This window comes from Bombus vancouverensis, unplaced genomic scaffold (genome assembly GCF_051014615.1).
Source record: "Bombus vancouverensis nearcticus unplaced genomic scaffold, iyBomVanc1_principal scaffold0046, whole genome shotgun sequence".
Taxonomy (NCBI): Eukaryota; Metazoa; Arthropoda; class Insecta; order Hymenoptera; family Apidae; genus Bombus; species Bombus vancouverensis.
Window position 1 is genome coordinate 119826 of NW_027468937.1, and position 72089 is coordinate 191914.

The window sequence follows — 72089 nt, forward strand, 5'->3', positions numbered from 1 at the left end:
CATAGTGACCGCGGGTATTTTTTACACCCGTGAGTAATAACATTTTTTTTCATATCTTTATTTATTAGTTCAGGATAGGTCTTCTTACACATCGCGATTATAATCATTAATTTTTTAATAATTAGTTTAAACATATAAATTTGAGAATATATTCGTGGTACTGACAAATATGTATAATAGTATTCAGTATAAATATTTGCAAAAGGCAAATATCTAGACGAATATACTTGTATGACATAAATACACTTAATCTTAAGCAATGAATTTTAGTATAAATAAGAGGTACCGAAGGAAAAATCGGATGCCCTCCTGTTACGACCGTTCGCGGAGAGACGCGGTCGCGAGGAAAACGCGTCAGCGAGAGGCGTAAATTCTCGCTACGATTCGGTGAATCGACGCCGCGAAGTAGTCGTTCCCCTGTTTCGGTTAAGATAACAGGGGTGGTTAAATGAATGTGACACAGTAGCAAGTTATATTTCACCGTTTATTCCACAACTTGTAACGAGGATAGTTACACTGGTGCGTATGTACGAGATGAGTGAGTGACTGATCTGCGGGTGTGTATACCCGCTCGAAGGATGTTGACCGTTCGAAGGATGTGAAATCAGTACTGTCTTGGGAGACGATGATGTGTCGGAGGAAAGCTAAGGATGGGTGTGTCTAGCGCACGGGACCATCGGATTTGTTGGTGCCGATGTTATTTAGGAGAGTGAGGGAATAGGCTTCGTTTTTAATTGGTTAAACGAAGGGTCTTAACCGCCCTCGAGAGAAAGTGGTTAGTGGGAGGACAGTTGCAGCGTACGTGCGAAAAACCAACTTTCCTTAGTTAAGCCGTGGTAGACAATAGTCTTTGGAAATTCTTCCGAACCAGATGTTTGTTTTGTTTGAAGGACCTTTCCTAGGAAATCTATGAGATATATGGAAGGTCCTTGAAAGTGTGGAGGATGCGCTGCGAGTATCCGAAGACATCTGGTTGCCACATTGCCCGCGGTGTGTGGCCTCGGCCGGGTAGCGTGTTACGCGACGTAACACCTCCGATTTCGTTGGAATGAAAGATGCTATTTGTACTCAATGATAATGACGATACATGCAATAAACGATACATTCATTTTGTGACAATATTAATTATAATATATCACATTCTTTTGTTTGACTTCAGATACTATAAACGTAAGTAGAATTTAAAATATGAATTAAAATTTATTTCTTTTCCGTACAAGAATGTGTGAAATTTTATGTGCAAGAAGAAACTTCGCGACAGGCAGATTTTTGAAACAAAGCAATAATTTTGAACACTGTTTGTTACGTCGCGTAACACTCTACCTAGCCCAGGCCACACACCGCGGGCAATATGGCAACCAGATGTCTTCGGATACTCGCAGCGTATCCTCCATAGTTTCAAGTACCTTCCATAAATCTCATAGATTTCCTAGAAAAGGTCCTTCAAACGAAACAAACATCTGGTTCCGAGGAATTTCTAGAGACTATTGTCTACCACGGCTGAAAATGGAAAGTTAGTTTTTCTCACGTACGCTGCAACTTTCCTCCCACTAACCACTTTCTCTCGAGGGCGGTTAAGACCCTTCGTTTAACCAATTAACGACGAAGCCTACTCCCTCACTCTCCTAACTAAAATCGTCACGAACAAATCCGATGGTCCCGTGCGCTAGACACACCCATCCTTAGCTTTCCTCCGACACAGCATCGTCTCCCAAGACAGTACTGATTTTACATCCTTCGAACGGTCAACGTCCTTCCACCGGGTATACACACCCGCAGATCAGTCATTCACTCATCTCGTACATACGCATCAGCGTAACTGTCTTCGTTATAAGTTGTTGGAATAAACGGTGAAATATAACTTACTACTGTGTCATATTCATTTAACCACCTCTGTTATCTTAACCGAAACAGGGGAACGACTACTTCGCGGCGTCGATTCACCGAATCGTAGCGAGAATTTACGCCTCTCGCTGACGCGTTTTCCTCGCGACCGCGTCTCTCCGCGAACGGTCGTAACACTGTTTCTGCATTTTTGGAAATGTGCTTTGACGAAGAGATTGCCGAAGATTATTTCTATCTTGGTAATGCATTTAGAGACAATTATTCTATTTCATCGAGTCTTAGTCTTTTTTCAATTAATGTTACTTTTTTGATAATATTAAAATTTCAGTAATTTATTAAATTAATAAAGCAGAGTTATTATAATCCAAAACGAAGTAATAAAATGTAAAATCAAAGGACGTTAGTCCGTTAAATACAAATGAGACAAACTAATCATGCTTTTAGATTAGGATTTTCAGATTTAACAATTGCCGTGCCCATTGTCAGGATGTCATTCACGTGCTCAGGTGTTACTTGAATGGGAAAAAGACATTGGGCACGATGACTATAATTAATGCAAAAATTTCTCAGCTGCTGACCATGTGTTAGGGTATCGTGCACGACGTATTTTCCATATTGTGTATGTGTGTGGTTAGGCTGTGGAATTGCGTCGTTTTTCTCATTCGCTACAACTTAAGGTACGAAAAATGTGGAGACGTATCAATACAATCACAATTCGTGGTAATATTAGCTACACGATTAAGCGTAATCACGCTGTGGAGGTGAACCTCTGATCGGTTAGACGCGTTTTCGAGTGACCAACCTGTTTCAGGGAATTTCATTCGAATAATCGACGGTATAGCTGGCACCAATGAAACATGTCATCGTCTCTGACTTTGCCCGTCGATTTTTTTAATTTCGCGGTCGTGATCGCGAGTAGTTTTCGAAACGAACTTTAATATTGCTCGAGCATGCAAATGCAAACGGACAACGATCGCTATATGATCGTTGTTCATCCATGTGCACTCGGATCAGCTTCCGCGATTTATGTTTTTATTTCACCTTTATACTTTATTTTTTGGTTTGCGATTTTGAAAGTCTCGAGCTTACATGAAACTTCAGCGGGCATTGCGCCCGAAGAAAGAAGAGGTTACGAGCCGAAGAGGACCGGCAAACTGCCATAGAAGAGGGCAAGTACCAATGACTCCCCATCCTCTGGACTATCCAGAGCCAGGGAAGCCATTCTTGTTACTACTTTGTCACTACGCTCGCTTTTAGTATTTGTAGTAGTAGTAGTACTTCTTTTCTTTGGCCGATGTATATAACAGATAGTAAAAGTTAAAAGACAAGTGTTTGTATGTATCGTCGGAGAAAGGGATGAACGTATCGGGTTAAAACAAAAACTAGCCGGACAAGAAGGCGTGGAGACTGTACCGCGGCTTGGTAGATAAGCTATATTTATGCGACGAATACAGAAGTTCGTAGTCAGATTACGATTGATCTGTCTGTACTCACGATCGCTTCGTAATCTCCAAGTTCGCATTCGACGAAAACGAACAGCATTGTACTGCCGAAGATTAAAATAGTTTAACTTTCGATTGATTATATTGGTAAAATGCAATTACGTTTCAGAAGTTCCGAGTTGACCTGTACGTTCTATCGTTTCGGTTTTTTAAAAAAAGGGAATTCAATTGTTTCAACTATAATTTATATTACATAGTTAGTATTCGATACAATATTCATCGTTATTAATTGCACGCGTATATACGAACTTTTACGAAATTGTTAAGGTATAGAGAGGATTCGGAAATACAAATAGTTCACTTTATTTCGCACACAACAGCTATACTTATATATTACACTCCGAAGACCTCGATAACCTTCTTGCACGCACGCTTGTTGTCAACCGACTCTTCTAGATTCTTCTAACAGGCTCCAATCGTCTTTTGTCTCAACTAAGACCTGGACGCCCTCTGACGCTTACGCACACATTCACATGTACAGTATAACTGTATCATCTAACTGTAACGATTTGACGATTCCATGAATTTTCATTGTTCGAATCGCTCGATTAATGTGATATTACATCGTTGAATCGCGTCAGCAGTGTTTAAATGTGATTGTTAAATCTGTCAATAAGTTAATTAATTTGGACGATTTAATAATCTATTCTAATAATATTATTTGTAGTAATTAGAGCACGTTACATGTGTAGGATTATCAGAATTAATTTAACCGGACCGTAACTGATACTGCTTCCTTTTGTATTTGTTACAACAAATCAATCAAATACATAGTACGTTCGTATCGATTAGAGCGCTAGAAATTTCAATCACCGAGTAGTAACGATAAAGACGAACAATGAAATAGCGATATAAATAGAATAAACGACAATAAGAAATACGTGCGATTAAAAGTCATATCTCAATGGTAATTAAAATCGTATGCTGCAACAACGTCATTCTTTTAATCAACCATATCTTTTTCTCAAATTTTTCAACTTTAAAACGAATAGATTAAATTGTGTTCGTAATTCTAATTCTACTTTTACCGCGCAAATTTTGTATTGCATTATACGATGTACTGTCCGATCCGAGACGAATGTAAAATATCAAAAAAAAAAGCGAACGTTATACATTCAAGTTCTTTAATTAACGTTGTAACTATAACTAGATCGTATGCTAATTTATCTTTTATTTACATGGAAACGACAGAAAGCAGTATTCATCCCTGGCGCGAGTCTCCTTCAATTTCCCTTCCTTTGATTATATTTCGCGCGATGCTAAAGAAAGTTCTCCGGTTAATGCTGTCTCAATATTTATATCTGCCGGAAGCTAATTGTTCAAAAGAGATCCTTTTATTTCACGGGCCGGCCGGAGCGTCGCTTCTTCAGCTCCGTGTTTTACCTTCTCTCTTTCCCTTTTCGAATCATAATTCGAGTTTCAAAGGAAAAGCTAAGTAGAATCCGAAACAAAACCACGTGGTCAGCCAGCTGTAATTATTAACGCGACGGCAAGAAGGTTGCCGCGATTAATAAGGGGAAAGCAAAAATTCCGACGGAAGGAAATAAGAGGGAAGAAGAGAGAGAGGGATAGCGAAGAGATTGGTTGAATAGCCCGACAACGTGTTTCACCTACATGCACACACCTGCGTTGTAATGTTTTGCAATATGATATTATGCGGCACTCACAATATGACAGGGTATTATCCTCACGCAGCGCGGATTTTCATATTGCGGCTAACGTGGCATTACGCGAAATCAACTGTACAACTACGAGTTTACCGTTAAACGTCGTTAGCTACCGCGCCGTGAGTCTAAATGCACGTTGTGTCTCAATATCACGAGGACTTTTCTCGATTACCGACCTGTTAATCCACAATCGCCATTTTCTAGCGGAACAACTCGCGCCTAAAATATTTATATCTTACGTTGGATGCTCGACTTCGATTCCAGCAGAACTGCCGTTTCATTTTTGCCAAATCGGATAAATAGCAGTTACCATTTTCAACGTATAACGTAGAATCGAAGTGTATGGAATAATGAGGGAACATCGTTCGTTTGCTATTACCAATTAAAGTATGAATTTTGAATGAAACGTTCACTGTGAGCTAAGAACTTTCACGTACAAAGAGTAGAAAAACGAAAATCACAAGTCACGTTTCTCGGTTTTTATAGAAAAACAATTTTCAATAACAAAATAGTAGTAGAACAGCTGAAGGTAATTGTAGAAAATATATAGAAAAAAGATAGCAAAATAGTAGCTTTTATACTTAACGATTATTAACTAGTAGTCCGTTCGTAACGCGACTTGTTAATTATTATACGTAAATACATACAGCACGCAATCGCACGTATGTATGTTGGTCGAATATACGTTTTCCTTCTAGAAAGTAATAAAATCTTGTTCCAAGCTTTCAAACTTTTTGATACTAAATCCTTACTATATAAATACGCTACACTCGTAATTAGCCTCCGTAAGGAAAGACCCGTTTCAGTTAGTTACCTAAAAAAATATGGAAAATATTTCAGTTTTTAAGCTCGTTATACCGACTTCCTAATTATACCTATTTTTGTACTGGCTAACTAACGTTCAATTTCCTTTATTATCCTTACACGATAAACACGTACAGAATGTCCTCCTCCTACGTCTCTTTGAATATTTCGCATATAATTAAAAATTACGTGAAAACACACGAAAACGTTATTAAAGTGTACCATTAATGTATAATGTTGCATTTGAACGAAATAAGTTTTACGTCGTTACTTTTATTCCATACAACTATATTTACGATAAAGACTTACAGTCTACGTAAGATCTAAAAAAAATATCCAAAATTTTAAGGTTTAGAGAATGGAACAAATCTCTGCTCACGTACCGTTTCCTTGATTGCGTTCATAAAAGTGTGAATTTGCGTGAACATCCGCATTGCTAAAGATTTGGAATGGTCGATTATAATTTCGACGATAACGTCGATAATAGCCTCAAATATGATTTAGACTAAAATTATATCTGCGAAGAATGGCGAAGAAGAAACGAAGAAAAGCGGATAGGAAATATTATCAGGAAGCATAGGAAGCGATTAGATACATTAAAAGTAGCGTTAAGTAAGACCAATATAAGTATAAATGCAGAATGTTGGTACACTTTATCATGCACATAAAACCGTATACCTTGTATCGAAACTCGGAAGTATAGTTGCTTTTAAAACGGATGCCCACACCCCGCGTAAAACTTCTGTTTGAATGATAGGTGGGAGTGTCCGTAAGTCAGTGGCATAGCGCGAGCTAGCCAACGTGAATTACGAATTCCTTTGTTCGTCCTTTGAAGAAAGTCCGCCCTTGTCGGCATCAAAAGAGCATTAAAACGTAGGAATAAAAAGTCTCTCTATCGACTGATATACTTTATAAGGATCTGGCTATTCTCGAGTGTGACACGGTATTACCGCAAGCGCATGCTCGTACTTTACGAAAATCATTTTCGTAAATATCGAGGTTCTCACGCAGTTCTAATAGCTCGATTTTTATTTTACTTTTTGATTTTATTTGCTTACTCGTGGATAACAAAAAGTATTTAACAAAAGCAACAACGTTGCTTTATTTACAACGATTCCACAAAATTTCTAACAATCCTGATATGTCAAAGTTTTCTCAGTTCTTCGAGTTCTTCGAGTTGAGAGCTCTAATGTCCTACGTATGTAATTCGCGAAAGTCTTGAGTTTTAGAAATCCATGAAATTGTTAATTATAAAATCCGTGATTCCTGTGCAATTCTTAAAAAGTCCAAATAACTCTATTCTATAATATAAATATAATAATAGTAAAAATTGATAGTACAGCATGGTAATAGCTAAACTAAAAATTTATGCTTTATAACATTTTAACACTGAATAGTGCTTTAATTCCACTAACAGACTTAACAGCAGAATTTAATCAATAGTATGATCACGTGATATTTCATCTTTTCACGCGAGCACGTAATTCCACTGTTCTAACATAAAAATAACGAACGCTATTCGTTCGAATATCAATTTCAATGTCCCCTACTATTAACGACAGGGTACTCGTTGCTTAATTAACGACCTTAACCAACTACATTTCGATTTTATTAGCCTCGATCGAGCAACGAGCAAAAGGCAAGAGCGACCGCCGCCAGTTTCATCCCTTTTCCGTTCTTTAATCAGAATCTTCATCTATGAAATTGAAGCTTGCAGCAGCATATCGAATTAAAGTGGAAGCATGTATCGGTGAATAAATAGCCGACCGTTCGAATCGTTCGTACGTCTCTTTGCATGCATTCACGTTCGTTTTAGTTACGGTTTGTAAAAATTTTTAAGCGCCACGCCGGATCATTAATTTTTGTTAACACCGCTTCGCGAATATCGCGACAAAAGACGGAAAGAGAAAAGCGTGGTTAACGGAGATATGCACGGGGCCGATGCGTTCTCAGGACCGTATCGCGTCTCTCTGTCTGACACGAGCCACGTAATGTTTCCTGGCGGGACCGATCCGCTTCGATCGATCCATACTTGAGAGACAAAGAAGAAAATAAAACATTGAATTTTTCACGCGGACAGGAAATTGCGAGTGCTTTTTAAACATCCTTGTTTTTTAAGCGCAACTTTCCGTAATAAATCTGTTGTTAGTATGATATCGACAAATGCAACAGGGTTGCGTGTTATTACGTAAAACGGTATGAAAAATGCAACGACAAGGGTAATCGTTTCTTAGTAGCAAAGTATCGGATTGTCCGGAAAGGTTAGAAGTTTTGATATATTTTTATATTTTTGTTCATCTTCGCGCGGTAAAGAGTGACATGTTTTTGTAACTAATTCGATTTTATCATGAAATCTCGTAAATGATCGATAAAGAGTCGTTTCGTATCTACGTTAGTGTAATGCGAAGGAATACCGTCGTATAGAAATTTGCAAATATAACTACGCGTTAAACGATTATCCTTAGGTGTTACATCTGTAATTAAATCCTTTGAGAAGGATCTTGGTTTCCAGATTAATCTTCAGACGACTAGGATAACAGTCTGCCTGTTGCAATAGTTAACAACGAAATTACTTGGAATATCTGTATTTAGTATAATTATGTTCGTATAATTAATCGATCGTGCCACGTCTATTACACGCTTTTCTTATTAGTACGCAGATTCTGCAAGCGATGAATTTTTATAAACAATGTTTTGTTTATTTATTGTATTGGATTAAAATCCTTGTTAACGATTTTCCAATTTATACATCAAACGACGAATAGGACATTGTAAAGGGTTTGTAGTAACGTACTATGTAATCGAAAATAGAACGTACGTTAAGAGAATATTGCTATCAGTAGCGAATTTTATCGTTGAACGAATTAAATAATCGAACGACTAATTTCTTTTAATCCGAAAGGTTCGACTTTTACTTCAAGTACAAATAAAAATATTTCATGATCTTTTCTATGTTTATACCACTGCTCAAATATTACAGATTTTTCCACTTGTTCTTGCCATCGAATAATACGTTATATAAGTTTTAGACACTCGGTTGACATTTTCAATTTCGATGATCGATACAACTAATACATTTTACACGGTACAATGTATGTGAGTAGATATCTGAGATTCCAAATGATCGTATTTATCTTTTACGATTATTCCACGATACAAAATTATCTATTTCGCTATTCGTTTACTTATTTGCACAGTCCTTCGCGAGTAATAGCTAGTGATTATTATTTATGTAGTATCGTGGACGAAAGGCCTAAGAAATATCGGGCGAACTATGAACAATGTCGCGAGAGCCGAGGCGCCGTCGGGCCCATCAATGTGTCATCGGTCTTTTCAAGTGCATAGTTTCGTGAAAAAGACCTACGTGACCCTGGCTACGAGCGTCTGCAGAACACGTGTGCGGTGGGCCTAGGAAAAAGGCAATAGAATGCGACAACGGCCAGAGTGTGAGTCGAGGAGCAGAGTGCGAGTCGAGAAGCCGAGTGCGAGTTGAGCGGAGACAGAGTTTGCGAGTGGTGTTGCCGAGAGAGTGTGGATTGCGCTGTTTTCTGTACGTTTGGTATGAATAGTTCAAGTTAATCAACAATCGTCTTTTTCTGTCTGATTAACATCTCTATTGTCCACTCTTTGTAAACATATTACATCACGATATTACATTTATTTTTAATTGAATGTTTAAGGCGAGTTCGAACAATTTCGCTGTTTTCGTCGAATTATTTATGTCTACTCGTATAAGGTTGCGCATAATACATACCGTGCGGCATGAAAGTTATAAAATTTCAACCTCTTAAAGGGGAACGAGTACATAAATTTGCAATTCGCAAGAAAATCGTAGATCGAGGCAGCGTAAAGGATGTTCTAACGCCATAAAAAACATTTCCTTGCGTTTTTCTGCGTTGGTGGTAATGATATCATTAGTAACTATGATAGCACAGTATAATTGGTAACACGATACCTTAGTGCTGCGTGAAACTTTGAGACACTTTGTATAAAATATAGACGAAGGCTAGTAATTATTTTCTAGCGCTAATGCTCCTTACGAACTTAACTTCCTTTTTCCTCTGTAACCAGTCTTGTTACTTTGTTTCTCAAATTAATAAACCATAATTGCATAGTAGCGAACCTCTGGAAACTCAACAACCATCAACTATTCCATTGTTTGTCATATGTAGGCAATTTGCGAAAAAACAAGGCATGCAAGTTACGATATAAGTGCCGTATACAACGCCATATAATTAATTCGATATAAAAATCTGAAACTTTCGCAAATTTTATTTTATTTGGAATTTTATATGTTATTATAAGGCACGTATGACGCGAATGAAATAATACATAGACGATAAAAGCGGCGATGAAAAGCATCGAATTTGTGATATACGTCGGCAGAGTCCTGCCGTACGATCGAATTAATATTGTTAATGAAAAGTTTCGAAATCGCAAGTTACAAGTCACTAATATCGATATGACAAATATCCTGCATAACGCGTTCACAAGTTTAATAACGAAATAAATGAAATTTCATAAGTAAATTTTACAAATTATAAATTATTTGATTGTCTCGTTTGATGAAAAATTACGGAATTACGAACAAGAAGTCTATAATCTACGACATGTGACTTGTCGATTTATTAATATTATTCGTAGGTAAATTACCGAGTAAGAAGACCGAGGCCCGGTTGAATTTTACCAAAGTATACAAATCACGAGACAAAACGAACGACTAGTAGCAAAATTTGTTGTAATATGTCCAAATGGTCCATTAAAAGATTGGCTATAGTATATCGTAATTGAAGTACACGTGGCTTAGCTTTGTTCGTTAAAACGTCGCGTCGATTTTAAATATCACTGCTTGAATCGAGTCGGCGGAAGTATTTACGCTGATTCGAAAGAATATTATTTAACTTACAATTTAAAAATCAACGATTTCGAGAAGCTGAAGAATGTTTTTGATAACAAGATCGTTCCTCAAGGTTTACCTAGGCAATAATCTACGCTACGTAATAGTCAATTCGATTGATTCAATAAGAAAACTCATAAAATCTAGTTACAATATAAAAAATTTATGATCGATATTGGCAATATTATTCGTAACACGTTAACACAAGAGTAAAAATAAGATGTAAAAGATGTTCGTATCGCGTACGATTACGCTCGATGATATGCTAAACAAGTATAAAGCTTGCAAGCCCATCATCGTTTATCCAATTTAATTGAGTCGTGAACGGCAAGAAGGATTATTGAAGGATAATGATAGATTTTCTCGAAGCAAGCAGCCGCAATTGGGTTATCTGTATAGGAGTATTTACTGACCCCGGTCTGTTGCGCCACTCCATCACTTAGGGCAGGGCGTTTTCTCCATGAAGTTCCATGGGCTTCCGAGGTTATGTCCCAGCGAAAAAGGAAACTTTGTGCGAGCTGCGTTTCAAACATGTCCTAAATCTTTCGGATATCTACTCGAATAGAGCCAATCGATCTTTCCATATGGAAAAGGGAACGGTGAAAGAGAAACCAAGTATCAATTTAACCATCTTCTTGATTTTTTCATTTCACGTCGTTGCGATTTTTAATATTTTGCAATTTCTTTTGCATCATCTTCTCTACGATCTTCTGTTTGTAGGATTTTTCAAATTTAAGTAGTACCGTTCGTCGTTATTTGGAGAAACGGTTATTAAGAAATTTAATGAAAACGAATTTGACGAAGGGATGGTTTTACTATCGTATATTATAGCGTCGTTCATATCGAATCGTAATTGTAAGTATCTACTTAGTTCTCACCGTTAGTAAAGGATTTTATATATTATTTTTACTGGGTTTTTCTTCTTCAAAGAATTCTGTTTCGTATTCGCTACGTTGGCCATCTTTTTCGCAATAATCTCGATGCTCTCTAATTAAAAAAAAGAAAAATATATATCGTCTGAAATATATAATCTATTCTTTATTCTATAAAATATCCAGGCTATCAACGTATCTTCTATGCTGACAGTAGACGTACTTTCGTTCGGGAAGTGGCGTCTTTCCCAATCGATTATACAAGCGTACAAATGTAACACGCATATTATCTAGAAACTAGACCGGGTATTTCAGTCGAAATCTCGTCAAATATCTCTAGAATAGCTCCATAGAATAAAGTCACTTTATAAAGCGAATTTAGCGAATTTTTCCTTCGTTGCATTTTAGACGTGTATTTAGGTAACGTGTATCTGGAAATCATCATTATCCGCATTCAAATCAATTTTTAAATAATGCATATTTTATTAAATACTTTGTTACAATACACATTGCAGAATTCCAATTACTTCTCCAATTATATCTTTAATATGGGAATACTACCGTAATCCCTCTATCTTTCCTACAGTTACATCGATCAATGCTCATTCTGTAACTTTGCGTTACATAATAATAATAATAATAATAACAATAATAATAATAATAATAATAATAATAATGGTTCTAATTGTGCCGCTTTAAATGTTGATTTCGCAAAATACGTTACGCGATATAACGTTGTACACGATACAAGCGAAATCAAAGAGTGGAACCATTAGTAATGCCACAGTTACTATTATTCGCAGTTAATTAAAGATTACACGCATGCTGTGCGATCGAACAAGCAGAAATATTCCACGGTTTTCTGAAACAATTATTTCAATGCCCGAAGTAAATAAATCGCCAAACTGAGTAGAAAGGATATAATATATTCGTTTTCGATTTACTATTTCATGAATGGAAAATATCATTTGAAAATAAGAAACAAAAGCTGTTCGCTATCATTCGAATTACATTTTTCGATATTCTGTTTTGCGCCGTTTTCGTCGGTGTCTAAACAATGTCCAGTCCGTGACGCTTTATATGCTTACATCCGCACGCCGATGTTTGACAATAGGCTCGATGATCGAGTGAAAATTTAACAATTTGCGCCTGAAAGCTCGATCGAATTCACCGTCACGCCTCTCTGCGCTTGATACCGTATTTAAGAACAATGCCAGATAGACGATATCGGGCACAATATGAAATCGAAGAGTGGAATTAGTAGCGATATTGTCAACGATAAAGGTTAATTAACCTTTGATTCTGGGAAAGAAGGGAATACGACTCGTACGAATCGTCGAAACAGAATCAATCGTGCCAGTGTATGGATAATAGATAACTAATTAATTGGCAATTAGCGATTTATCGAACGCTGAATATTTCTCCATAGATTCTCACGTAGAACTGTTCTTATCTTCTTTTCGTACAGGCATACGGGAAATAAGTTTTGTTATATTTAATTAATAATATATTCTAAGAATTTATACAGTAAATACACGCGGAGAAATATGGTATTAATAAAGTGATCCGAGAATTAAACGTAGGAATTTAATCGAGTTGATAAATTGAATCGAAAATAGATTTCAGTCTGAATTAATCCATCGATGTACATTTTTTACTTTTATTTCATAATTTATGCGGATCCCATTTTTCCTCTGGAAAAGATCTACTTATGGAAATTGGATAGATAAAGTATCGAATAAGGACAAGATAAGAGAAGAATCAAGCAGTGATTGTAAAAGAGCGATAAAAATGATTAATTAATCTTCTCCGTTTTCTTCCCTTTATGATATTCATTTACGTTTTTTAAATTGTCTTTGAAAGGATTATTTCCCAGTTATTAGTAAGAAATTACTCACAAACCATTACGCCGGAACTAATATAAAATTTCCGTTATTTTACCTCCATTTATAAATTATCAAATTTATTTAAAAGGCAAAAGGTATAAAAAGAAGCGACTGATTTTAATTACGCAATTAAATCTATCAAAAAATAGATGTAGATATAAATGAGTTTCATTTTCGAAATTATTGATTTCATCCATTATTATATTATATAATCTTCCTTTATTTATACTTTGCCATTACGATCAAGAAGAAAATGAATAGAATAAAAATATCCGATAAGATCGAAAGGATATTCTTTCTGAATTTTTAACGCTGCGAGATTCGCTGCGAAAAATTATATCGATATAGATTCTCGTTAGATTTTTCTTTGATACCGAGCGCAGGCTACCTGGTCAGTAACCACCAATCGATCCTAAGGTGTTTCCGAACCATTAATTGATATCGCTTCGTCGTCCACTTACATCTTATCGTAACAACAGGTCTTCTCGTATTCTTATAAGCCAACGATGCTCTCGACTTAATCGGTATGTATCAGATTTTCTATTTTTATCCTTATTTTTGTAACTTCTTGCGTCTATTATTTATAAAATCTTGTATATCTTTGAAAAAAGTTAATATCTTTTACTCAAATCGAAACGAATCGAATTATTAATATAAAAATAATACGTGTGTCGATTGTGCAGTTAGGCGATGTAATTGCGATTACACGGATTAAAACAATTTTTATGCTGCGACGAGAATTAACGAAAATTGGTAAGAATAGAATACTCCAATTGAAAAACGAATTGATCATTAGATGAAAGAAAATCTAAATCAAGGTCGATGAATAGATAATAAATCTGCGGTATTCATAAAACTGAGTAACTAACTAGGATAAAGGTGGTCAGCTGTGTACACAAAGCGGATTAGCTTTATTATTAAGTATTCAGCAACGAAACTTTATTACCAGCAATATTGGTTTTCATTGTTCGTATCATGGTACATAAACTACATTTATATTGTTGCGTGCCCGTGGCATAACTTGCTTTATTTGCATCTTTATACAATGGATTAACGTTCATGCAGTTTTCTGATTAAGACGAGATCGAAACACGTGCGCGCAATTCGAACTTTCGAACGCGGTTCGCGTTGGCAATGGCATTCCACACAGCGACTGTCAAATACTCGTGTTCCACACTGTGGCTGTCACATGCTTGCGTCATTGCCCCCTCTCGTGAAAAGGCGGGCGAGTCGATCGCGGCAACTTTATTCTGTTTATTGGCAACTTTGCATCTCAGCGGCCAGATGCAACGAATATTCCTTGTACCTCGAACAGGTACTTTACTATTTACCTGCGTCGCTTTTTACAGACAACCAACGCCTCGAAATTCGTCCAAAGTCCCAGGGCGAAACCGCGTAAAAGTCCCCCGCGAGACATCGGTATCCGTATCCGAAATTTCTCTATCCTCCGAATGACTAATTTGCATTCTCGCCTTCACTTTGCTTTTTCAATTTTGAACTTTTTGTTTCGTGAAACCTTCTTTCCCTCGCAAACCGCCACCAGAATCCCATCGGCGGTGCAATTATGGAACACCGGCTGATCGGCCACCCTCTGCTTAGTCTCTAGCCTTTTCCAACGAGACGCCCTCTTCTTGGCCCAGACTGCGGAGTCCTGTCTTCCCCTCTGTGCAACAGTCGGTCTAAGAATGTGTATTTCCCCCACAAGCACTCTTACACTCTGCTCGCGTCTTGCTCAGAGCAACGTTCTACAGGCGCGTTCTTCGTGATCGCGCTGACCCGGAAGGAGATTTGCTTCTGTATTATTCAGGCTTCTTCATAGGACCGCCACAATCAGAGCTCGTTCGTACTCGCGAGTGGCCGCCCCGGAGCTCCGAAGCGAATCCACGTTCCAGCAGCCCCGACATTCACCGATTTCAGAGTCCCAACTTTCTCCTCCCGAGGTTCGCCGACACCACTCTTCGGATGACACGATTCTCCCATTCTTCGCCAGCGTTCGTCGCATCAACATCTTTCAACCGACCTTCGCTCTCGTGGATTAAAACGAGTTCTTCTTTCGAAGGATTCGCGACGAGCGTCCCGCGGTTCAGAACGAATTTGACAAGCGAGGAAGCAGTTGACGAAATTGCACGTGTACCCGCTACGTCGTCCTTTTCCCGTATCCCTGAACCTTTTCCCTTTTCCAGCAATCCTTCTGCAGCTGTCTTGACTTCCAACAGGCGTCCAACAGGTTTCAATCTCGTGATTCCTGTCCTCGATCTTTCTTCCATCCATCGACGTTCGTGCCTCCGAACGGGTAACGTCCACGGCCACCTACCACTCTTATTGCAACCGACGCTGTTCTTCCCAGCGGGTCCAAACTGCTTCTCTATCGGGTTCTAGAGTTTCTTCGCTAATTTCTAGAGTACCGGATCTGCAACCAAAGATCGAATTGGCATCCCACTCCTGACACCTTTATACGATACAGTTTTCTGATTATGCAAGATATCGATATCGTCGAGAGTCGACTTTCTAACGATATTATAACATAAAACAGGGAGAGAGAGAGAGAGAGAGAGAGACTTCTCTATAACAACACAGATAAATGAAATATCGTAATCTTACGATATCGACGATTATCTATTAAATGTGGCTTCGTGGGTATAATAAATTTTTATTATTAATTTAATGAGATATACAAAAATTCGGACCTTTCACTTTTTACAGTGAAATCGTTTAAAAAATCAAATACGATGTCAATTAATCTCATGTGACCAAAATTATTTTCTTATGTGATTTTGAGATTAAAGAATTATCTGTTTTTTCTACACCCTTCGCATAGCATGGAAAGTATGTCTTTTAACAGAAAGTATGTATCTTTGGCTCCTATAAAACTTCGTTAATTATATCTTTATGCCTAACAGGTTCTTTCATCTTTTAACTATTTTATATTAAAATATTTCTTTTTAGTCATAAGATGAAACAAAATTAGAGTGGAAGAGTCAGATAGTGAAATATTAAAGGAACGTCTGAAAGAGATAGAAAGAGAGAGTAGCACGATGACGAAGTGACAAGAAGAAAGGAGAGAATTTTACCAAAGAAATGACCTATCAACAACAGAAGTAGAAAGAAGAAGGGATGCTTTAGAGAGTAAAAGAGGCGAGAAGAGAGAAATAAAACTACAAAGGCAATGGCTGTGCAGTAAGAAAGAAAAATCAAAATATAATCGAAGATAGAAAGAAATCGAGAGAAATTGACAAAAACGTCAAAATACCTAACAAGGGAAAGAAGGAATATACTACTACCATCGTTCTATACGTTTTTGCATCTTGAAATTTTCCAGTTTAGACATTAATATTCTACCGAGCACTGTTGCTCCTTTAAATTGACGTATCTAAAATTTTCAACTAATTTCGGTTAAATGTATAATAGTAGGGTTAATAGTAGGGTTTCCCTCTTTTTTATGGTTAGTTAACTTCTGGAAATTTGAGCATTCGATCTGATCGTTAACGGTTGATCGGTCGATGAATACTGCCTCGGTCCTTTCTGTTTCGATCAGAGCTGAACCACGTGTCTAGGGAATTAGTGCATCATTGAGGATGATACAAACCGATTGGTTTACGTACTAAAATTGTTCGCTATCGATTCACGGCCGAATACGTGATCGTCGAAAAGGATGCTTTTATCAAAGGGACATCGTAATCCGGAATGCAAAGTAAAATTTTTTGATATACACTTTTTACACCACACATTTATTTACGTTTCAATTTGGAATAGTCTTTTAAAAAGAGAGTTCTCCGATGTTTCGGTCATTTTACTTGTCCGATTCGAAAAAACGATATGATTCTCGATACGAGTATAAAAGTGGTCATAACGTAAACCGGAATGGAAAAGAATATTTTGAAAGTTAACAAATATCCTATCAATTAGAATTAGATGATCAAATTTTCATAAAAATATAATGCATAGTTAATTCGTTTTCGGACTACGGACAAAACGAGATTCGATAAACGAGCCAAGAATATCGACCAACGTTTTTCTCGCAATTTGTCAGCTTATCAACTCCTCTGAAAACACGCGGCGAAATATTAAACTGACCTTTGAATTTCAATTCGACGTTATTCTATTTCCGTGGTTGGAAATTAGTTGGGAATATTTTTATAAACGGTCCGGGGAATATGAAATACCATGCATATTGTAAAATAGGATGAAAATTGTGGCGTACGTGAATACACGCATGCAAACTTCTGCATAACTGTTTAAATGCAGATGAAGCAGAGTGGACGTTCGAATAGAGTGATTTAAATCAACTAACCCCCGCTAGCTCTGGCTGACCTTATATGTAGATAATACTGGTACGGGTGGCAGTGCTCATAAATCTCGTAAGGAAATTTCAGTAGAAAGAAAAATAGTTCTCGGCTACAGTGATTAATTGATTTACGAGCCACGAGATGCGCTTCATTGTATATTAGTCTCGCTATATAAGCATGCATGATCTTATATAATACATGTAGTAGAGGAGTTCCGTTTTAACTGCGCGTATCGTTGGAAACGTATTAAATTGGAAAGGTGGAACACAAGAATTTTGAGAACGCGAGCTAGACAGCATTTAAGACATCACGCAAACTAAACAGTTAAATAATATACTGCTAAAAGCGTTTGATTTACCTGAAATACCGTCTATTTTTCCCCGTGTTACCTCATACCTTTTTAATATAAGATCAAATAATATAATAATTTAGCGATACTCACAAATATGATTAATATTTCGTATCGTATTTTCGAAACAGACGCGATATTGATTCTGAATTTCAGCTCACAGAGAAAATTAATAACTTTCGAAACACGAATATCGATTCTTAGAAACGTAACGTTTAGAGTTAAAAGTTGAAAAATCGAAGACTTATTTTTCAGTATTTCGTAACGTTTAATTTGCGTTTTAGAGATTCATACGACTTGCATCTCGGACGTACGCGAACGAATATATTAATCCAAAACTTATAACAAACTAATAATCGTTATAAGTGGATGGTCAGTGCGTAGCTGTCGTAACTAGATACGTGGGAAATAACTTTTGAATTATAACAATGTTACGGAGTACTAAGTATGAATTTCGATGAAGCGTTGATCGGCTACAAAATGATAAAAGTCGAAGGCAACATTTTTTTCCAACTAGTTTGCAAAATAAGTTCCCAATAAGCTGGCGTAGATGGAAAAGCATTACGACTATATTTTTTTCGAGTGGAAACAATATCGGCAATGAAGAAAAGTGTAGATTTTTATGTTACAATCAACCGGTATGTGTTGTAGCCGATATCCGGGCTCAGCAATACCCGGACAATAGAAGCCAAATGAGAGTTGTACGTTGCGGCGACTCTGCTGGACCGACACTCACCCTCCGCTCCTCCCATCGTACCAAACCCTCGCTAAACAGCTTTTCCTCCATTTCTTTAACTAAATGTCAACAAATAAATTTGCAACGCGTCATTGGCTAAACTTCAACGTGCGTTACAATGTGCGTAATATAGTATTTCGATTTATTGACAGCCACTCCTGTCTATTTTCATACCGTCCTGTTGCACTAAAGAGTTCCTTGACCTGCGAAGCGTCGCACAAAATTGTTTAGGTACCGCAGGAAAGAGAACGAGGGAAGAACAGAAAAGGCAAAGCTTGTAACGCTTACGTTGCCGTCCTTTTTTAATACTTTGAATGTCCAGAAGGTTGCCGGGATAATATCGGAAGGTTGAGATTCACAATGGTGTAAAACAAATCGCTGCTAGTTTTCGTAAAACGGTGCTCTGCGCTTATTATTACAAAACATTCGTTATATTTTTCCCTGTCATGAACAAAGTATCGTAAAAATCATACTGGTATGTTTCAAATTTTGCCGTAAATGTCACAGTAAAAGAAAAAGCAAAACGAAATGCGGGAACGAGCTGATATTACCATGAGATAGTAAATGCTTGTTCTTGCAGCAGTCTTGTCCTGTCGGCGACAGGAAACGGGAAACTTCGCATCGTTCGGAGAATGTTCCTTTGTATCGCTGATAGTTCGTCGGTCGAAACATCCACTGTCTCGTTCGTGAATTAATTAGCCAAGATTAATTCTTTGTCAATCGATAGCGAAATTAACGGTACTGAAAAAATTGTAATCTAGTTGCCACAAAAATTTGCAATCCATTTCTGTTTATTCGACCAATCGCGGGGAGACGTAATCGCGAGGAGAGACGTCAACGGGGGTCGTAAATCCCCGTTACGATTTTAACAATCGACACCACGAATTGATCGATCCCCTGATTTCCGTTGAGATAATAGGAGTGATTGAGGTTGTATAACCCTGTGATTCACAGAATTATAAATTATATATTTCCAACACTTAGATTACACTGATGTAGAGAAATAAATAGTTGACAACTTGTCGCACGAAGATAAGATGCATATGTACGTTAGAGCAGGGCTCTTATAATTAGATTTAGTGTATTAGTGGACGTAGCACTATAAGATATTTAGGAGAGGAAGTGTATGCTCGACAATACCGAGACCGACTCTCGCGTTATGCTTAGACTGCCCCGCTGGGCATTAGCGTATACTTAGTAGTTGACTTTTCCAACGATGTAGAAGAAGTGAAGTTGAGTGACGATGCTGTGTCGGAGGAAAGCTAAGGATGGGTGTGTCTAGCGCACGGGACCATCGGATTTGTTGGTGCCGATGTTAGTTAAGAGAGTGAGGGAAACAGGTTTCGCTGTTAATTGGTTAAACGAAGGGTCTTAACCGCCCTCGAGAGAAAGTGGTTAGTGGGAGGAAAGTTGCAGCGCACGTGAGAAAACTAACTTTCCCTTGTCCCGCCGTGGTAGACAATAGTCTTTAGAAATTCTTCGGACACAGATGTTTGTTTGTTTTGAAGGACCTTAGCAGACAAGTGACTCGGGTTTATGACGGGTGCTTAAGGATATTGAGGGTACGCCGTACGGAAAAGCGGACATCTGGTGTCCGTCTGGCCCGCGGTGTGTGACCTGGGCCAGGCAGAGAGGCCCGGCGTAACAATTTCGATGCTTTTTATATTCCGTAAAAAATAAGTAGAATCGAGCAAAATACATTGTTCTCGATTTTATATTTATTTTATACAGTTATATTTCGTTTCACGTTTCGCTATCTCGATTATTGTATACAAAATTCAGTGCTAAACGCTTCTTGTACCATTGCGCGAAAATTCTTCCCTCTATTAGCTCGTGCAATGGAAGGTCTACTATACGTATAACTTGTATAAAGAACGTTTATCTCATAATCGATATTACCTCGCACTTTGTCTCAAATATTTTGAAACTATAACGTTAAAGAGTATTTATAAGAGTATTTAAAATAAACAGTAGTACATGAATTTATTGTCAGCAGTGGTTTGTAAACTTTACGAATTTAATGGATATTTGTATTTCCTCGATAAACATTTTCTGGATGAAATTAATGGTAGGAGAATTTGGTTACTCGAGGCAGGGAAATTGATTAATAATCTACGTAATAGTAATCGTAAAGTTATTGTATAATCTGCCAAGTTTACCAGTTGGAAAGTACCATAACTTGCACATCAGTTGGAGAAATTCCCTCTTGCAAACTTATCACGTCTCGAACTCTGGCGATGCGTGACTTAAGTACAACCTGGAATATTCGTGTTAGAAAAGACGGTTTACAAGAGTCAAAGGTACTCACGGTTCTCGTGAAACTGTTTTTAAATTATATCAAACGGTTTTAAAAAAGCACGTGCATCGAAATGATAATACAGATCTGTATGCATATGTATATATGTAGTATCGTGGACGAAAGGCCTAAGAAATATCGGGCGAACTATGAACAATGTCGCGAGAGCCGAGGCGCCGTCGGGCCCATCAATGTGTCATCGGTCTTTTCAAGTGCATAGTTTCGTAGAAAAGACCTACGTGACCCTGGCTACGAGCGTCTGCAGAACACGTGTGCCTAGAAAAGACAATAGAAGGCGACAACGGCCAGAGAGTCAGTCGAGGAGCCGAGTGCGAGTTGAGTGGAGACGGAGTTTGCGAGTGGCGTTGCCGAGAGAGTGTTGATTGCGTTTGGTAAAAGTCGAGTCGTTATCGAGTTATTTAGTTGCGCTGTTTTCTGTAAGTTTGGTATGAATAGTTCAGGTTAATCAACAGTCGTCTTTTTCTGTCTGATTAACATCTCTATTGTCCATTCCTTTGTAAACAGTATTACATCACGATATTATATATATATATATGTCGGAGATGAAATGAAAACCGGAGCCTTCCCTATGCAATTTTGAGGAAGCCTTTTAATGCTTTAGCCTAGATTTTATCATAACTGTAATTAAGTAATTGTCATCTGTAATTGTTTGACATTTGTGAAAAGCGAAAGTGGGTTCGAGGTGACAACTGGTCGCTGAACGTAGCCACGGTCACGGGATAAACGTTTTGCCTGACGAAGGTGTGGATCGGTTGTATTGTTCTCCCTAGAAATCACATAGAATTGTACTTTAGAGATGTCGATATAATGGGACACACGTTGTATTAGGAATCAATCTCCAGACAGAAACTGCCTAGCAACGGCGTTTGGATCTTTCTCGATGTTTCCAAGGAGTATATAACAAACTTCTGACAGATATTGCCTAGCAACAACGATTGGAACCTTCTCGATGTTTCCAGCGAGAATATAACAAACAAATGCAGTCGGATTACGAAAAAGATTTGAATCAGAGAGGCATTCGTGTGATCGCCTTGGAAAGTGATACATCGAGTAATTTTTCCGAGTGATTCGGCAAACGTATTTTTTTGTGTTATAAAATTGTTTAAAGTTTTCCCGTTGACCGTGGATTCGTTTGAACCCCGGATCATAGTTTATAGCGTAAATTAAATTCAATATTTGTAAATTTATCAATCGTTAATTTTCATTATTCGTTAAATTAGTAAATCGTAAGATATATTATTCGTTTCTTTTATTGTTCGATAAAACTTATTATTCTTTAATCTAATTAATAATTTAATTTATCATTTGTTAATCAATCATATCATTTACAAAATTCATTATTCATAATATTTGTAAAACCTTGTTTATTCGTGTAAATATATTCTCTGTTTTGTAAAACAATGGCTAATTCAAACGAAGAATCGTTACGCGCCTTAAATCCTAATGATAACCCGACATATATATATATGTATATATACGTACCAGATCCGCACGCTAGCTGTGTTACCTAATAACTGAAAAATCCCGAAGCCAACGTCGCCTGTCTACTGTTTATGGCCTGACTTCGTCGCGGTCTTTTGTCTACACGCTGTCGATGGCTTCAGTGCTTGAGAAAACTAAAAAAGACCAGATGTAGAGTTTTCTTAGAAGTGGTAACCACTTCAACACGTGCCATTGTTTTCGTACATTTTTGATATTATAGCTTCATAAATTTCTCCATCCTCTGAGTATATTGCACGATAAGGTGCTCCTATGATCCATTTCTATAGAGAAAAGATGTGTATACAAATAAATATAAGTAAATAGCAAAATAAAATAATTTGCTTCTTAATCAATATATTTAATAATATTCTGTATCAAATTTGTAATATTCTATCAAAATCACAACCTTGTGTAATTTACTTGCGTGTTTAGGCTGCTTAAGATTTTGTAGGTTTTCTTTCGGTTGAGAATTTCCAACATCCATTCCCATTCGCTTGATAACTTCTTCTTTTGCTAAATTTATTGCTTTATCATATGCTTCTATTAATGCACCATCATCCCAAACATTATCATTGGCTGTGTCTGTATCCTTTTGAGATAGCAAATTATACGTTATTAATATTGATACAAGTATTTTATTATCAAACTATTGCAAATTATCATATATGTCATTTTTCAAAAATTGACTAAAAGGTAGTGGATACTGTTAATTACTATTATGCTAAAATCTTGTACTAAAATAATGTTAAAACCATTACGTTTCCATTACCATACATACGTTTCCATTTCCTCGTATAAAAAGAACATTCATATCATCTGCCATTTTAAAATAACATCATTTAAATATTGAATTTGCTTCTGAAATATTAATTTGTCTCATTTCTTTAACTCTAACACATTGTAAACAATGATGACATTATACCAACTATAATACTAAAAATCTATTCCCCATTCATTCGAAAGATTATTTTTTGAAGCAAGGTTAACATTGAATGTTCCCAAACTTCAATAACTGTATTTTACTTTCTTTACAATATCTAACAATATATTAGAATACTATAAAAAAATATTGTATGCACATGAAACTGTTTATAGGGAAATAGCAAAAGAATTAATCACATATTATAACTAAAACGAGATTGTTAAGTAGATTATATTATACTGCATATGCGTTAGTGTTTCAGCTGGTAAATATAGTTTTTATATCTGAAGATAAATAAGATTTAATTCTATAAAATTGCATAATGAATTATACATCTATCTATTACTATTCGTATTTCCCCTTAGTTGTATATTGTCAATAGCATCAATCACGAACATATAAATAAATATAGAAGAAACCGTTCGGAAATGGAAAGGGAAAAATGAACATGGAAGACAAGAAAGTTTTCTTCAGGTTTAGCGTATGCGTGATACGCTTTGAATGTCTTAGATAAAGATAAAGATACTCTGCTCATTTCTATTTGTTCCGCAGAACGAGAAATTTGTTGTCTTTCATATTGGTTTTTACGATTCAATTTTTGGGCAGTTTTCCCTAGCGAGTGTCGGTCCCTGTTTGATATAACCAGACCGTAATTTATACAGATATGTATTATAGATATATATTTGTAAAACTGAAATCAGATGAAATAAATGTTGCCTGAGGTTTTAAACGTTTAATAAAAACAATATTTCATTTGGAAAAAATGTAAGATATGTAAAATTACACATTGATCATTTTGCTGGTCTTGTATCATAAAACGTGTGGCCCGAAGAGCATGTCACGACCGTTATACTTCAAATCCGACGGACTGACGATAGAGATAAAGATGTGGCGGCACTCGGCGACAATGTATATCGCTGAAGTGCCTAATGAACCATCAACATCCCAACGGTCCTTCCACCGAAGGTTCTAGAAGAAAGAGCACGTGGCAACGATCGCGGACGCCTAACAAATGCATGGACGGTGGGGATGTTGAGGGATGACAAAAGAAAGTAATCGAATCCGATCGAAAGTAAAATCATAAGAGTCAGTCTTAGAAAGTCACGCCTAGAGTTCGGAAGTAGATTGTAAAGTGTATTGATGTTAGAAAAAAAATAAAGTTTTCTTTTTTTATTTTTTTACCTCAAATTCCTTTTTTATTTTGTTATTTTACGTGACATTTTGGCGATCCTGCCAGGATAGTGAAAAGTGTTTGTTCGGAAACCAAAAGACATTCATTATCTACGGAAGATCGAATTATTTGGGACTACGGTCATCCGCAACAACAAAGTAACTATCGCGAACCAAGTGAAGTAACAATAAAAGGTAAACTGAATTCCTTTGTACGTTACCGTGAAAGAAAATTTCACTTCAGTAGGCAAGACTCGTCTTCGTCTGAAAATTATAAATCAGCGCAATAATGTCTAAGGCAAACGAATCTCAAACTTCAACCTCAACTGACCCAATGTTGCGAGCAATATGGGACAGTATTCAAAAACAGAACGAGAACATTGCCCTTTTACGAGAGGAAATGTTACGTTTGTCTATGCAAAATGACGAAGAGAACAGACACAGGGCAGCAGAAATCGAGAATCTGGGAAAAACCGTCGCAGCGCTACGGACTGGGTTCGGATCCCCTACGACCGATGAATTTGCTTCCATTATCACCGAAGACAATGAAAGTGCGTCGACAGCAATCAATCGCACCGTGAATATGGCAAAAGCACGCAAACTGTCAGGGTTAGCAGCTCCAGACACCCCACCTGTCCACCTCGACATCGAACAACCCGAGGTGGAAGAAAGAGGCTATTTTCCGCCCGCTCCTCCCACTCTACGAGCTAAGGATGCAATACGCTACATCCCAACGCTCAACGGAGATGATGATGTAGGAGTTGAAGACTTCATCAAAGAAGTGAGAAGTATGAAGGATCGCTGTATGGAGCAAGATCTATTGCTAAAAGCAATAAAAGTGGAAAAAAATCGTGGGGAAAGCAGCCCAAAGTATTCGCAACATTCCTATTGAGTGTTACAGTGATCTGTACGACGCACTGAGAAATAACTTAGCAGCATAAGTGACTTCGGATGAGTACCAAGAACAATTACGAGAGTTGAGACAGGGACGCGAGGAATCAGTGCAAAGTTTTAATATTCGGTTTAGAAGAATACTCAACCGTTTGCTGTACGCAGTAACCAATGAGTACCCACAACCACTAACACGTAAAATTATGACTGAAGAAATCACGAAGAAGACTGTTCGTGTGTACCTAAAGGGACTCAGACGCGACATAGAGCGAATACTATTAAGCAGTGAACCCTTGCATCTTCCGGAAGCTGAAAAAAAGGCAGCCGATGTAGAACGCTACTTGCGAGAAGAACGACAACATAATTGGTCATGTAATCGCTTACCTTCGGTTAGTAATCGCCCCGACAACCAGCATATGCAGGTAAGACGATCAAATGTACCATCAAGATCGCCTAACACGCCAGTAGCTCAGAAACCTGCTACATTTAACCAAGTAGAAAATAGATCACCTGCTGAACGCGCGCAGATGAAGTGCTTCAAGTGCGGAAAGCTGGGACACATTGCCAACAAGTGTCAAAATTTTCTACCACCGAGCCAGCGCGATCGACCACCCGCAAGGATTCAGGCAGTCCAGGAATGGGACGAAATACAAGAAACAACATCGAACCAGGAGATGAACGAACCGTACGAGACATACGAGTCAACATCGCCACGGGAAGATTACTCGCAATACCTTTGTCAACCCGAACCGAAGAGCGAGTATTTCTGGTCGACACAGGAGCAGGGATAAACCTGGTGAAACGTAACAAAACTGTCAACGCGATACAAATAGGGCCTAAACAAAAATTTTCTATGGACAAGACGAGACAAATACGAAACTAACGAATACGTAACGAAACGAATTTTTGGACAAAATCACATTTTTCACATAATACCGAACAATTTCCCTATTATCGAAGACGGTATCATTGGGCTACCATGTTTAGAGAAGTATAAGTATTCAATATCCAATGACAAAATCCGATTAAACGACAAAACCATTTTATTTCAGAAACCAATACATTTGACTTCTGGAGAAAACAGAGTTCAAACAATCTATTTGGAAGGTAAACCAACTAAAGTATGTTTTATCAACACTGGTGAGCAAAACATTGAAATTTCTAGCAATATTCAAAATTCTCATGACTTTTCCAACGTATCAAAACTAAAAAGCCTAGTGAGAACAGATCACATTGAAAAACCAATCTGTGAATCCATCGAAAAGATTATCCTCCATTATATTGACATCTTTAATTTAGAAACCGATCTTTTACCCTGTACTAATTTAACTCAGCACACAATTTCGTTAACCAAAGACAAAATTATTAACACACGATCGTATAGACCACCGGAATGTCACCGTGACGAGATTTCGCGACAAATAGGAGACATGTTGAAGAAAAATATTATAGAAGAATCCGAATCCCCTTATAACTCTCCGGTATGGGTAGTTCCGAAAAAATTAGACGCCTCAGGAAAACAGAAATGGAGGATAGTTATCGATTTCAGGAAACTAAATGAACTCACAGAACAAAACGCTTACCCTTTACCTGATATAGACGACATTTTAACACAACTAGGAAACGCAAAATTCTTTTCGGCACTTAATTTATCCTCAGGATTCCATCAAATTCCAATGAACGAGAAATCTAAAAAATATACCGCTTTTTCGACACCGCAAGGGCATTTTCATTTCAATCGAATGCCATTCGGACTTAAAAACGCACCCGCTACCTTTCAAAGATTAATGGACAGAGCCTTAGCTGGACTTGTAGGAAAATACTGCTTTGTTTATTTGGATGACATAGTGATATTCGGAAAAACGATTCAAGAACATAACGAAAACCTCACGATAGTATTTCAGAGACTCAGAGAATTAGGACTTAAATTGCAACCGGACAAATGTGAATTCATAAAACCGGAATTAGAATACTTAGGCCATGTAGTTTCATCCGAAGGAGTCAAACCAAACCCCAAGAAATTAGACGCTGTAAAAAACTTTCGATTACCCCGCAATGCCACGGACGTGAAATCATTCTTAGGTTTAGCAGGTTATTACCGCAAATTTATTCGAAACTTTTCCAAAATCGCGAAAAGCCTTACAGACTTAACAAAAAAGGACACACCATTCCATTGGACTGACAAACGCCAGATTAGCTTTGATACTTTAAAAGACAAACTCTGTAATTTCCCAATATTAGCTTATCCAGACTTTAACAAAACCTTTACCTTAACTACCGACGCAAGTAACGAAGGACTAGGAGCAATACTGTCGCAAGACGGTCATCCTTGTTGTTACATTTCAAGAACACTGAATCCACCCGAACGAAACTATACCACGACAGAAAAGGAACTCTTAGCCATCTTATGGGCCGTGAAAAGATTAAGACAATATTTGTTAGGACGACGCTTCATTATTCGAACCGACCACCAAGCTCTTAAGTAGCTACACAATTGCAAAGACCCTTCTAGCAGACTGATTCGTTGGAGACTTAGACTCGAAGAATATGACTATGAAATCGAATATACAAAGGGTAAAGATAACACAGCTGCAGACGCTTTATCTAGAGTTCACGCAGTAATTCGCGACGAAGTAGTTAACCTCGACCTAGTAATTGATCACACTAATTCATTCAACGCATGGAAAGACAACAACGAGAATCCGAAACTCTTAGAAATTAAACCAAATGACCAAACATTTTACCAATTAACTCGAAACGACTTAGGAGAATACGACGAGACACTTTGGATCAGAAGACTTTACAAAATTCTTAAAGATACAACAAAAATCGGCATAGGAAATAGCGATTTCACTGAATTAGAGAAAACACAGATTAAACTCACGCTAATATATTTTAACGACACGTACAAGAAAATTACTTATGCACCTAATCCCATCTTAAAACTAGACGAAAACGAAATAATACAAGCAATAAAGGAAAACCATAACAACACCGTAGGACATTTAGGGATACAGAAAACGTATCAACGGATCAAGGATAAATTCAAAATTTCCGGACTTTTAGAAAGAGTAGAAAACTTTGTGAAAACATGCGACACATGTCAAAAGGAGAAACTAACACGTATCAGACCCAAAGAATCCCCACAAATCTCAGACACGCCACTTAACCCTAACGACAAAATCGCTATGGACATCATAGGACCGATGACGAAAACCAAACGCGGAAACCAATACATACTTTCAATACACGATGAACTTACGAAATATCTGATACTAGTTCCCCTTAAAACGCAACGAACTGAATCCATAATTAACGCGCTCATTGAACACTATATTTACATATTTTCGGCACCAAAAACGATCCTAACAGATTAGGGACAAAATTTTGTTAGTGATTTAATGACGAAATTTGAAGAAGCTTTTAAAATCAAACACATCAAAACAACTTCATTTCACCCACAAAGTAACGGATCCCTCGAAAGAACGCATGCCTCAGTTAAAGATTTAATTCGTACTGCATTACACGACAATGACAAAGAATGGGATGAAGTACTTAATTTCATTTGTTTAGGGTACAACACCGCGAAACATGAAGGAACAGGATTCTCTCCCTTTGAATTGACCTTTGGGCGAAAAGCTAACTTACCTTCCGCAATATCCAAATTTCCCACACTTACCTATGATGATATGTACTTACTTTGGCAAAAACAGTTGAATAAATATTGGGAAACAGCTCACAAAACACTTATTCAGAATAAGCAACGATACAAGCGAGACCAAGAAAGAAAGATTGTTAAAACTCAGACTGTGTTTAGGAAAGGAGACTTTGTTTTAATTCACAACGACCATAAAAGAGATAAGTTGGACATTGAATGGTTAGGACCCTACAGGATTAACGATGTGAAAACTCCTTATTACATTATTTCTATCGACAATGCTAAGAAAAAGATACATGGTAACCGATTGAAAGCGTACTTTTTTCAGGATAATGCTGACCCTAGCACTAGTAACAATACCCTTAATTAGTTGCCTTAAATTCACGGGATAGGAATTACGCTTTGTAAACAAACCCAACCAATTCACGATCGAAAACTACAACATGATTACGCCTCTGAAATTATTAGCTTCTCGAACACTAACAAATATTGTAAAATTGCTATATTTAAGATTAACGAAATAACTTTTGTACCATCACATGCAGAAAATCAATTCATAGCGATCCCTGAAAAAAAAGCGTAAACATATCCTTTGATCTACATTTAAATAATTCCATTCTACTACGATCTTAGAGGACCAAGATCAATCTAACCAGGGGGGTATGTCACGACCGGCATACTTCAAATCCGACGGACTGACGATAGAGATAAAGCACTCGGCGACAATGTATATCGCTGAAGTGCCTAATGAACCATCAACATCCCAACGGTCCTTCCACCGAAGGTTCTAGAAGAAAGAGCACGTGGCAACGATCGCGGACGCCTAGCAAATGCATGGACGGTGGGGATGTTGAGGGATGACAAAAGAAAGTAATCGGATCCGATCGAAAGTAAAATCATAAGAGTCAGTCTTAGAAAGTCACGTCTAGAGTTCGGAAGTAGATTGTAAAGTGTATTGATGTTAGAAAAAAAATAAAGTTTTCTTTTTTTTATTTTTTACCTCAAATTCCTTTTTTATTTTGTTATTTTACGTGACAACACCATCGGCGCCTGGATGAACCTTGATAACTCGGCCCAGAGGCCAATGCATGGAGGGAACGTTGTCCTCTCTGAGGATGACGATTGTGCCCTTTTGGATGCTGTGTCCACCCTTGCTCCATTTATTGCGGTTGGTTAGCTCGTTCAAATACTCCTTATGCCAGCGGTTCCAAAAATGTTGTTTAAGCTGTTGGATATGCTGCCATTTGGAGAGTCGGTTCGATGGAATGTCCCTGAAATCTCGATCACGTAAGCACATTAATGAATCGCCAATGAGGAAATGTCCGGGAGTGAGGGCTAGGAGATCATTTGGATCGGTGGAGATAGAAGTTAGCGGGCGGGAATTGAGGACTGCTTCTATTTCTATGATAAGAGTATTACGGTGTTAAGCTCATATGTTTCTGTTTCTCCACTCGCGCTGCGCCATAATATCCTTTGATATTTCCGATCCTCTGGTCGTACGAGGAATTGCCGATACATTTTCTCGATGTCGCCAGTGAGTACGTACTGATGAGCGCGGAATCTAATTAATATACAAAATAAATTGTGAATTGAGTCGAGAATATAGGATTTCCCCATTTTCATGATTATCGTGATTTTTGTATAAATATATTTTTTAAGATACTAATAATTAGGTACTTATAAATTAGTATTATCAATTATTTTGCATTTATAATTCCGCCTCTAGTATAAGTGTTAATTGAAAACTAACTTTATGTTTCAAAAAGTACTAGCAAAGTCGTTGAGTAACAAGCCACTGATGCTAACACAAATAGCATTGTCGTAATTAAATATTTCTAAATATTCATTTTTCATTTTGAACCTGTAGAAACAATTTATTATATATACTATTAGCTAAGTAATTGCATATTTAATTAAGTCGAAATATAAAACTTAGTTATTTTGATAATTTAGAAAATAAAAAACTGACAAATATTTCAATTTAATTTATGGTTGGAACAAAAGACAGTTATTTTTCATTAATTGAAATATTGCAATGCAGAGTACTTTCCAAAATACGCCGAGAGTATTCCTGATGGTGAAACGAGCACTGCTTCATCGAACGCAGCTAAAGAAAACAACATCTATGTAGTTGGTGGTACGATGCCTGAAATAGAGGGCGATAAATTGTACAATACCTGTACTATTTGGGGTCCCGATGGAACTTTGATAGCAAGACACCGAAAGGTAAGTAATATATTCCTTTATGGCTTTGAAGTTGAAAATATTGGGGTGAAGAAAGTGACTCTATCTAGGAATAATTTAGGAATATACATATGTACATACGTATACTATAACCAATTCTATAATTTACGGTTTATAAAATACGTTATGATACGGGAAACGCCCATTCTTGTTGTAATGTGTTTGTTGTTGTATAAATTTTTTACATACGAAAATACTTATTTTTTCTCCTTTTTAAACATTATTAAATGATAAGTTTTTTTAATAAAAGAAAGTGATAAAAACGCTGTCAGTTATTAAATAAAAAATAATTAAAGTTTAGGAGTTGGTAACTTTGATATTAAATTACAAAAGTTGCAGCAATAGAATTAGCTACCACATTTTTATGTTATTAGGTACATCTATTCGACATCGACATTCCTAATAAGATTACTTTTCGAGAGAGTGATTCACTCAGTCCTGGTAACTCCCTAACGACGTTCGATGTGAAGGGCTGCAAAATAGGTATTGGCATTTGCTATGATATTAGATTCGAGGAAATGGCACGCATTTATCGGAACGAAGGTACAGTAACTTAATCGATCAATACTTAACTAGCAAAAAATTAAATATCTTTCTTAAATATATTCTATATAAAATTAATATAATCTGTAACTCTGTATAAAAAGAAGCTTAATTTAAAAAACCAGTATATTTGCTGAAAATGAAACAAATAAAAGAATTAAAAGCACAATAAGAGGACTGTCCTCGCATATTCAGAAATGATGGAATGTGAACCGTGCAACTACGAAGTTAATTGGTATTCGGTGGCTTCATATTTCCTGCTGCTCTGGGTTAGGTTGCCAAATGCTGATATATCCAGCGGCATTCAATATGACCACTGGACCACTGCACTGGTCATTACTTCAGCGTTTCAGAGCGAATGATAATCAATTATACGTTGCCTGCATATCACCGGCTCGTGTTCCTTAAGCAAGTTACGTCGCATGGGGACATACACAGTTGACCCATCCCTGGGGAAAGATTCTTTACGATTTGGAAACTCAAGAGAATATGGCAGTCACCGATATCAAAAAAAAAAAAAAGAAAAAAAAACTGGCGAACCGTGTGTTACCACAACGAGACCCGCGATGCTATTTGTCGCTTTAAATTGTGCCGCAACTCGTTTTTGAGATCTTTGCCAGGGGCGCGTTAAAATATGCTGAAAATATATTTCTGGCTTTTCTGGGGTTTAACTGAAATATGACAAGTAACGTTGTAAAACATATGTACTTATGACTTACAGAGTAATTGAGTGTACAAAATATATAGTATACAAAATAGCCAGCGATTTAGGGCTTTAAAAGATCAAAAGAAAAGAAAAGAAAAGAAGAAAAATAATATGTTGTGGCAGTCTAAGTCGATCTAAGAAAATAGATAAAGGGAGGGAGGGGCATAGCTAGTTAATCTGGAAAGAATCCAAGCGTCAATTTCAAGCATTTACAGAGAATCAAGCGGGCTGGTTAAAGTCGTGAGTTGAGCAATTATCCCGCGTTAGGTTCAATCAGGTTAGTCCCACGCGAAATTGATCCAACCATGCGAAAACGAGTGTATTCTGATTTCTGTCGCAGATACTTCTGGCTAGTGCAGTACCTACACGGTGGTTGTTGAAACAGCCGCTTCTCATCTATTTTCCGCAGCGCGGACATCATCCTTTGATCCCTTACGACTAACGAAGTTTTCGAAGATGTACGGCAGTTTGAGATTCTACTTGAAAATGATCATGATTGTGGTCTGTGTGCCGTCTGCTCTTCTTTTTGTCCTTCCGTTAAAGACTGGTAAGTTGATACTGATTAATTATGCGATCGAAACCCTATATAATGCCTACAAAAATGCCGCTAATATAATATTCCTTCTTTCTTGTATCTGTCTGCCTCTCAGGTCGTTTTACTAATTACAATAAGTAATTTCGACTTCTTTGCGCTCTCTTTTAACGCATTCGAGACCAAAAGAAATTCATATCAGTCAGTAGGCAAGGGTATAATATACATATTTTATATATAACTTATGTAGTAATGTATATATCATGTTAATTTCATATTTTTTTTAATATAGAATTATTATATATGTCGGGATTACATTAGAATTAGGGTTAGAGGCGTGAAACGAATCTTCGTTTGGGTTACACGTTGTCGTTATGCAATAGAGAAGACATTGACTAGTGCAAATACGATTATTACAGAACCGGACAAGTAACCGTGGTAGTTAGGTACTCGAGAAACTAATGACAATGATCCTAGGTTCAATAACGAATCCGCGGTCGACGGGATGATAGATGAACGTACTCACAAAATCAAAGTCGGACGCGTAATATTCACTGATCGTAAAGAGTTACTCCTTTCATCAATGAGATCGCGAGCGAGAATGCCTTTCCCGTCCCGATGATGCCACAGAGGAAAACTATAATGGGGTGTGTCTAAGGATACGAGATCATCGGGTTCGTCGAGAAAAGCCTTCGTTCAGAAAGTAAGGGAAATTGGCGTTGCTGCTAATTGGTCAATCTCCATATCGGTGGTTAGAAAAAGATGCTAGCCGCCCTCGAGGGAAAGTTGCTAGTGGGAGACGCCGCTCGTTGAAAAATATGTCTCCCCTATCTTCCCGTAGTTGGGACAAAGACTGTTTGTCTGTTTGAAGGACTTTAGTTAACTAAACCTTAAGATTTATAACGGGCCCTCGGGCTAGCCGAACATGTACTGCGGAGACGCATCGACATCTGACAATCATATTACTCGAAGAATAGGGTCTGCGTGTGGCGAGCCACGGGACAGAAACCATTGGAATGTTTACTGTCGCGTGTCGCCACGAATATTTCTTTTAAGGAGAGCTATAGAATTACTCCATACCTTTGTTAAACAAAGCGTTCATCCCGTAACCGCGGCTACGTTCGGCGACTGACTGTCGCCTCGAGCCCAAGCTCATTATCACAACTCTTGAACAATTACAATAGCATTGAATAACTACAATTGTTCATTTACAGACTCCGGTGTTCTTTCATCTCCGACATATATATATTTTTTACATTTGTAGTTGCGCACAGATTTTATTAAAGAAAAGTGTTAACAATGTGTTTTCATAATTTATTTCTCGCGACTGACTTCCATTAATCCCTAATATTCCTGTCGCTATACGCGTGTAAATCTAACATGGCTGCTCGTAAATGTCCTCAGTAAAGTTATAGTGACGGATCTTTACTTTTGTTTAATATCGAAGTAATTTTCCGTCTGCCGCTCGTTTTTCCTTATTCTACCGCAATTAGAACATTTATTTATTAATATTGCTTTAAAGTGACAAAGGTATTGTTCGTGTGAATATACGTATATATATATATATTTATGTTGTGTGTCATTTTAATATGGCTAATGTTTTGTAATTCTTCGATTGCGTTATTTATTGTTTTGAGTAGTTTATTTTATAGAGTATTCGATAATATAAATATATATATATATATATACGTATTCATATGCATATTTCTCTTGGCAGTGTAGTATTCATACGAAATGAAATGTCAATTATTTATTTATCCTTTACCGGAATGTAGGCTAGTTTTAAGTATGTATCTTAGATTATCGGTTTGATAGAATTCGCACACATATATATATTTCTGACAATGTAACCTTCATTTCTTTAATAATACAATATTGTATGTTTTATGTATTCGTTAAACTATTAGTTTTTGACTTCATGTATACTTATATTTCATAAATTGATAATATTGTATTTATTGCATAGTATTGGAAGCACTGTCTCTAATATTTACTAGGTTATTACATGTTCGGCATATATGTTTATACTTATATGTAACTCTCCAAATTGATTGATTGAAATATATTTATATATATATATATTCCTGGCGTTTCAATTATTTTCCCCTTTTGTAGTTATTCTTATTTCCTGGTTTATTTAGAATTGTGTGTATATGTATTTTGTTTATTGGTTGGATCCGTTAATCGCCCTCGTTTTGTTAATCCTTCCTTTCGTTTCGTAGTGCCGTGTGTTCGTTTGTGCATTCAAATCCTTATTCGCGTGTTTTGTATAGAATGGTTTTCTTGTTCTTGTTACGGCGCGTGCGGAGCGCGGGACGTGACACTAGCTGTCATTTCCCTCCCGTTGGAGATATTTCGACGTTTAAGCGCTCGTTGAACTCCATTTTACACTGCAAATGTAACGCACTACCATTTAAGCGTCGAAACAAGCAAAATAGCTCGCAAATCGCGCAGATTTCGTCGATTTCGATGAAATCTAGTGTTACGTATTAGTTTATTGACATCGAACAAATTTTAAATTTAAATTTTACTGAAAAATTTTTTTTTGTTGAGTTTGAATTTAAGCTGAAGGGAAATGAATTGAAATGATATTATTGTGTATGTAATACTGATTTAGATTTCTAATTAATACGGTAGTTGCTGCCACCAGAAATAGTCTAAGGACTATTTCAAAATATCTTATTTTTATTATTTTTTTTGTTTATTGGGTAGCGTTAACTGACGCTTAATGCTACTGGTAAACGAATTCCACTTTTCGGCTAACCTGCTATGTGCAGGGATATTGGCACGGGAGAGGATTAAAGCTGGGAACAATAAATATTTGTCCTCGTTGAACGGATTTTTATTTGAATGTAGAATTGCTTAGATTATTACCTTTATATATATTTTATTAGCCGGATATATATATATTTTAGCGTTGCTGGATTGGATAGGAATGTGAGATTTTTCGTTGGTTTATATAAATTTATTTTTACGTTTGACTTCTTCTTCTCTTTTAATTTCGCTGTAATAGTTTGCCGTTAGAACCGAAACTCAATTCATTTACTACGATCAGTTCGCTGTGGAGTGCCGAAATGTGCAGATGTGTCTCTAGTGCCCAGCGTAGTCCGAAAACAACACGTGTCGCCCAACCGTCGAAAGAGAACACAGCCAAGTGTCCCTTACCCTTTAGGGAGAAGAAAATCCCACGCACCTAACCCCAACCCGAATACTGGCCTCATAGCCTCACGACTAGTTGTTCATTCCGAATTAACTAGCTCGATGATGGCCCAGCAATCGCGACCAGGCTCTCCGGAGCAGACTCGCAGGTACCCCGCGCTACCTCCCCCGTGGCAGAAGTGTAGCAGAACTCTCCGCACTAACGACGCTAATACTACAAAGAAATGGAAAATAGAAACAACAACGCAAATAAACACACACAACAGGTTCGCCGTATTGGAATCCTCAACCGACGCCATGGAAATCGTAGAACCGCCACCAAACCAATACTCACAGAGAATCCCCCCTCCCCCACCAATATTTGTGGACGACGTCATCGACATACAGACAATGATCAAGTCCCTAGAGAGAGATATCTGCAAGGAGGAATATAACCTTAAGATAAGTAACAATAAAGTAAAAATACTGCCGACGAACCCAGAAGCTTACAGAAAACTCACCAAGACACTCAGGACCCTGAACGCCAACTTCCACACCTACCAACTCAAACAGGAAAGGCCTTTCCGGGTGGTCCTACGAAACATACACCACTCAGCAGACATAGACGAACTCAAATACGAACTCTCAAAACTCGGCCACGAAGTCATCAACGTAAGTAATATAAGGCATAGAGTCTCGAAAGACCCGTTATCCTTATTCTTCCTAGACATTAAACAAAAGCCGAACAATAAAGAAATCTACAACATCAGTCGCCTAATGAACGCGATAATAAAGATCGAACCACCGCTCGTGAAAAAAGAAATAGTGCAATGCAAAAGGTGCCAAAGGTACGGTCATACGCAGAAATACTGCAACCATACTTTCCGCTGCGTTAAATGCGCAGGCACTCACTCCACTGACCAGTGCGCCAAATCACCGGAAACCCCAGCGAAATGCATCCACTGCCAAGGGGACCATCCTGCCAACTACAAAGGCAGCCCAGCATATAAAACACTATACACGAACAGGTACCCTAAGCTCAGAGCAAAAGAGGTATCCAACCAAACACCCAGCCCGCCGAAATTCACGACTACCCCAACCCCCTCAACCAACCAAACACCCAGTCCTACCAAATTCATCTCCACCTCAACCTCCTATGCCCAAGCAGTACAAGGCATCCAAAATAACCCGAACAGCCAAAGGAATCTTCCCCAAAACAGTGTCCCCAACCCACCTAACACAGACAACTCCTCTAGGCTTGAAAAGCTAATAGAGAAACAATCAGAGCAAATAAATCACTTGCTATCGCTACTAACACTCATCGTGGAAAAATTAACACGCCCCGACTCAAAATAAAACCAAGGCGCATAGCACTCTGGAACGCCAACGGTCTAGCGCAACACAAACTTGAACTAGAACTCTTCTTAAAACACCAGCAAATCGACGTAATGCTCGTATCGGAAACCCACTTCACCGACAAGAGCTACCTGAAAATAAATGGTTACAAATTCTACCATACCCAACACCCCAGCGGAAAGGCCCACGGTGGCACCGGAATAATAATCAAAGCAAGTATTAAGCACTACGAACTTCCATCATTCCAGAAAGACTACCTCCAAGCAACAAACGTAGCAATAGAAGACTGTCATGGCTCAATCACCACCTCAGCAGTATACTGCCCTCCCAGTCACTCCATCGCCAAAGAAGACTTTGATAACTTCCTGGACACCCTGGGCAATAGATTCATAGTTGGAGGAGACTATAACGCCAAGCACATCCAATGGGGCAGCAGACTGGTTACAGCAAGAGGCAAAGACCTCTTAAACAGCATAACAAACAACACCTCAACTACCTCACCACATACGAACCCACATACTGGCCCACTGACACCAACAAAATACCCGACCTTCTCGACTTCTTCATAACTAAAAATATCCCATCAAGACACGTCCAGATCAACTCCTCGGCTGATCTCTACTCTGATCATTCTCCCGTGATAGCAACAGTCAGTTCAACAATCATCGAGAATACACCTAATGGCTCCATTCACAACCAACACACCAACTGGCAGCTCTTCAGAGAAGTCTTTACACACTCAACCTCAGCCTTCACCCCACTAAAAACAAAGGAAGAAATCGAAGCAGCCACGGGATACTTAAACACGAGCATAATAAACGCAATCTGTCTCTCCACACCGACAAAGCCATTTAACAGCAAACAAGAATATCCCCAATACATACTAAAAAAAATAGCAGAAAAACGTAGACTAAGAAGAGTATGGCAGACCCATAGAACACCGGATGACAAACGCAAACTAAACAACGCAACTAGAAAGCTATCCAGAACCTTAAAAAACTATAAAAACGACTGTTTCCATAAATACCTCGCCAGCTTATCCCCCACAGCCGACTCCAACTACTCACTATGGAAGGCCTCCAGGAAACTCACACGCCCCCCACAAATAATCCCACCTATCCGCCGTCCGCAAGGTGGATAGGCGCGAAGCCCTATAGAAAAAGCCGACCTGTTTGCTAAACACTTGTTAAAAGTATTCAAACCCCATTCCCCCAAAGCCGCCGCGGACGTTACTGAATACCTGCACACCCCCTTCCAAATGTCCCCTCCTATCGAACCCTTCTCCTCTGCAGAGACTATAGAAACAATCAGTCGCCTAAACCCCAAGAAAGCAGCAGGACACGACCTAATAGGCAATAAAGCAATCAAGGAACTTCCCACAAAAGGGATAGCACTCATCACATCGATTTTTAATGCTATCCTTCGCCTGGAACACTATCCTAAGGCCTGGAAAATCTCATTGGTTACCCTCATCCCTAAACCCGGTAAACCGATATACGAAACCTGCTCCTATCGCCCAATCAGTCTTTTACCTACCCTGTCCAAACTATTCGAGAAGATGCTCACGAACCGACTCCTTCCAATCCTAGAGAACTTGAAAACACTCCCAGATCTCCAATTCGGCTTCCGAAAACATCATTCTACAGTAGAGCAAATCCACCGCTTAACTCATACGATCAGCCAAACACTCGAAAAGAAAAAATATTGCTCAGCGGTTTTCCTAGACATCCAACAGGCATTCAACAAAGTATGGCATGAAGGGCTACTATACAAGCTTAAAAAGATCCTACCTCACCCCTACTACTCCATCCTAAAATCTTACCTAACCAATAGACAATTCATGGTTAAATGCCTAGACGCCACTTCCGCAACATTCCCAATAGAAGTCGGCATACCCCAAGGTAGTGTCCTCGGACCCCTACTGTACTCCATCTACACTGCCGACCTACCTATATCAAACGATATAACAATAGCGACATTTGCAGACGACACAGTGCTATTAGCTACCCACGCAGACCCGGCAATAGCCTCATCCACTCTCCAGCGAAGTCTCGACTCCATGGAAAAGTGGTTTTACAAATGGGGCTTCAAAGTCAACGAAAAGAAATCCTCACATGTAACCTTCACGCTCCGAAAACAAACCTGCCCCCAGGTCACCATCAACAATGCAACAGTTCCTAGCAGGGACACAGTCCGATACCTGGGCATGACCCTGGACAGGAGACTAACGTGGAAGACACACATCTCAGATAAAACGAAGCAACTAAAGGACAAACTAAAAAAACTCTATTGGCTCACGGGCCGACGCTCCAAACTAAACATACAGAATAAAATTACCCTCTACAAGACCGTAATAAAATCTGTCTGGACCTACGGAATCCAACTATGGGGAACAGCAAGTAACTCCAACATCGAAATACTACAACGATTCCAATCGAAAACGCTAAGAGCCTTAATAGACGCACCTTGGTATGTTACCAACGAAACCATCCATCGCGACCTCAAGATACCTACAGTCAAAGAGGAAATAGCAAAATATAGCGACAGATATAGCAAAAGAGTCAACAAACACCGAAACCCCCTAATCACTGGACTACTCGATACGACGGACCAGATTCGCAGGCTGAAGAGGCACTACCCGCTAGACCTAAACGTTAGATTCATTTAATTATCCAAATTAAGCATATGCACTTACTTATAATACTTATAAATTATACCTATCTATAATAAGTATTAACTTATTGTAAATAAACAGCCATGTCACTGCGCCACGCCAGAAAAATTACTGAAAATTCTCAACGCGAGAATTGATTGTAATTTCAACAAATAAATAAAAAAAAAATTTACTACGATGGATTCTGTTACCACGATTTTCTTGCCTTTTGAGTTTAATACTCGAGGATGATTCTAACGATCCTCTCTGTGTGGGACTCGTGTGATTTCGCAAGCCTTGCCCATAGACGGGTAGTATTTTACCAACAGTGGGAGGAGGAATGCGAAGATCGACGGGTGTTTTTTTGATAATCGAAAACACCGTTTGCACAAGCCAACACAGCGAACGATCCTTTGGTTAAATTTCCGAAGGGAAATTGTTCTGCTATTTCTCTCTTACAATCGCATGCACGATGGCAAGAATATCGATTATTAGCAATGCCGGTATTGCTCTTAATTTTCGATTGACCCCGACGATGTATTTAATAGTCCTTTTTGTGCGGGATTTGTGTGATTTCGCTAGCCTTGCCCAAAGACGGGCAATATTTTGCCAACAATGGGAGGAGAAATGCGAAGATCAGTGGGTGTTTCAGTAGCTGAAAACACCGTTCGCACAAGCCGACACAGCGGACAACTCCTTTGTTTAAAGTTTAAACAATGATTCTATCTTCAAAACTGTTCACGAAAATAAAACGAGACCGATGATAGGAAGTTCTAATTCGATTCTCGAGGGCAACGAAATTATCAGAGAAAAAGGAAATTCTCAAAATTAATTTTCTTACCTTGAGGAGTAGGCGCTGTCTGGCGCCATTACCTCAGCTGCTCCAGTGGTCGTCGAAGTTTTTGCTGGGTTTATTACTTGAACTCGAATATAGTTTACTATCAACTTTTACTTTATTTATCTATTTCGATACAGACAGAACAATTTACTAACTGGATTAATACCGCAATTACAATGCGCGTTCAAAAATAAAATTTTCTTTTTACTTAGTCGCGGCTCTCTTTTCTTGACCGAAAAACTAAAGACCCCGAAGCGCAAAATACTATACAAAATTTCTAAAGATGAGCGCAATAACGAACGTAGTAACAATGAACTCAAAGAGTGAACAAAATAATTATGAACCGTAATAACGAAGATCGCAATAATAATGAACAAAGAATAATGAACGGTAATAACAATGATCACTATAATAATGAGCGAAGAATAATGAGCGTAATAAGAATGTTTACCAGAATAATAATGAACAAAGAATAATGAACGAAGAATAATGTAATAAGAATGTTCACCAGAATAATAATGAGCAAAGAATAATGAACGAAGAATAATGAACGTAATAAGAATGTTCACCGGAATAATAATGAGCAATGAACGTAATAAGAATGTTCACCAGAATAATAATGAGCAATGGACGTAATAAGAATGTTCATCGGAATAATAATGAGCAATGGACGTAATAAGAATGTTCACCGGAATAATAATAATGAGCACTGCTCTACGTTGCTTTGCGTATTTATAATGCCATCCCCCACGGGGTGGTGGTCCGCTGGGGGTACGCTTATGATTGTTTTTGCGATTTTGATGTTTTTCCCTTTCTTGTTGTTACCCTAGGTTTCGGAGATCGACGCTCGAACAATGTTTGCGGAGGCATTTCCATCAGAGGTTCCTTATTATTATTATTTTTTTTCTTTTAAATGTCTTTTGTTTTTATGTATGATATATATATATATTTTTTTTAAATGTGATATCTATTTTATGTTTGTAAAATATATGTATTTTAATTTTATATTTCCCCCTTTTTAATATATATATATATATATATATATATATATATATATATGTCGGAGATGAAAGGAAAGCCGAAGCCCTTCCTTGGAAATTTTGGGAACATCCTCTAGTACCTTAGCCTAGATTTTATTATAGTTGTAATTGTTTAAGATTTGTAATAAGCGAGATTGGGTTCGAGGTGACAATCGGTCGCTGAACGTAGCCACGGTCACGGGATGGATGTTTTATCTAACGGAGGTCTGGAGTGGTTGTATGTGTTTTCCGAGAAATGTGGTTGTGGCGGCATGCGGCCTCGAGAGCGGGCCGAGCCACGTGTGATGTTGCCTCGGAGGTGCCGATGCAATGGGACATACATTGTATTTAGTAACCAAAACTCCAGGCAGAAACTGCCTAGCAACGGCGTTTGGAACTTTCTCGATGCTTCCAACGAGTGTGCCTAGCAACGGCGTTTGGAACCTTCTCGATGCTTCCAAACGGGTATAGAAAACAAAATGCAATCGTACAGGGAGAAAAATCTCCACGAGGCTGGCATTCTTGCGATTGCCTTGGAGAGTGATACATCGAGCTTTTTCGACGATCGCATTTGCGTCTAAGTTAGTTTCGCTTAGTAAGGAGTTATCCCGGTGACCGTGGATTCGTTTGAACTCAAACATTGCTAATAGTATTATTTAATTTAATTATTCGTAGATCGTATTATTCATTAGGCTTAGTGTTTGTTAGACTTATTATTAGTTGTACTTATTATTTGTTAAGCTTAGTGATAGACCTGTATATACGTGTAAATAAAATCTCGGCTTTGTGAGACGATGGCTAGTCCACATGAAGAGTCGTCGCGCGCCCAAAATTCGAATCCTGATCCGACATATATATGTCGGGTTTACATTAGAATTAGGGTTAGGGGCGTAAAGCGAATCTTCGTTTGGACTACACGTCATCGTTATGCAATAGAGAAGACATTGGCTAGTGCAAATACGATTACCATAGAACCGGACAAATAACCGTGGTAATTAGATACTCGAGAGACTAATGACAATGATCCTAGGTTCAATAACGAATACGCGGGCAACGGGACGGTAGTCGTACGCACTGGCAAAAATCTAAGTCGAATTCTGTGTTAATATTCGCTGACCGTAAGGAGTTAATCCTTTTTTTGTCGATGAGACCGCAAGAGAGAATGACTTTCCGTCCCGGTGATACCCCAGAGGAAAACTATGACGGGGTGTGACTAGGGACACGAGATCATCGGATTCGTCGGGGACATCCTACGTTCGGAAAGTAAGGGAAATTGACGTTGCTGCTAATTGGCCAATCTCCATATCGGTAGTTAGAAAAGGATGCTAGCTGCCCTTGAGGGAGGGTTGCTAGTGGGAGACGTCGTTCGTGGAAAAATAAGTCTCTCCTGTCTTCCCGTAACTGGGACAAAGACTGTGTATCTGTTGAAGGATTTTAGATAACTAGATATTAGTGTTTATGACGGTCCTCGGGCTAGCCGATCACGTACTGTGGAGACGCGTCGACATCTGGTAAACATCCTGCCCGGAGAATAGGATCTGCGTGTGGCAAGCTACGGGACAGAAACCGTTGGAATGTTTACTGCCACGTGCGGCTACAAATCTTTCTTTTAAGGAGAGCTATAGGATTACTCAATGCCTTTGTTAGATGGAGAGTTCGTCCCGTTGACCGCGGCCACGTTCGGCGACTAATTGTCGCCTTGAGCCCAAGCTCATTGTCACAAGTCTTAAACAAATACAATTGGTTCGAATGACGGCAAATCGTTTAGTTACAACTGTAGATTTTAATTACAATGTTTTTATGGATTTTCCCGAGGTTTCAGAGGGAAGGCACCGGTGTCCTCTTATCTCCGACATATATATAAAACACTATATTTTGTAAATATTTATATAGTAAAATAGTCCGTCCACTATCTTGGTCGCTAAGACCGCTTCGCTAACATCGAATTGTTTTGTTATAATGTCGGAATATTTCCTTGGTTTTCCAGTTTCTTGTTGCTGCCTTGACTGTTTCGGTAGTATCTGGTTCAGTATTCCATAAGTATTCACTTAAGATTGGCAGTAGGCCTCTTGTAACTGCGTTGGCTTTAATGTATATCTTCCGATGTGAGTAACGAGCTTCTTATTATTATCAATTTCTATTCCAAGATGGTTTACAACATTCTTCCCCTTTTTAGGTTATGATTGGTTACCTCGGTATTTATTACCTTCGATATCTTCATACCGTCGTATATTATGTTTTGCAAAGTTGGATCCGTAGCCAATTCTCGTGGAGTTCCTGCATGCACATTTCCTTTAAGGATGATTGGTTGCATACAAACCTCGTTAACTTGTAAGATACCTTTTCTTGTTTGCTAAGACCATTCCGTCGGTGTTGAATCGTTTGTTATAATGTCACTAATTTTTAACTTTCCAATTTTCTCACGTCTTCTTGGTCATTCCAGTAGTATCGACTGCGATTCTTCGTACACATTTACTCCAATTTGGTAGCTGGTTTCTCATCACTGCGTTGACCCTTGTATAAACTTCTTCGATGTGAGTAGTAAATTATCGTTGTCACTCACCTAACCTATCTTAGTTATTTCTTAACTCTTCCTGCACTTATTAACTGATTTTATTTCTTCTTATTAAAGACCGCTGTGTCAACGCTGAGTTATTTCGTTATAATGTCATTAACTTTCCTGATTTTTTCGGTTTTATTTTCCATTAGCGAACTGTAAGTTTGTTGTCGAGCATCAATTATTGATTGTTGTGCTTCGTTTAGTTTAATTGAAATATAATTGTAAATTTTTAATAGTATTATTTTCTTCCATATATATTAAGGCAATTGAAGTTAGTTTATTTATTCGTTTCTGCTGACAGTCGTATACTATGTTCTACGGAGTGGGTCAACAGTTTGTTTCTGCGAAATTCCTGCATGTACGTTTTCTTCTACTATGATTAATTGTGCACTAGGTACTTTTAACTTTCACTGCTTTTAATTATTTTATTGAATTAACATATTGTGTATTTAAATGATGGTTAGAACATAATAATATTCCTTTTTCTTTTACGTTTCTACTATCTGCATGATTCGATAAGCACTGTCACACTTCCTTTGAGTTAGGCACAATATTGTTATAGTATAATTTAGTAATATTATGTTTTGTATTGAAACAATTGAAGTTAATTCTTCCATTTGTTTCAGTTGGCTGTCATACCTTGTGTTCTATGGATATGGACACATAACCTGACTTCGCATATACACTTCCTTCTACGATGAGTAATTGTTCACGAGGTACTTTCCACTTCCACTGTTTCGTAATTATTTTATTGAATGACACATTTTATAATTAATGGTTAGAACGCACATAATAATTTTCTTTTTCCTTTTAGGTTTGTACTATCTGCATGATTCGATAAGCAGTGTCACACTTCCTTTGCTTCAGGCACAATATTGTTATAAACATTTAGTAGTATTATGTTTTGTATCGGAACAATTAAAGTTAATTCCTACATTTGTTTCAGCTGGCTGTCGTAGATTATGTTCTACGGATATGGACACATAACCTGTCTTCGCACATACACTTCCTTCTACGATGAGTAATTGTTCACGAGGTATTTTCCACTTCCACTGTTTTGTAATTATTTTATTGAATTACACATTTTATATTTAAGTAATAGAGCACGCATATTAATTTTCCTTTTTCCCTTTAGGTTACCACTATCTGCAGTATTCGACAAGCAGTGTTGTTCCATAGTTGTAATTGCTTAAGATTTGTAATAAGCGAGATTGGGTTCGAGGTGACAATCGGTCGCTGAACGTAGCCACGGTCACGGGATGGATGTTTTATCTAACGGAGGTCTGGAGTGGTTGTATGTGTTTTCCGAGAAATGTGGTTGTGGCGACATGCGGCCTCGAGAGCGGGCCGAGCCACGTGTGATGTTGCCTCGGAGTTGCCGATGCAATGGGACATACATTGTATTAGTAATCAAAACTCCAGGCAGAAACTGCCTAGCAGCGGCGTTTGGAACTTTCTCGATGCTTCCAACGAGTGTGCCTAGCAACGGCGTTTGGAACCTTCTCGATGCTTCCAAACGGGTATAGAAAACAAAATGCAATCGTACAGGGAGAAAAATCTCCACGAGGCTGGCATTCTTGCGATTGCCTTGGAGAGTGATACATCGAGCATTTTCGATGATCGCATTTGCGTCTAAGTTAGTTTCGCTTAGTAAGGAGTTATCCCGGTGACCGTGGATTCGTTTGAACTCAAACATTGCTAATAGTATTATTTAATTTAATTATTCGTAGATCGTGTTATTCATTAGGCTTAGTGTTTGTTAGACTTATTATTAGTTGTACTTATTATTTGTTAAGCTTAGTGATAGACCTGTATATACGTGTAAATAAAATCTCGGCTTTGTGAAACGATGGCTAGTCCACATGAAGAGTCGTCGGGCGCCCAAAATTCGAATCGTGATCCGACATCAGAAGTGGGATTAGAACCGTTTAAAGTGCTACAAGAGCAAATGGTCCTTATGCGCGAGTTAATTCAGACGCTTGCGCACAAACCGGGGGAGCAAAGGCCGAGTACGGAATCTAAGGATGCAACGTTACCACGTTTTGACCACGAAGGCGCGGGCGCCGATCCATCCGCGTGGTGCTCTCATGCTGATCTGATTTTGAAAGACCACCCGATGCAAGATAGTGCGTTACTTTCCGCTCTAAATCGCGCCCTAAGGGGTTCTGCTGCGCATTGGCTTTCACAAATGGTGCGCGGTGGAAAGCTTACCTGGCCAACGTTTAAGGAACAATTTCTTTCGCGTTTTGGTGGCAGAGAGACAGCCGCTTCTGCGTTAATAAGGATATCCAGAGAACGACCGTCGGAGACTGAATCCCCGGGAGCGTACGGTAGTCGCCTCCGCTCCATGCTGCAGATGAAGTTGCAAGATCTAACGATGCCCGAAGTGATCAATGCCCTCGCCCTTTATATACTGAGTTCACAAGATCGACGCTTTCGGCGACTAACGCTCGCGAATAATATCAGGACGGAGGACCAATTTCATGATGAAATGAGGATTCTCCCTTACAACGATCAGCCGACATTTTCGCCAAGAAATTCACTAACGGAACCTGAAGTTAAACGAAGCAGGCTATCAGTTCCTCGGATTAAGTGCTACCGCTGTGGTGCTCACGGACATAGGAGAACGGAGTGTCGCCTGCAAACACAAACGGGGAAGGAGCAGGATATACGAAACCCGAAGGAAAAACGACCAGCCGCATCGTCGAAGGTGACCTGCTTCAAATGCCACGAGGAGGGACATATCGCGCCTAATTGCCCATCATCGCGGAAAAGAAACTACGATTCCATTGACGAACGCCGGATCGACTCCTGTGTAGTGGAAGCTCCGGCTGGTAGATTAAGCCATCTGGGTGAGTCGTTTCCATTTTACTTTGATTCTGGGGCCGAGTGTTCGTTAATCAAAGAGTTCCTAGCCTCGAAATTTTCGGGTAAAAGAATAACCGATGTGGTAGTGATGCGGGGGATCGGGAATACTTGTATTAAGAGTACACTTCAGATTTTGTCCACTGTTTGTATTAACGGTCTTACATTGGAGATAGTTTTTCATGTCCTTGCTGACGATTACCTAAAATACGACATCATGATTGGTCGCGAGATTTTGAGCCAGGGATTCGACGTAAATATCACGCAAAATAGCCTCGTTATTTGTAAAACAAATGTCGTTAACGCTTGTGGTAAAGTCGCAGAAGATGCGGTCAACATTAACGAGGTTGACACTGATGTGATCGGTAACTATAAAGATCGATTAATCTCTGTTCTCGAAAAATTTAAAGAATCATTCATTACGGGTTTCCCGCGTACTCGCGTCAGTACGGGCCAGTTGGAAATACGGTTAATTGATCCCAACGTCACCGTGCAGAGAAGCCCTTACAGGCTTAGCGAGGAAGAGCGAAGAATAGTACGCGAGAGAATAGACGAATTAATTAAAGCACAAATTGTAAAACCTAGTAATTCGCCGTTCGCGAGCCCTATGATACTCGTGAAGAAGAAGGACGGCTCAGACAGATTGTGTGTAGACTTTCGAGCGCTGAATAAAAATACGGTCGCGGATCGGTATCCCTTACCCCTTATTGCTGACCAAATCGCGAGATTGCAGAGTGCGAGATACTTCATTAGCCTGGACATGGCTAGCGGATTTCACCAGATTCCCATTCACCCTAACTCGACGGAATATACTGCGTTCGTTACCCCCGACGGTCAATACGAATACGTGACGATGCCGTTTGGGTTGAAAAATGCACCAGCCGCTTTCCAGAGAGCCATTTTCAAGGCCTTAGGCGACCTCGCTTATTCGTATGTCGTTGTTTATTTGGACGACGTTCTAATAATCACCGACTCAATAGATCAAGCTCTAGAAAGGTTGCACACTGTACTAAACACTCTCGTAAACGCCGGATTTTCTTTCAATTTCGCTAAATGTTCTTTTCTGAAGACGTCGGTACTTTATTTGGGATATGTAATTCGTAACGGGGAAGTTCGTCCAAACCCGGGAAAAATACAAGCTTTGAATTCTTTACCTGCACCGTCGACCGTCACACAGCTTAGGCAGTTTATAGGTTTGGCCTCTTACTTCCGAAAATTTATTCCTAAATTTTCACAAGTGATGAAACCCTTGTACGCACTCACTTCTAGTAACAAGCACATGACTTGGACTGACAGGCACGAAAAGATAAGACAACAGATAATTTCCGTTCTGACCGACGCGCCGGTGTTAATGATATTTGATCCCAATCATCCCATAGAGCTACATACCGACGCTAGTTCGGAGGGATATGGAGCTATTTTAATGCATAGAGTCGAAAAGGAAAACAGAGTCATCGAATATTATAGTAAAAGGACCAGTCCCGCGGAATCTAGGTATCATTCGTACGAACTGGAGACACTAGCAGTAGTAAGCGCCGTCAAGCATTTCCGACACTACTTACATGGACGGAAATTCTTAGTAGTTACCGACTGTAATTCTTTGAAAGCCTCCAGCAACAAAGTAAACTTAAACGACCGGGTTTATAGGTGGTGGGCTTATTTGCAAACATTCGATTTTGACATCATGTATCGAGAGGGTAAACGAATGGCCCACGTAGATTTCTTTTCGCGAAACCCCGTAGACTTGAATCGCCGTATGATAGACAAGGTCGCAGAGAAAGAGATTAATCTGGCCGAGATCTCCGAAGACTGGCTATTAGCGGAACAACGTCGCGATCCGCAAATCTCCGAAATCGTTAATAAATTACAGAACGAAGAGCTCGCGGAAGATATCGCGAATACCTACGAACTGCGATCCGGTACACTTTACCGTAAAATACAACGAAAGGGCAGAACCCTTTGCTTACCCATTGTTCCGAGAGGTTTTAGATGGTCCGTCATCAACCATGTGCATCAGTCAATTATGCACTTAGGATGGGATAAAACGCTCGAGAAGCTCTATGAGTATTATTGGTTCGAGGGAATGGCGAAGTATGTTCGCAAATTTGTCGAGAACTGCCATGCTTGTAGAGTTTCGAAGGCTAGTTCAGGTAAAATACAGGCTGAACTGCATCCTATACCTAAGACCGGCATACCGTGGCATACGGTGCACATGGACATAACGGGCAAGCTGAGTGGCAAGAATGACTCGAAAGAGTATGTCGTCGTCCTGATCGATGCCTTTACGAAATTCGTGCACTTACATCACACACGCAAATTGGATTCGCTTAGCGTTATCAAGGCACTTAAGTCCGCCGTGTTTTTGTTCGGTAGTCCCTGTCGGATAATAGCAGATCAGGGTAGATGTTTCACGGGCCGGGAATTTCAAGAATTCTGTGCGAGCAAACAAATCAAAGTTCATTTGATCGCGACCGGTGCAAGTAGGGCCAATGGGCAAGTAGAACGTGTTATGAGCACGTTAAAAAATATGTTCACAACGGTAGAAACGACCGGGCGTTCATGGCAAGACGCGATCGGGGAGATGCAATTGGCTTTGAATTGCACCATCAACCGCGTAACCAAATCGAGTCCTTTAGAGTTATTGATTGGTAGAGCAGCAAGACCGTATGACTTATTACTACCTGATAACATCGAGGAAAAAGAAATAGATATCTCCAGTGTAAGACAACAGGCAATAAAAGAGATGGAAACTAGTGCTAGGTATGACAAAGAGAGATTCGATAAAACCAAAGCTAAAGTAGTTAGGTTTAATCCCGGTGATTTGGTACTACGCCAAAATGAAGAAAGGAACCAGACAAAATTGGATCCAAAATTCAGGGGTCCGTTTGTGATATCGGAGGTCCTGGAAGGAGACCGATATACCTTGAAAACACTGGATGGGAAAAGGTCATACAAGTACAGTCATGACAGGTTAAGGAAAATGCCGGATAGTTGCATTCCTGCGGAGTTGGATGTCTGTTGTGATGACGAGAACAGTGACCATGGCGATGTGAGTACCCCGATCCCAGAGGATCGTAGAATTATATGAGCCCAGGTGCGGCCATGGGACGGAGTTCAGTGCGGTCAGGCACTGGAAGTGACGATGTCACGAAGCTGGGAGCCGGTTTAGTACCGACAGCGACAATATCACGAGGTTGGAGCTGGTCTAGTACCGACAGCGACAATGTCACGGATTTGGAGCTGGTCTAGTACCGACAGCGACGATGTCACGAAGCTGGAGCTGGTCTAGTACCGACAGTGACAATGTCACGAGGCTGGAGGCGGTCTAGTGTTGACAGCGATCGTGTTACGAAGCTGGTTATGTAACGAACTTTGAGAGTATGTGCGATTCGAAGGATGAGACCCATTTGGGTGTGAAATCGAGAATGGTCCGTCATGTCATTACGACCCGACTGAAAGCACGCAGAATGCAACTGGCACTTTGAATGCTAATCACAATGATACTAATCTTGTTCCCTTTTGTTTTGTTGACGAAGGTACACCCGAGGACGTGTGATAGTCAGGACGGCCGTGTCGGAGATGAAAGGAAAGCCGAAGCCTTTCCTTGGAAATTTTGGGAACATCCTCTAGTACCTTAGCCTAGATTTTATTATAGTTGTAATTGCTTAAGATTTGTAATAAGCGAGATTGGGTTCGAGGTGACAATCGGTCGCTGAACGTAGCCACGGTCACGGGATGGATGTTTTATCTAACAGAGGTCTGGAGTGGTTGTATGTGTTTTCCGAGAAATGTGGTTGTGGCGACATGCGGCCTCGAAAGCGGGCCGAGCCACGTGTGATGTTGCCTCGGAGGTGCCGATGCAATGGGACATACATTGTATTAGTAATCAAAATTCCAGGCAGAAACTGCCTAGCAACGGCGTTTGGAACTTTCTCGATGCTTCCAACGAGTGTGCCTAGCAACGGCGTTTGGAACCTTCTCGATGCTTCCAAACGGGTATAGAAAACAAAATGCAATCGTACAGGGAGAAAAATCTCCACGAGGCTGGCATTCTTGCGATTGCCTTGGAGAGTGATACATCGAGCATTTTCGACGATCGCATTTGCGTCTAAGTTAGTTTCGCTTAGTAAGGAGTTATCCCGGTGACCGTGGATTCGTTTGAACTCAAACATTGCTAATAGTATTATTTAATTTAATTATTCGTAGATCGTATTATTCATTAGGCTTAGTGTTTGTTAGACTTATTATTAGTTGTACTTATTATTTGTTAAGCTTAGTGATAGACCTGTATATACGTGTAAATAAAATCTCGGCTTTGTGAAACGATGGCTAGTCCACATGAAGAGTCGTCGGGCGCCCAAGATTCGAATCGTGACCCGACATATATATATATATATATATATATATATATATATATATATATATATATATGTATCATCTCCGACATATATATATATATATATATATATATATATATATATATATATATATATATTAATCAATCAACTTGGAGAGTTACATATAAGTATAAACATATATGCCAGACGTGTAATAAACTAGTAAATATTAGAGACAGTTCTTCCAATACTATGCAACAAATACAATATTATCAATTTATGAAATATAAGTATATATGAAGTCAAAAACTAATAGTCTAACGAATACATGAAACATACAATATTGTATTATTAAGGAAATAAAGGTTACATTGTCAGAAATATATATATATGTGTGCGCATTAAATCAAATAGTAATGTAAGATATATACTTAAAACTAGCCTACATTCCGGTAAAGAGTTATAAAATAAGAACTACATTACTGTTTAGGAAATTCGAGGATTTGGGAATACAAATTATTGACTATATTTCCCACACAACAGTTATACATCTATATTACTCTCTGAAGAACGTCTTGCACGCACGCTGGTCGCCAACCGACTACCCTAGATTCTTCTAACATCTGGCAACAGTCTTTTGTCTCCACTAAGACCTTGACGCCCTCTAACCCTTACACACACACTCTCATGTACAGTGTAAATGTATCACTTCCCTAACAATTACGAAACGTGCATGTCTATATATAAATATATAAATAATCCATATTCTAAACTAAACCACTAATAATAATCTACAAAAGAAATAGAACACACAACGCAACACTTGGGACTAAGCGACAACCTGGCGATGGGCCAAACGCTCAAAATAATTAACACCGCAACGACTTGAGGAATTGCGTACAGAAATTCTATCATCAAACACAAATATGTAAACACACATTAAACACACAATAATCTAGAAACAAAACCTTAATACTATGTTGTCACAATACAAGATATATATGTATATATGAAATCAAATAATTGACACATAACCTCAAATACACAACATTACATCTCTAAAGAATCTAAATGAAAATCACATTGCCAGAAGTATATACATATATACGTGTGCGCGTGCGTGTTCTATCTTATTAAATGAAGTTAATATAAAATAAATAATTAACATTTCATTTCGTATGAATACTACACTGCCAGAAGAAATATGCATATGAATACATATTTATATATATGTGTGTGTGTGTATGTTTTATACTATCGAACACACTATAAAATAAACTACTCAAAACAATAAATAACGCTATCGAAGAATTAAAAAACATTAGTCATATTAATATGACACACAACATAAATATATATATATGTCGGAGATGAAAGGACACCGGAACCTTCGGATAGCCCCGCAACATTGCAATCTAAAGTCTACTATAACTGTAACTAAACTATTGTAGTTATTCAATCCGATTGTAATTGTTCGAGATTAGTGACGGTGAGCTTTGGCTCGAGGCGACAGTCTGTCGCCCAACGTAGCCGCGGTCAAGGGATGAACGCTTTGCCTAACAAAGGTATGGAGTAATTCTATAGCTCTCCTTAAAAGAAATATTCGTGGCGACACGCGACAGTAAACATTCCAACGGTTTCTGTCCCGTGGCTCGCCACACGCAGACCCTATTCTTCGAGTAAGATGATTGCCAGATGTCGATGCGTCTCCGCAGTACATGTTCGGCTAGCCCGAGGGCCCGTTATAAATCTTAAGGTTTAGTTAACTAAAGTCCTTCAAACAGACAAACAGTCTTTGTCCCAACTACGGGAAGATAGGGGAGACATATTTTCCAACGAGCGGCGTCTCCCACTAGCAACTTTCCCTCGAGGGCGGCTAGCATCTTTTTCTAACCACCGATATGGAGATTGACCAATTAGCAGCAACGTCAATTTCCCTTACTTCCTAAACGAAGGCTTTCCTCGACGAATCCGATGATCTCGTGTCGTTAGACACACCCCATTATAGTTTTCCTCTGTGGCATCATCGGGACGGGACGGGCATTCTTTGACGCGCTCCCGTCGACTAAAGAGTAACGTCTTTACGCTCAGCAATTATTTTTACGAGTCAGACTTAGATTCAGCGAGAACGCCCATCTGTCATCCCGTTGGCCGCGGATTCGTTATTGAACCGGAGATCACTGTCACTAGTGTCGCGGACGTCTCACCGCCGTGATAGATTGTCAAACCTGTGTTATTCATACCTGTGTCAATAAATCGTATCTTCGCTACACCGCAACGATGGCTACCTTCAATGAAGACTCCTCAAACACCGACAACCCTATCCCCACTTCCTCTCCGACATATATATATGTATATTCACACGAACAATACTATTGTCACTTTAAACAATGTTAATAAATAAATGTTCTAATTGCGGTAGAATAAGGAAAAACGTGCGACAGACGGAAAATTACTTCGATATCAAACAAAACTAAAGACCCGCCACTATAACTTTACTAATGATATTTATGAGCAGCCATGTTAGATTTACACGTGCGCATCGGAACAGTAACACGCGTTATGGCGACAGGAATCTTAGGGATTAATGGAAAACAGGCGCGAGAAACAAATCATGAAAACACATTGTTAACATTTTTCTTTAATAGATTCTATGAGCAACTACACTGTCAAATACAAATGAATATATATATATATATATTTAAAATATATATATATATTTAAAAAAAGGGGGGAAATATAAAATTAAATATACATATATTTAACAAACATAAAATAGATATCACATTTAAAAAATATATAAATATATATATATATGTAATATCGTGATGTAATATGCTTACAAAGAGTGGACAATAGAGATGTTAATCAGACAGAAAAAGACGATTGTTGATTAACCTGAACTACTCATACCAAACGTACAGAAAACAGCGCAATCCACACTCTCTCTCGGCAACGCCACTCGCAAACTCCGTCTCCGCTCGACTCGCACTCGGCTCCTCGACTCGCACTCTGTTTCTCGACTCGCACTCTGTTTCTCGACTCGCACACTCTGTTTCTCGACTAACACTCTGTTGTCCTTTTCCTAGGCCCACAGCACACGTATTCCGCAGACGCTCGTAGCCAGGGTTACGTAGGTCTTTTCCACGAAACTATGCACTTGAAAAGACCGATGACACATTGATGGGCCCGACGGCGCCTCGGCTCTCGCGACACTGTTCATAGTTCGCCCGATATTTCCCAGGCCTTTCGTCCACGATACTATATATATATATATATCGCGACACTGTTCATAGTTCGCCCGATATTTCCCAGGCCTTTCGTCCACGATACTATATATATATATATATATATCATACATAAAAACAAAAGACATTTAAAAGAAAAAAATAATAATAATAAGGAACCTCTGATGGAAATGCCTCCGCAAACATTGTCCGAACGTCGATCACCGAAGCCTAGGGAAACAACAAAAAAGGAAAAAACATTAAAATCGCAAAAACAACCATAATATGCGAATATCCAAACTTACGAAAAATAACTCGAAGAAGGAGGTCCTTGTTGTGGGAGAGCAGCGGAATTGCGCGTGTTGCCCGAGCAAACATCGAGATGTTTGATGCTGCAGCCGCCAGCCCTTGCACGCGCCGAAGAGACACGGGTAATTCCCACGGTACAAAACATAGAAGTTTCTCGCGGAAAAGACTAGACCAGCATGGAATGCTTCAAGCCTCCTAGACGCTAGCTCAGCAGAAGCACAGGACTGATAGGAACTAAGTCGAAGTATGGAACTCGCATTCTCTCACGTACGATTTCAAGAAATCCAAACTGCAACATCCCGATTCCCACGGAAGCGTACCCCCAGTGGACCACCACCCCGTGGGGGATGGCATTATAAATAAGCGTAGCAACATAGAGCAGAGCTCATTATAATTTACGTACCATATTGTGCTCATTATTATATTTTGTGTTCATTGTTATTACGGATCATTCGTATTACGCTCATTATACTTTGCGCATTAGTCTTTGTGATCATTCTTATTACGATTATTCTTTGTACTCATTACCATCGTGCTTTTTATTACGTTCGTTCAGAAATTTCGTATAGCATTTACTGTATTAATCAGATTAGTAAATTGTAAGGCGGGTATCTAGATAAAATAAATAAAGTAAAAATTGGAAATTAACTATATTCGAGTTCAAGTAATAAACCCAGAAGTAAAAACACCTACGATCACCGGAGCAGGCGAAGTAATGGCACCCGACAGCACTTTTTCCTCAAGGTAAGAAAATTAATTTTGAAAATTCCTTCTCTGATAATTTCGTTTCCCTCGAGAATCGAATTAGAACTTCCTATCATCGATCTCGTTTTATTTCCGTGAACGGTTTTGAAGATAGAATCATTGCTTAAACTTTACACAAGTCCCGCACAGAGAGGATCGTTAGAATCATCTTCGATTATTAAATTCAAAAGGCGAGAAAATCGTGGCAATAGAATCCATCGTAGCAAATGAATTGAGCCTCGGTTCTAACGACGAACCACTACAGCGAAATTAAAGGAGAAGAAGAAGTCAAACGTAAAAATAAATTTATATAAAACAACGAAAGATCTCACATTCCTATCCAATCCAGCAACGCTAAAATATATATATCCAGCTAATAAAATATATATATAATAACCTAAGCAATTCTACATTCAAATAAAAATCCGTTCAACGAGGACAGATATTTATTGTACCCAGCTTTAATCCTCTCCCGTGCCAGTATCCCTGCACATAGCAGGTTAGCCGAAAAGTGGAATTCGTTTGCCAGTTGTATTAAACGTCAGTTAACGCTACCCATTAAACGCAAAAAAAAAATTTAACAATAAAAAGAAAATTTCTGAAATAGTCCTTAGACTATTTCTGGTGGCAGCAACTAACGTATTAATCAGAAATCTAAATCAATATTTCATACACAATAATATCATTTCAATATTTCTCTTCCGATTAAATTCAAACTCAAACAAAAAAAAAATTTCAGTAAAATTTAAATTTAGAATTTGATCGATTTAAACAAACAAATACGTAACAGATTAAATTTTTGGTGGCAGCGGTGGGATCCGCTTCACGGAGGATTAAAGTTGGTTTAAACGGTTCGATACGCTCCACAGAGGACTAAAGTTGTCACGCTTGTCGATAAAATTTATACCTAAGAAATAATGTCGACTAAATTAGAATCGTTGGACAAAGACATGATCTTGAAGTTATCGGAAAAACTTAAAGCATGGGATGCGAATTTTCGCGACATGAGTACAAAAATGAATAAATTACAAGACGATGTGCGTTCACTGAAAATAAAAAAGGAAATCAAGACACCCGTATCATCGCCGATAATTTCCCAAGCGACAATACCGATAGAAGTTAATCCCCAACCAATTAAGTTAAAAGATGCAATAGAGACAGTACCAGTGTTCGACGGACATCGACCCTCGGTATTTCGATTTTTAAGAGCATGCGAGCGCGCACGAAACATGGTTCCTAGGCATCAAGAATCTCAGTTAGTAAAATTATTAACGAATAAGCTTCGCGGACACGCGTTTCTCGCCGTAGAAGACACAGAAGTAATAAGTTTAAACGATTTCGGGAATAAATTAAAAGATATGTTCGGTCCGGGAAAAACGGTTAACGAATATAAAGGGGAATTAGCTACAATGTTTCAACGACCGGGAGAAGATATTTTGGACTACATAAATCGCGTCAGAGATCTCAGATTGGCAATAATGAACGGGGAAAGGTACGAGTACGGCACCGTATTTCAAGATAGGATAGATCGAGACACGAGGGAAGCTTTCGTTAAGGGGCTCCCAAACGAGGTGTATTTACGAGTAAAGATAGCAGGATACCAATCCTTGGACGATGCGTACCGCCAAGCCGTGAAAGCAACACGAGAACTAAAACAAGCAAACAATAGAATTCGATACCAACATCCGACACTTTCCAATAATTATAACCGAAACAACGCTCATCCACCATGCAATAATATCTACATCGGAAACAACCGCCAGGACTGAAGATTTGTATCGCCGTCGCGGAAACATCTAAACAACCCGGGAATAGAAGAAGATGTCAGGAAAGAAGCAAGAGCAATAACCTGGGAAGAAAGATGCATAAATAAATACCTCGATAGAGATATAAATCAAAAGAGAGATGCTGACCATTTCAACTAATCAACTTTTCAATGCAAACACCATTCCGTTGCTGTGATAAGGAATAATGTCACGTTAAACAATGAAGCAGAAACTAGGAAATTGAACGACGAGACGATAGGCAACGCTTATCCACTGCCTAATATCACGGAGATATTGGACCCGCTGGGAAGTGCGAAGTGCCTCTCCACGTTCGACTTGGCAAAGATACAAAAGCAAGACTCCACAAATTTCGTGAATATTTCAACCATAATAGAAAAAGAGATAGCGAGTGTATCTTACTCAAAAACTTCTATAAAACCATCAGAAGGTAACTTTATCGAACTCAAAGCCAAATCATTAAATTGCAAGGAAGATCACACTATAGAGAATAAAAATATAGCTATCCTTAAATCCAAAACAGAATCTATAAGCAAAAAGGTTTGCAATAAAAATTCAAAGAATAATTCTAAATCTACCGAAAATATTCCTAAACCTTCCATACAAATAAATAATAATTTAATTATAATAAGCACTTCCAGTGAAGCTATTCATCCTGAAAAGGTAGAGAAAAATCAAGGTGTTGTGAATAAAGTAAATAAAGAAGAAAAAAGGGTAACTAAGGAAAAGGATTCTAAACATTTTCAAGCTGAAGAAACGCAAGTTCAACAAGCTCAAAGACATCAAAAGGGAGAACATAGGGAATCACCAGTTGAAGATATATATAAAAACTTGAATAAATACGCTAGCCATTGGATTATAATTGGATTAAAAATACTTTATTGGTTACTACATCTAATATTTGACGTAGGTAACATAGTAGGTAGTGCCGATCTTATGATTCCCCCAGGAAAATATAGATGGTATCACACTATACTATATACAAAATATTTTTGGGTTAACATGGCTGCGGTACTTTCAAAAATTTGTATTTTGAATGCTATTGGCAAGCAATTGGATAATTGGATCGGTGTCAGTAAACTTGCGTCTTGGCGTAAAATAAAAACTAAAATGAAGAAAGGGAAGAAAATAGTAATTGGATACATGGAAGTCATGAAGCAAATATTACAAAGTTTAGTAGCTTGCAAGGGAAACGAATATATAAACCCAAACGATTCCCCAAATACTCCAACTGCACGAATAGTCTCCCCAGATTTAAAAACTAAAACATATTTACTTTTAGACTCCGGATCAGAAATCAATATCATCAAGAAACCTGCCTTACCCGATTCAGCAACCATCAACGAGCAAGAATCAATTGAATTTCGAGGAATTTCGGCAAAGAATCTGGTCACCCTAGGGCAGACAATAATACAGGTTGCGGGCCATTCAGTTACTTTTCATGTACTTGATGAATCATTGCTGATCGATCAAAACGGAATCTTAGGATCCGAATTTTTGCAGGATGCAAAGCTCGTCTGCATTACGAGCAAAAACATATTAAATGGGGAAGTATTTACATCCCGTTCGATACAATAATTGTGCTGAAACGAAGTTCGGTACCACGTACAATAAATATTGCAAATCCGGAGGCAAACGAGGGATTTATTCCCAAAATTGAACAGATTAAGGGAGTCTATTTCGGAAACGCGGTTGTGAGAAACCATAAGAGACGGGGTTATCTAAAAGTAATTAATACCACATTGAGGGATTACAAATTTACCATACCTACAATGGTAATTAAAGAATTTATAATTCCCACTTCGCTCTCTCATACTACGTGCAACAATATTTCAGTATCTAAAGAAACAAGGTTCGACAAAATAATGGAATTGTTGCGACTGGAACATTTAAACATAGAAGAAAGAAGAAACGTTGAAGCACTAATACAGAAAAATCAAGACAGATTTCATCTTCCAGGCGAGACGCTGGAGGGAACAGATATATTGAAAAACGCACCAACACGTTCCAACGATTGATGAATTCGATATTATCAGGATTACAAGGAATATCAATCACACCGACCATTATAGTAAAGCAACTACCAACAGTCACTACATCCGCTCCGAACGAGCTCAGGGATGCGATCAGTCAAATTTCCTTCGGAAATTTGAACCCCGAGAGGGGGGGTGTCACGTCCCGCGCTACGCACGTGCCGTACCGAAAAACGGAAAAACGCAATATACAAATAACGCGAGCGACAATTCGAATATCCAAAACGAACACACGATACAACGAAAATGGAAATTGTTTAAATAAAAGTTTAATTAAATGTAGTCATATATAGAGAATTAGTATACGAGGGCAAATAAGAGATAATAAAGTTAAAATAGGTACTCTAACGAAATAGTAAATATAAAGAGTACAACATAACCTATAATTTCATAATTCGACTAAGGATAAACTATGAAGAACCAATTAACCAAAAGTGACTCGCAAATTAATTAATAAATCACGACATAATACTATATTCAATCAGGATAACCTACAATTCGACAATTTAATCAAATCTCGTAATAACTTTATGAATAATTCAAAGGAAAGGAAAAAGGAATGGAACGATAGGAATACACACCTTTATAACAAACAGGAAATATCAAGCAATTTAATATACAGCAAATATGGACATACAAAACCACAATAAACAAAATATATCTTATATACAACTAGATATAAAATATATAAAACACCTAGGCATATTAACACACTTCAATAAACCAGGCACTATTGTCAGAATCTACACACGAAACGTCAAGATTAAAGTAAAAGGGATTCAACAAACAATACACTCGAACAAGTTAAAACTAACACAATCGAAACAGACCACAAGAACGATTTCAAGAGACAACGGAGTGCGGTAGTATATGGAACAACACTGCTTGTCGAATACTGCAGATAGTGGTAACCTAAAGGGAAAAAGGAAAATTACTATGCGTGCTCTATTACTTAAATATAAAATGTGTAATTCAATAAAATAATTACAAAACAGTGGAAGTGGAAAATACCTCGTGAACAATTACTCATCGTAGAAGGAAGTGTATGTGCGAAGACAGGTTATGTGTCCATATCCGTAGAACATAATCTACGACAGCCAGCTGAAACAAATGTAGGAATTAACTTTAATTGTTCCGATACAAAACATAATACTACTAAATGTTTATAACAATATTGTGCCTGAAGCAAAGGAAGTGTGACACTGCTTATCGAATCATGCAGATAGTACAAACCTAAAAGGAAAAAGAAAATTATTATGTGCGTTCTAACCATTAATTATAAAATGTGTCATTCAATAAAATAATTACGAAACAGTGGAAGTGGAAAGTACCTCGTGAACAATTACTCATCGTAGAAGGAAGTGTATATGCGAAGTCAGGTTATGTGTCCATATCCATAGAACACAAGGTATGACAGCCAACTGAAACAAATGGAAGAATTAACTTCAATTGTTTCAATACAAAACATAATATTACTAAATGTTTATAACAATATTGTGCCTAACTCAAAGGAAGTGTGACAGTGCTTATCGAATCATGCAGATAGTAGAAACGTAAAAGAAAAAGGAATATTATTATGTTCTAACCATCATTTAAATACACAATATGTTAATTCAATAAAATAATTAAAAGCAGTGAAAGTTAAAAGTACCTAGTGCACAATTAATCATAGTAGAAGAAAACGTACATGCAGGAATTTCGCAGAAACAAACTGTTGACCCACTCCGTAGAACATAGTATACGACTGTCAGCAGAAACGAATAAATAAACTAACTTCAATTGCCTTAATATATATGGAAGAAAATAATACTATTAAAAATTTACAATTATATTTCAATTAAACTAAACGAAGCACAACAATCAATAATTGATGCTCGACAACAAACTTACAGTTCGCTAATGGAAAATAAAACCGAAAAAATCAAGAAAGTTAATGACATTATAACGAAATAACTCAGCGTTGACACAGCGGTCTTTAATAAGAAGAAATAAAATCAGTTAATAAGTGCAGGAAGAGTTAAGAAATAACTAAGATAGGTTAGGTGAGTGACAACGATAATTTACTACTCACATCGAAGAAGTTTATACAAGGGTCAACGCAGTGATGAGAAACCAGCTACCAAATTGGAGTAAATGTGTACGAAGAATCGCAGTCGATACTACTGGAATGACCAAGAAGACGTGAGAAAATTGGAAAGTTAAAAATTAGTGACATTATAACAAACGATTCAACACCGACGGAATGGTCTTAGCAAACAAGAAAAGGTATCTTACAAGTTAACGAGGTTTGTATGCAACCAATCATCCTTAAAGGAAATGTGCATGCAGGAACTCCACGAGAATTGGCTACGGATCCAACTTTGCAAAACATAATATACGACGGTATGAAGATATCGAAGGTAATAAATACCGAGGTAACCAATCATAACCTAAAAAGGGGAAGAATGTTGTAAACCATCTTGGAATAGAAATTGATAATAATAAGAAGCTCGTTACTCACATCGGAAGATATACATTAAAGCCAACGCAGTTACAAGAGGCCTACTGCCAATCTTAAGTGAATACTTATGGAATACTGAACCAGATACTACCGAAACAGTCAAGGCAGCAACAAGAAACTGGAAAACCAAGGAAATATTCCGACATTATAACAAAACAATTCGATGTTAGCGAAGCGGTCTTAGCGACCAAGATAGTGGACGGACTATTTTACTATATAGATATTTACAAAATATAGTGTTTTATATATATGTCGGAGATAAGAGGACACCGGTGCCTTCCCTCTGAAACCTCGGGAAAATCCATAAAAACATTGTAATTAAAATCTACAGTTGTAATTAAACGATTTGCCGTCATTCTACCCAATTGTATTTGTTTGAGACTTGTGACAATGAGCTTGGGCTCAAGGCGACAATTAGTCGCCGAACGTAGCCGCGGTTAACGGGACGAACTCTCCATCTAACAAAGGCATTGAGTAACCCTATAGCTCTCCTTAAAAGAAAGATTTGTAGCGACACGTGACAGTAAACATTGCAACGGTTTCTGTCCCGTAGCTCGCCACACGCAGATCCTATTCTCCGGGCAGGATGTTTACCAGATGCCGACGCGTCTCCGCAGTACGTGATCGGCTAGCCCGAGGACCGTTATAAACACTAATATCTAGTTACCTAAAATCCTTCAACAGATACACAGTCTTTGTCCCAGTTACAAGAAGACAGGAGAGACCTATTTTTCAACGAGCGGCGTCTCCCACTAGCAACCTTCCCGCAAGGGCGGCTAGCATCCTTTTCTAACTACCGATATGGAGATTGGCCAATTAGCAGCAACGTCAATTTCCCTTACTTTCCGAACGTAGGATATCCCCGACGAATCCGATGACCTCGTGTCCTTAGACACACCCCGTCATGGTTTTCCTCTGAGGTATCACCGGGACGGAAAGTCATTCTCTCTTGCGGTCTCATCGACAAAAAGATTAACGCCTTACGGTCAGCGAATATTAACACAGAATCCGACTTAGATTTTTGCGAGTGCGTACGACTACCGTCCCGTTGTCCGCGGATTCGTTGTTGAACCTAGGATCATTGTCATTAGTTTCTCGAGTATCTAATTACCACGGTTACTTGTCCGGTTCTATGGTAATCGTACTTGCACTAGCCAATGCTCTATTGCATAACGACGACGTGTAATCCAAACGAAGATTCGCTTCACGCCCCTAACCCTAATTCTAATGTAAACCCGACATATATATATATATATATACTTACAATTCTAGGATAAATAAAAGTAGTCTTGATAAGTGTTAGACATGTAACGAAGAACCAGAAGATACCAAACGCGCACCATGTAACCGTTCCAAGTAAAGGACTCGGCGATGAAGGATTAGAATTGTAGAACCTATAAACAATAAAGATTTTAACTAGCAATGTATAAGATTAGCTCCTCTATTCTGTGTAAAGGCTGCAAATTACACGCACAAGGTAACGACAACCGCATAACAAAGAAACAGAAAATAGCCAATAATATAGGAATAGGTTATGAATTAATCAAAACTGATTAACTGAGTATCAACGACAACCGCGATTAAGATAAAAAATTATTATATTGTACTTAGTTAATATAGCATAATTATATTAATTCTGGCGTGGAGAAATAAGGTTATGTTACGTAATAGAACTGGTAATAACAAACTATGCACATATTACTATCAAATTAATTAAGCGAACACTCTATAAAAATAAACCACTTGTAACACAACAATAAAACAGTGCTATTGATAAATTATAAAATTTAACAATAACACAATCCACATGTTATTATATTAAAATAACACACTATGCACATATTAGTATTAAATTAATTAAGCGAACACTCTATAAAAATAAAAAAATTAACAATAACACAATCCACATGTTATTATATTAAAATAACACATAGTATATATACACATTATAATGATTACACAAACAATACTATTGTCATTTAAAAATTCTAACTGCGCTAAAATAGAGGAAAATAAGCGACGGACGAATAATTATTTCAATATTAAACAAATTAAGGACGCGTCACTACACTTTTACTAGAGACATTCACTAGCGGCCATCTTGGATTGTTACGATAGCTCTTACACGTGCGCATCGGAATACATGTAATAATTACACACATTAAATAAATGCAAAATAATATTATTCCCACTGCAATTGTACGTCAACTATTAAAATAAAGTCACAAATAATTAACGGATAAATAATAGATTTCACATTAATAAAATGTTACTATATACTAGGAACATTCACAGGCGGCCATTTTGTATAATCAACACGTTCATATAGTAATCTTTATGCGTTACAAAATAAATCATATTTTCAGCGAAGGAATAAATATTTAATAAATGATTATAAAATGAAAGATCGTAACGAAGAAAGAATAAATAATGATCAATACAACGTAACGCAAGAATACTGGAAATTGATAGAAACCAGCCGTAAGAAACAAACCATGAAAAAATATATTAAGCTTACTATTATAAAAAAAAAATGATATTTTAACGCATAAGAAGACTCGGCAAATACTAAGTAGCCACGCGCCTTGAACGATTCACTGGCATCAGCAAGGAAGTTACCAGATACATCGCAGATGTAACTTCAGCAAGGACAAGTTGGCACGCGCCTGCCACGTTCCACTGGCATCAGTAAGGAAGTTCTGGGAAACATCGCAGACGCAACATTAGCAAAATACGAGCTACTACGATACCTACATTTTATCACGCACCTTGCATGTCCCTAATACCCAACGAAATACGAGAAATTAAGAAGACGAAACTTCAGTAGCATCTACGTGTCTCAAGAATATGAGAAATTAGGAATAGCGTAAATAAGATAATCAAGAAGACGAAACTTCAGCACAATCCGCGAAAGTAGACAGTTAGAAAATTCCTAATTTGTCACGTAGCAATGCTGTGATTCCCATAGAGATGATCCATCACGTGACAATTAGGATATTATAAATAAGCGGGAATAACATAGAGTAGAAGAGTCCTTATTTAAAATTCAGACCATTCACATCGTCACTCTGTCCGTCGAAATCGAATATTAAAAAGGGTTTCAAAAAATCTTCATTCGAATTAAGCATTCGTATTGTCACTTCATCTGCGGAATCAAAGTTAATTGTCAAAATTCGACACATCACCAAGCCATACATACCGCCGATCGACTTTACATCTAATCAAGGTAGGAAATTTGAAATTGTATATCCTCTTCTCTTTTAACTTGCAGTCGAACAAAGTTGTCTCTGAACAAAGGCACCCGTCGGCAGCTATAGTTGACAGATAAAACTATCAAGCACACAATTTGCGTAGATTTCATCCGAACGTCTTGAATTCACGATATAAAATTGAAATAAACGTTCTTGGCCAAGATTTAATAAATTGTCTGTAATAAAACAACTTTATAAAATTTCGATCTATTTCGTTTACAATTGTTCGCTGTATCAACCAATGATTACGGTGTTTTCAACGCAGAGAACATCTATGGTTTTTCGTTTTCCTCTTCCCATCGTTAGCAGATTGCTCATCCTTGGGCGAGGCCTACGAAGCCACACTGATTGTCCACAGTGAACCTAGTTGCCAATTAAAATAATCATTTCTCGCTTACGACTGCACTAGTTGCCAAGAATGACATATATTTTCTAAATTGTTAAATCTAACTGATTATTCGCTGTGTTAAACCTGTGTTACGGTGTTCTCAATTATCGAAAACACTTATCGATTTTCACATTCCTCCTCCCATTGCCGTTGGCAAATATTGCCCGTCTTTGGGCAAGGCTTGCGAAATTGCACAAGTCGCTCACAGAGAGTGATATTCATTTCACCTTGATCATATCGGATGACAAAAACAAGAAAGAATCGAGAAGATAAAAGTCACCTTAGCAAGAAGCGAGCCGAACGTTGGTACAAACGATTAATTGCTGCAGAAGTTACAAGGGAAGAAAAGAGGCGCAGAGAAGAGTTAGACTTAAATCACGAAGATTCTGTACCGAGTTTTTCGCCCTCGAGTTCACTTATTTCCGAACATTGCGAGACGCATTCCTTCTAATCTCGATCGCCATCGCCTACATCATACGATAGCGTTTGTCATAAACCGTATTATATTAATCGCCCGAACGAGTAAAAATTAGCTTTCGCCATTAATCCTATCGACACAAATAAATCTTACCCTACTAAACATTTGTAAAACTTATCCGATTAGAAGTTCGAGTATTTACTATATCTACATATATATATGTCGGGTTTACATTAGAATTGTAATATCGGAATATATTAAAGGTGTAATTTTGTCCGATTAATTATAATTTATTAATAATGGATTGAAAATGCAGATATTAGTTAGACAGAGAAACGATGTTTGATTAACAGGAAAACTAAATGCAACGCTCGTATTTACATCAAATAATGTGACAACTATTTGGTAACTCTCTCTCTCTCTCTCTCTCACTAACAACTCTAACACTCGACAACACTCGCAACTCAATTCTAACGACACTATGCTTCGACGTCTCGATCAACTCTGACCCTCGCCAATGCATTCCTGCTCGGTCGTGCTCGCTCTTGCTCTCGTCCTCTCTCTCTCTCTCTCTCTCTCTCTCTCTCTCACACACACACACACACACTTTTCGGCTCACATACTCTGGCCTCTCGATTGCCACTCCTTGAAATATGAAACCGTACTTCTGTTTTGACGCTGCATATCTTTTCTCGCGTCACTGTTACTAGGCGCTCTTGGATGTAAACAAACTACAAAAAGACGACGTACACGGTGTTTTCTAATTTCAGCCGATCTCCAATCAAAGCTATTCTACGATATTACAATCGGCCTTTCCTGACAATCACATCTGCCCTCAGATGTGCTAATCATCGCTGCTCGCACTTACATCACTATCGTTAACATTCCACCACTTCATGTGGTCGGCTGCCGTGATCGTGCTGCTCTCGCTGCACTACGTATCGGTCATTTCGCAGGACCTTTACTTTTAGTTAAGGAACTTCGGATGCAGCTTTAGTCGGGGACCGCCCTGCGTCCTCTCGATCGCCACTAGATCTCCCGTCCTGTATGCTGTCGCCTTCTTGCGTCTCTTGTTATACGTCCACTTGTCTCGGGCTTGGATCTCTTCGATCCGTCTCTTTGCATCTGTACGCAACTGATCTCGTTCCTCTTGGAACACCGCGGCCTGTTCGTCCTCGATGCTACTGCTCCTCTTTCACTCTTCCTCTATCTTCCTCTCCGTTGTTTGTTTACCCATTTCACTCTTGTCAGGGGCTTTGATCGTCGTGGCAGCATCGTGACATTTTCGTAGGCTCGGTTCGTACATGGAAGACGTTAACAACTTACCATCTACCGAGACTATGATCCCTCCTTTTTCGAAGGTCTTCACGTTCATCGTGTCCTCGACAATACCATCGTCGTCTTCGTCATCCACATCCTCTGTATATCGAATCTTCGTATCGATATTATTGGAGGGATTCCGCACGTGCGACTTCCCTTGTCTTTTCGTTCGCCTTGCGTTGACTCTCTTCGAGTCTATCCGAAAACTTGAAACAACTCTCACACCCGCAACGCTATCCTTCTCAGTAAATTCGCAAATATCATCAACAACATCCTGTTGCTGTTGTTTAGCCAGATTCTTCCTCCTCGTGATGTTCGCTAAGTCCTCCTGCTGGCCGCAAGGATCTGACGAGGACACCATCTCGTGGTCCACTTTGCCAATCACCACGTGTCTTGCCACTATTCTCCGTTCCTCCGACACTTGCTGCACAGCTGCCCGATACTTCTTCAAAACTTCTGCCAACTCTTCTTTATTTTCTTCCAATTGCGACAGTAGCTCAGTTCGTTCGCGACTAGCTACATTAACACGATCTTCTGCTTCGGAACGTTGCCGCAGTGCTTCCTGCAACGAAGCCTGCGTCTCATTCGGTTCTTGCTCCAGTGCCTGTTTCGCTTTAACTGCAACTGCTCTAGCGCATTCTGCATCTTCTAACTGGTTCTTCAGCTGTCGTAAAGCTGCTTTACCCGTCGAGTCACCTTTCGATCTCTCCAGCATCGTTTGAGCGTCTCTTAGCAATGCTTTGGTTCTCTTCAAATCTCTTTTTAGCCTATGTTGCATGTCCTTAACGTGTGACAAATCTATCTCACTCGCCTGTGTCTCTACATCTATCTTGAGGACTTCCGGACACTCATCGGGATTTTCGTCCTTTATTCTACTAATAAAAGATTCTCCCCCTTTTATACTTATTTCAACAGTGTCCAAAAAGTCTGCGCCAATAATAAGCGAATGTTGCATCATTGTGTCTGGAACCAAATTGTCGCATTTTGATGCGATGTGTCCGTACTCCCTACATTTGAAGCATTTAGGTCCTCTCGATTTGCTCGGACACTCCGCACATACGTGCTCCGCATCACCGCAATTGTAGCATCGCGCCTTCCTCGCATCTCCAGATCGACCGGGTTCCTTGTTCCTCTCGGTTTCGGACAGTTTCGCTACCGGCTTTACCCTGCTACTCTTCGGCTCCTCAAATTTCGTCCTCATCTCCATATCTCTTTTTATCGCTTCGTAGCGCCTGAAACGCTCTTTTAATTGCTCGATATTCCTGGCTCCATATAGCACAGTCTTGTTCGCGACCTCGTCGGGAATGCCTTGAATAATGTAGTCTATCAAGGATTGCGTATCAATCCTTCCTTGTTTTGCAATCCCGCACATGTGATACATGTAATATTGTGATATAATATATTTACAAGGAATGGATGATACAGATGTTAATCGGACAGAGAAAGACGATTGTTGTTCAACCTGAACTATTCACACCAAACGTACAGAAAACAGCACAACTAAATAATTAGATAACGACTCGACTTTCACAAAATGCAATCAACACTCTCTCGGCAACGCCACTCGCAAACTCTGTTTCTCGACTGACTCTCTGGCCGTTGTAGCATTCTATTGTCTTTTGCTAGGCACACGTGTTCTGCAGACGCTCGTAGCCAGGGTCACGTAGGTCTTTTCGGCAAGGCTATTTACTTGAAGGACCCGGTAATGCATTGATGGAGCCGACAGCGCCTCGGCTCTCGCGACATTGTCTGTAGTTAGCTCGACGTTTCTTAGGCCCTTCTCCACGATGCTACATACATATATTGTTGCAGACTCTCATCTGCTTTCTTCTTTCTATGGGATAACTCGTGATGTATCTGTTGGTCGCTTACTACATTTTCAAACTCATTCCTCAACGTCTTTTTTAGCTTTGCCCAGGACTTCGCGCATCGTTCTTGTCGTACGAAGGCCTGAGCGGAGCCTGCGAGTAATTTCTTAGCATTGGCCACCATGTGGGCGTTTGACCAACCCCACACTTCTGCCATTTCCTCGAAGTCTTCCACCCACTGATTTACACTCAGCAGATCATCCCCGCTGAATTTCTCTAATGAGTCTTCTACGTCTTTAAGACTCAACATCGAACCGACGCATACCTTCTGGTGATACTCATCGCGGTCCTGATACACCACTCGCGTGCCTCTCCTGTATTCTCGCGCGCCTTGTTTATCGTCCTCGCCTTCACTTTCGTCGGAGCTGTCTTCTTCCGACGATACATCGTTTCCTTCTAGGGCCGCCTGTAGCAGCCCGCGTAGTTCGGATTTTCTTCCCGTTACCTTCAACCCCAAGCTAACGAGACGCGCTCTCAGCTCTTTCGTCCTCAGCTTCTCGAGGTCTTCCTCTCCCTCTTGACTGCGTTCGGCTCTCTGCTTGCTTCTTAGATCTCGCTGGTTTGTTGGTTCTTCGCCACGCTTCGAATCCTTAGGAGTAGATCGACCAGGTTTGCACGCTCTGTTCAACCTGGCAACCAGCACTGATCTCGCACCGGATATAGGCAGATTCATCTGTGCGAGCTTACTCCTCAGCTCTTCCAGCGTCAAATCCTCTTCACCCGACAATCGTTCGTCTTCAACGTTTGCCATTTTATTCTATTCTTTTCTACTCCCGCACAAATAGCTCCGTTAAATCGTGTCGTTCTCTGTCTTATTCAATTCCGGACGAGCCCCACTTGTAATATCGGAATATATTAAAGATGTAATTTTGTCCGAATAATTATAATTTATTAATAATGGATTGAAAATACAGATATTAGTTAGACAGAGAAACGATGTTTGATTAACAGGAAAACTAAATGCAACGCTCGTATTTTTTATATTTGGTAACTGTCTCTCTCTCTCTCTCTCTCTCTCTCTCACTAGCAACTCTAACACTCGACAATTCTAACGACTCTATGCTTCGACGTCTCGATCAACTCTGACCCTCGCCAATGCATTCCTGCTCGGTCGTGCTCGCTCTTGCTCTCGTCCTCTCTCTCTCTCTCTCTCTCTCTCTCACACACACACACACACACTTTTCGGCTCACATACTCTGGCCTCTCGATTGCCACTCCTTGAAATATGAAACCGTACTTCTGTTTTGACGCTGCATATCTTTTCTCGCGTCACTGTTACTAGGCGCTCTTGGATGTAAACAAACTACAAAAAGACGACGTACACGGTGTTTTCTAATTTCAGCCGATCTTCAATCAAAGCTATTCTACGATATTACAGAATTATATTTCCCCCTTTTTAATTAATTATATATATATATATATATATATAAAAATATAATAAAATATATATATAATATATATATATATATGTCGGGTTTACATTAGAATTAGGGTTAGGGGCGTGAAACGAATCTTCGTTTGGGTTACACGTTGTCGTTATGCAATAGAGAAGACATTGACAAGTGCAAATACGATTATTATAGAACCGGACAAGTAACCGTGGTAGTTAGGTACTCGAGAAACTAATGACAATGATCCTAGGTTCAATAACGAATCCGCGGTCCACGGGATGATAGATGAACGTGCTCACAAAATCTAAGTCGGACGCGTAATATTCACTGGTCGTAAAGCGTTACTCCTTTCATCAATGAGATCGCGAGAAAGAATGACTTTCCCGTTCTGATGATGCCACAGAGGAAAACTATAATGGGGTGTGTCTAAGGACACGAGATCATCGGATTCGTCGAGAAAAGTCTTCGTTTAGAATGTAAGGGAAATTGGCGTTGCTGCTAATTGGTCAATCTCCATATCGGTGGTTAGAAAAAGATGCTAGCCGCCCTCGAGGGAAAGTTGCTAGTGGGAGACGCCGCTCGTTGAAAAATAGGTCTCCCCTATTTTCCCATAGGTGGGACAAAGACTGTTTGTCTGTTTGAAGGACTTTAGTTGACTAAATCTTAAGATTTATAACGGGCCTTCAGGCTAGCCGAACATGTACTGCGGAGACGCATCGACATCTGGCAATAATCTTACTCGGAGAATAGGCTCTGCGTGTGATGAGCTACAGGACAGAGA

General features: G+C 38.7%; 3 protein-coding genes and 1 long non-coding RNA gene across 12 annotated transcripts; 2 read left to right on the forward strand and 2 right to left on the reverse strand.

Annotated features, from left to right (window-relative positions):
* Positions 1-22807: 22807 nt before the first annotated feature.
* Positions 22808-23693, reverse strand: LOC143304682 (survival motor neuron protein-like). Of its 2 annotated transcripts, none has more exons than XM_076627185.1 (3): positions 23413-23693; positions 23050-23232; positions 22808-22924 (listed from the first exon to the last, which is right to left on the reverse strand). In XM_076627185.1, exons 1-3 carry the CDS (start codon positions 23464-23466, stop codon positions 22823-22825), a joined length of 339 nt encoding a protein of 112 aa, XP_076483300.1. In that variant the 5' UTR covers positions 23467-23693; the 3' UTR covers positions 22808-22822. The 2 variants fall into 2 exon arrangements, with proteins under 2 accessions (XP_076483300.1, XP_076483301.1); XM_076627186.1 differs by having other exon boundaries at positions 23422-23692.
* A 2912-nt stretch (positions 23694-26605) lies between these two features.
* On the forward strand, positions 26606-32819 carry LOC143304673 (omega-amidase NIT2-like). Its single transcript, XM_076627182.1, has 5 exons — positions 26606-26617; positions 26679-26766; positions 31326-31510; positions 31903-32071; positions 32346-32819. The coding sequence occupies exons 1-5, from the start codon at positions 26606-26608 to the stop codon at positions 32477-32479; spliced, it is 588 nt and encodes a 195-aa protein (XP_076483297.1). The 3' UTR covers positions 32480-32819.
* A 70-nt stretch (positions 32820-32889) lies between these two features.
* On the forward strand, positions 32890-54758 carry LOC117161962 (uncharacterized). Its single transcript, XM_076627183.1, has 7 exons — positions 32890-33324; positions 44301-44644; positions 44757-44847; positions 45500-45589; positions 45820-45909; positions 46009-47803; positions 54724-54758. The coding sequence occupies exons 6-7, from the start codon at positions 46723-46725 to the stop codon at positions 54756-54758; spliced, it is 1116 nt and encodes a 371-aa protein (XP_076483298.1). The 5' UTR covers positions 32890-33324; positions 44301-44644; positions 44757-44847; positions 45500-45589; positions 45820-45909; positions 46009-46722.
* A 6201-nt stretch (positions 54759-60959) lies between these two features.
* On the reverse strand, positions 60960-64774 carry LOC143304686 (uncharacterized). Of its 8 annotated transcripts, XR_013061344.1 has the most exons (6): positions 62673-62765; positions 62447-62601; positions 62244-62334; positions 61504-61593; positions 61184-61273; positions 60960-61084 (listed from the first exon to the last, which is right to left on the reverse strand). It is a non-coding gene; the product is annotated as an uncharacterized LOC143304686 (long non-coding RNA). The 8 variants fall into 8 exon arrangements; XR_013061343.1 differs by having other exon boundaries at positions 62447-62687; XR_013061348.1 differs by lacking the exons at positions 62244-62334; positions 62447-62601; positions 62673-62765 and adding an exon at positions 64744-64774.
* Between the last annotated feature and the right edge of the window lie 7315 nt (positions 64775-72089).

What these genes read in the sequence shown, in the direction of transcription:
- LOC143304682 (XM_076627185.1), bottom strand. Translation starts at nt 23,466, where the DNA reads ATGGCAGATGATATGAATGTTCTTTTTATACGAGGAAATGGAAACGTA. An exon ending in GAAATGGAAACGTATGTATG is followed by an intron (nt 23,233 to 23,412) that starts GTAATGGAAACG and finishes CTATCTCAAAAG; the next exon opens with GATACAGACACAGCCAATGA. An exon ending in ACGCAAGTAAATTACACAAG is followed by an intron (nt 22,925 to 23,049) that starts GTTGTGATTTTG and finishes TTTTCTCTATAG; the next exon opens with AAATGGATCATAGGAGCACC.
- LOC117161962 (XM_076627183.1), top strand. Translation starts at nt 46,723, where the DNA reads ATGGCTAGTCCACATGAAGAGTCGTCGGGCGCCCAAAATTCGAATCGT. An exon ending in CCTAGCCTCGAAATTTTCGG is followed by an intron (nt 47,804 to 54,723) that starts GTAAAAGAATAA and finishes TTTCTTTAATAG; the next exon opens with ATTCTATGAGCAACTACACT.
- LOC143304673 (XM_076627182.1), top strand. An exon ending in TGATAGCAAGACACCGAAAG is followed by an intron (nt 31,511 to 31,902) that starts GTAAGTAATATA and finishes TTATGTTATTAG; the next exon opens with GTACATCTATTCGACATCGA. An exon ending in ACGCATTTATCGGAACGAAG is followed by an intron (nt 32,072 to 32,345) that starts GTACAGTAACTT and finishes GCTCTGGGTTAG; the next exon opens with GTTGCCAAATGCTGATATAT.